Source organism: Lygodium microphyllum, chromosome 1, assembly GCF_053477565.2.
Source record: "Lygodium microphyllum isolate KBCC chromosome 1, Lygodium_microphyllum_v1.1.10, whole genome shotgun sequence".
In the NCBI taxonomy this organism is placed as follows: Eukaryota; Viridiplantae; Streptophyta; class Polypodiopsida; order Schizaeales; family Lygodiaceae; genus Lygodium; species Lygodium microphyllum.
In genome coordinates this window covers 34,688,134-34,760,222 of record NC_141135.1, presented here as the reverse complement: position 1 = coordinate 34,760,222, position 72,089 = coordinate 34,688,134, and the positions used below count along the sequence as shown (strand labels likewise).

General features: G+C 43.1%; 1 protein-coding gene across 3 annotated transcripts; it reads left to right on the top strand.

Annotated features, from left to right (window-relative positions):
- Positions 1-28,457: 28,457 nt before the first annotated feature.
- On the top strand, positions 28,458-52,131 carry LOC148040990 (agamous-like MADS-box protein AGL66). Of its 3 annotated transcripts, none has more exons than XM_087675367.1 (12): positions 28,458-29,024; positions 44,572-44,631; positions 44,734-44,752; positions 44,874-44,938; positions 45,066-45,087; positions 45,184-45,245; positions 48,476-48,563; positions 48,752-48,805; positions 48,882-49,009; positions 49,134-49,443; positions 49,533-49,659; positions 51,541-52,131. In XM_087675367.1, the coding sequence occupies exons 1-11, from the start codon at positions 28,840-28,842 to the stop codon at positions 49,644-49,646; spliced, it is 1,107 nt and encodes a 368-aa protein (XP_087531493.1). In that variant the 5' UTR covers positions 28,458-28,839; the 3' UTR covers positions 49,647-49,659; positions 51,541-52,131. The 3 variants fall into 3 exon arrangements, with proteins under 3 accessions (XP_087531493.1, XP_087531488.1, XP_087531482.1); XM_087675362.1 differs by lacking the exon at positions 51,541-52,131 and adding an exon at positions 49,809-51,504; XM_087675356.1 differs by lacking the exon at positions 51,541-52,131 and having other exon boundaries at positions 49,533-51,497.
- The last annotated feature ends 19,958 nt before the right edge of the window (positions 52,132-72,089 follow it).

The following is a 72,089-nucleotide window of genomic DNA, read 5'->3' as shown; positions in this document are numbered from 1 at the left end:
GGTGGCATACTAACTGAGCCACAAACTAGAGTAGATAAGGATAGCTGTCATCTAGCTATTATTCATGGGCGGTGTACCAACCGCATCTGCAACTGACACGTCGGTGACATAAATGCACAACGGTCACCCTGGCATATCACAAGTGGAGCTCGATATCTCAACACTCCCCCTCGAGCTCAATCCCAATTCCTGCACACAAAGCAGGTCTCTGAACTTGCGCAGCTTCTCTATGCCCAATGCCTTCGTAAATATGTCAGCTACCTGATCCTTTGTGCTGACATAAACTAGATCAATAAGACCTAGTAAAACCCTCTCCCGCACATAGTGATAATGCACCTCAATGTGCTTTGTTCTAGCATGATAGACTGGGTTATTTGCCAAGTGTATACTGCTCATGTTGTCACAATAAATGACAACTGGCCCATCTATAGGCTGATGCATATCATAAAGTAGCTTATGCAAACAAGCTACCTCACATGCAGCCATTGCTGCACCCCTGTACTCAGCCTCTGTGCTCGACAAGGTAACTGTAGGCTGTTTCTTGCTGCTCCAAGTGACTGTAGCACTCCCAAAAGAGAACACATATCCACTGGTAGATCGTCTATTAGAAATGCTACCAGCCCAATCAGCATCAGTGTATCCATGCAACTGTATCGGAACTCCCGCACATAGTGATAATGCACCTCAATGTGCTTTGTTCTAGCATGATAGACTGGGTTATTTGCCAAGTGTATACTGCTCATGTTGTCACAATAAATGACAACTGGCCCATCTGTAGGCTGATGCATATCATAAAGTAGCTTATGCAAACAAGCTACCTCACATGCAGCCATTGCTGCACCCCTGTACTCAGCCTCTGTGCTCGACAAGGTAACTGTAGGCTGTTTCTTGCTGCTCCAAGTGACTGTAGCACTCCCAAAAGAGAATACATATCCACTGGTAGATCGTCTATCAGAAATGCTACCAGCCCAATCAGCATTAGTGTATCCATGCAACTGTATCGAAACCACAGTCTCATAAAATAGTCCATACTGCAATGTGGACTTCACATACCTGAGTATGCGTCTAGCCGCATCCAAATGCGGTTTCCTTGGAGCCTGCATAAACTAACTTACCAATCCAACAGCATAGCTCAAATCTGGCCTGGTAATAGTCATATAAATCAAACTTCCTACTATGCGTCTGTACATAGTAGGGTCTTCCAAAAGCTCACCTGCATCTATGCTCAGCTTCACATTCTGCTCCAAAGGAACTGAAATAGGCTTACAGCCTGTCATCCCATATTTGGACAGCATGTCCAATCCATACTGCCTCTGCAAGAGCTATATCCCACTTGGTGATCTAATCACCTCAATGCCCAAGAAATAACACAGCTCTCCCAAATCCTTCATCTCAAACTTCAGCTTCAATAGCATTTTCACATGAAGGATATCTTCATCACTGTCACCTATCATAATCAAATCATCAACATAAATGACAAGTAGCATAATACCTTTCTCTGTTTTTCTCACATAAAGTGAGAAATCTGCCTTGGAAATCTAAAAGCCAATAGTGACAAGATACTATCCTATCTTGTCAAACCATGCTCTAGGTACTTGCTTCAAGCCATACAAGGCTTTCTTCAACCTGCAAACAAACTCAGGATGAACAACATGCACATAACTTGGTGGCTGCTCCATATAGACCTCTTCTTGCAAATCACCATGCAAGAAGGCATTCTTTACATCCATCTGATGTAAAGACCATTCCTTTGATGCAGCCATAGCAATGACTGCTCTTACGGTTGCCATCCTTGCAACCGGACTAAATGTTTCTTCATAGTCAATGCCATATGTTTGTGCATACCCCTTGACTACTAATATTGCCTTGTATCTGTTCACAGAACCATCTGCATTGTGCTTCACCTTATAAACCCACTTACAGCCAATTGCATTCTTACCTTTAGGCAAAGGTATCAATTCCCATGTAGCATTTGCTTCCAAGGCATCCATTTCTTCATCCATGGCTTTCTCCCATTTTTGTTTTTCCATGGCTTGCTCAAAAGAAGTGGGTTCTGGTTCCTGTATCACTTTGACCATATATGCATAGTGAATGGCTGTAAATCCATCATATTTCAGCCTATCCACAGGATACCTAGCTCTCGTAGACCTACGCAAAGTAGGTTCACTCCCAGGTGCTCTCAAAACATCCCTGGTCTTCCTTACTCCAGGTGTAACAATAGAAGGAATACCCAACTCATCATCAATGCTCTGTTCTGAGCCACTGGATTCACCATCCATATAAGAGTGACCTGCATTCACATCAAACATGGGCTGATCAACCTTCTCTTTTCCTTTTCATGATACCTGCATACCATTATCTGCATTGCTTTGAGAAGATTCTCCTGATCTCAATCTGCCTGTCCATGGCGAAGAATATGAACCACTGCCAGATGACACTCCAGGTCCACTAATATTTTGTGACTGCTGCAGTGAATTCTGTGTAGCATTACCATTTTGTGCATCTACATCATCAATCACATTAACTGGTTTATTCCAGCTACTCATCTCATCAAAAACAACATCTCTGCTCACTGTAAACTTACGAGTAGAAGGGTTATAGCATCTATACCCTTTTTGCTGGAGAGAGTAACCAATAAAGATGCACTTCTTAGCTTTTGGATCCAACTTGGATCTCAACTCATCTGGCACATGTACATAGGCAATGCAACCAAAAATTTTCAAATGAGAAATATCTGGTTTCCTACCAGTATACCTCTCCTTTGGAGTCATCCCATGTATTACTGCAGTGGGAGTCCTGTTCATTATGTAGACTGTTGTAGCAACTGCTTCAGCCCAATAAAAATCTGGCAGGTCTTTTTCATTGAGCATAGCACGAGATACCTCTCCAATATGCCTGTTTTTTCTTTCTGCAATTCCATTTTGCTGTGGGGTATGACTGCATGAATATTGCTGCTTTATGCCATGCTCCTGCAAGAACCTTGAAAACTCATTTGAGAGATACTCTCCCCCTCCATCTGACCTTAGGCATTTTATTTGCAGGCCTGTTTCTTTTTCAACCATAGCTTTAAGAGTTTTGAAATGCCCAAAAACTTCACTTTTCTTTTTCATAAAATACACCCAAACTTTTCTGCTATAGTCATCAATAAAAGTAACAAAATAATGACAGCCTCCAAGAGATGCAGCTTTAGTAGTCCACACATCAGAGTGGATTAATTCCAATGGCTTCTTACTCTCTTGAACATGTCTAGGAAATGGTTTCCTTGCCTGTTTTCCAAATTGGCAGGCTTCACATACCTTATGCATTTCTGCAACCTTGAATTTAGGCAATCCTGCAACAATATTTTGGGACTGCATTAATTTAAGTCGTTGTACATTAACATGACCAATGCGTTTATGCCAGATATCAATATCTACAACTACACCGGTCCCATATGCAAACATTGCTGCACTCAATTCAGACATGTCTGCATCCAATGTAAATATTCTGCCCTTCTTCTTTCCTTTTGCTATCAAGCGACCTTTATTTTTCATATCCTCAACAAAGCATCCATGAGGATTAAATCTGACCTGCAAGCCCTGTTCAACCATTTGACCAACAGAAACTAGATTCTTGGTGATATTCAGGACATGAAATACATCGGACAGGTATTTCTTTTTCCCATCCTGCATAGACAAATGAATTTTTCCAACCTGCACAATAGGATGTGCAGTATCATCACCAGTTTCCACAAATCCTGGTTTTTCCATTTTCCTTGCATCCTCCATCCATTCTGCATGACCTGTCATGTGGTTTGATGCACCTGAGTCAACATACCATACATCGTTGCTTTCTTCTGCACTTGTCACAGAATTGTTCATGTGCTGCACCATAAACAAATGCTCATTTCTGTCATCACCCTGTCTACTAAAAGATGCATAATTTTCTTGTTGCAGTTTTCCATTCATGATGTCATTCTGCTTTTTATAGCAGTCTTTAGCCATATGACCCATTTTACCACAGTAGTAGCATTCAACATTACTGTTTGCATTTTGGCCTCTTTGCCATCCACCACGACCTCTTTGGCTCCCCCTGCCTCTAGAGTTACCACGTCCTCCTCCATAGGACTGGTTTTCTTGAGTTTGCTGCATATTCTGATTTCTACCACGGCCTCCAGATCGGCCTCCTCTACCTCTGCCTCTACCTCTTCTAGCATTTGAGTAGAAGACAGCTTCTTTTGAAGTTCCTCTTGAAGAAGATGCACCACTATTTCTCTGCTCCTCAGAAATTAGAAGAGCAATCAACTCCTCAAAATCAGGAAATCTTTCACGGACGGAAATGGATGTTCGAAACTGTGCATAATCCTTTCCTAGACCATTCAAGGTCACAAAAACTAAATCATCATCTTCCACTGGCGACCCAATGGAAGCAAGTGCATCTGCAATCTTCTTCACCTTCATGTGGTAGTCATTGATGCTCATATTTTCTCTTTGCACATTATGCAACTCTTGCTTAAGCTGCATTTTCCTGGCTTGAGTATTTGTGCTATACAGTTTTGACAAAGTATCCCATGCCTCCTTTGGCATACTTGCATCCTGAATATGCACAATCATAGAGTCTGAAATACTCATAGACAGCCAGTACATAACTTTCCTGGCTCTCTCATGCCATGCTTTAAATGCCTGCATTTGCTGTTGATTGGGAACATAAGGAAGAACTGGTTCTTCTTCATTTCCTGCAACAAATTCCCAATATCCTTTTCCCATAAGGAAATTCGTCATTCTAAACTTCCATGCTTGGAAGTTGTTCTTGTCAAGCTTTTCAGTGATAATCTGTGAGAGAGAATCAGACGCCATTACAGAACACTACAAAAAGTTCTGTCACTGCAAAGAACACAGCTTCAGCCTCACAAGGGCTAATCTGCAAAACTGACGAAAGTGGTATTTGACCACACAGTCACTTCCTAGTGACGATTTTGCATCAACAGGCAACAAGGATGATTCTGTAACTCCCAATGTCTCTGCACACAAGCATACGATGCAATTTCTACAGTAACTATTCACCGACCTGTAGAACAGTGGTTGCACAGCATAAAACTGGGCCTTTTCCTGAGTACGTGCAGAAAACTTCCGCCTCCAAAACAAGCCCCGAAATGGCCTCAAATCAAAAAAATAGGGTCGCCAAGGGCTAAAGCCCTTACCCGCAGCATATATAGCCCTCTTGCTTCACCGCGAAGGGCGTCTCAACCTGAGACAATGCACTCTTGCAATTTTCGGCTGTGCTACCTGCAGAGATCTGCTCCCAAAACAGAAAATGAAAGCAACACTGCTCCTCTTACCAGAACACCGCGAGCTTGGCTTGCTTTCTTGAGCTCCTTACCACGAACAAGGCTCTGATACCATGTCAAGATTGTGGGAGAGAAGGAAGGAGTCTCACTTGTAGCTTTCTTGCTTGCACAATGGGGGAATACACACAGAGGTGGAGGCTAAAAACAGTTTTCCTCTTCTTAGTTGTGTAAGCCAAAAGAACTCTAGTACATAGAAATAGAAGAACCCTATACGTGGGTCTCAAACCAAACTAAACTAACTAAGGTGGCATACTAACTGAGCCACGAACTAGAGTAGATAAGGATAGCTGTCATCTAGCTATTATTCATGGGCGATGTACCAACCGCATCTGCAACTGACACGTCGGTGACATAAATGCACAACGGTCACCCTGGCATATCACGAGTGGAGCTCGATATCTCAACAGAAGCAAGCCCTTCACAATCTTAAAATGGGTAGAACCATTTTCACTATCTCCCAACTCCCTCATGAGGTAGAGGATTAGAAGATTGAACAATGGCTACAACAACAATTGCATAAGCATGCCAACAATATCCAACAACTAAAAGAACAACTCCAACAATACATGTCTGAAGTTCAAAGAAAAGTGATAGTGCTTTGCTGACTCCTTACCCTTGAAAAAAGGTACCAAACCTACTAAATTTGTTCATATAGGTATGAGAGAAGATGACTTAGAATTGTGCAAAAAGGAAAGCAATGAATTACTTTGTAGTGGTCTAATTGAGCCGACTACCTTTCGATGTTCCTGTCAAGCATTCTATGTTAACAAACATTTTGAACAAAAGAGAGGCAAAAAGATGCTGATCATTACATGTAAGCCTCTTAACAAATTTCTAATTGGCCATGGGCATCCTATGCCTGTTAAAGACATACTCATCAAAGGTATTAAGAAAGCCAAAGTTTTAGTAACTTTCTATGTTCTACAAGGATATTATCAATGGAATGTCTTGCCCTTTAAGATTAAAATAGCTCCAACATATTTTCAAAGATAGATTGATTCCATTTTTGGAAAATTTCCATTTTTTTGTATATATCGATGGTATTTTGGTCTCTTTAAAATTGTCAAAGAACACAACATCTCATTGAATTTATGATTGTAGTCACGAATGCAAGATTGGTGCTATCTTCTACCAAATCTATCCTATTTGTTGCACATGTAGAATTTTTGGGTCTAAAGATTCATCGTGGGCAAGTAGAGCTACAGAAGCATGTACTTATCAAGATTAAGGAATTTCTAGACATCTTCCCATCGTCAATCATGTTTCAACAACTTCTTGGATGCTTAAATTGTATAAATTCCTCCACAGTAAATTTAGCATTCTATACTACAAATCTTTATCAACTTCTTTAGCAAAATAGATTTCATTGGACACCACTGCATAAGCTCTTAGAAAAATCAAGAATCTTGTTTCCAATTACCCCCATTATCTCTACCATGTGGCTTCTCTCTTGTCATCTACTCTAGTGCTTTTGACATGTAGAAGGAGTGTTGTGTGAAGAGATTCCGGAGAAAAACATCAACAAGAAATCACAGATTTATAGATATGCTCATGGCATATTCAATGTCACCCAGAAAAATTACCCATCATACCAAAGATAAATCATTGAAATTATAAAATGCATAAAAGCCATTAGACTACATGTAGAGTTTGTCCCTTTCACTCTAAGAACGTATCTCCGACATGTGCAAGAGTATGTCACAAAAAAAGCTCTGATAGAGATAGGGAATACAAGACTACTCAGATGGTCCCTACTCTTTGATGAGTTAGACATCACTTTTGAACATGTAAAGGGGAAATACAATGTCCTTGCAAACAAATTGATGTGACATATCTCCAACATGTGCAAGGGTATGTCACCAAAAAAGCTCTAATAGAGATAGGCAATACAAGACTACTCAGACAGTCCCTACTATTTGATGAGTTAGACATCACTTTTGAACATGTAAAGGGGAAAGACAATGTCCTTTGCAAATAAATTAATGAGACATAACTCTCTATCCTCTTACATTTTCCACCTTGTAAAATATTCATTCTTATCTTCACACCTCAGAATGCCATCTCCACTCATTGTAAAGATTCATTGCCCAGGATGAGCAATTATGTACTACACTTCCTGAAAGCTATAAAAAGGGCTCATCCCCTCACTTGTAAAATAGGAAGACAAATACATAGCCATTCTTTCTACTCAATCTCTCTTACATGATCTTTTATGTTTTCTTTAATGTATCTTACAATCCTCACTCTAGGCTTCCCATCTTATCCTTGTACTCTACTTATGTTTCCACTCATTGCTTATTTCACTCTTGTGTTGTGTACTCTCACTTCAGCTACAATGTACATAATCAATCATCATATGGCATTCTTTTTTTTTTGGGTGCGTTTATATCTTATTATCACATATATAAACAAAACTTTTGTGGGGCACATCTAGAGCCTTGCAAAATTACACCTCTTTTGTACCATTGATTGAAAAGAGAAAAGGTACAAACCATGTTTTAGTTCTTGTAAGGAAATCTTAATATATCCCTTGCCAAACTGGACCATAAAGTAGGTTTTTGTAATTAGATAGGTAAGACATACGTCCATGTTAAGTCTAAATACTGGAATACTATGGGTTTGTTTATTGAACCTAATGTTGTGTGGTTGTCCCTATGGTTTACCTAGTTGTAGAGGGTTGAAAGGGCTTCATGATGCTTTTCTTCTTTTGATTTCACTTTCTCCTTGTCTTCTTCTCCTTCTTCATCACTCTCTTGAAAAATCTTCATAAGAAATACCTTTTGAGCTCTCTTTCTGTGATGAACTTGGATTTGGTGTAGAAGGCCTCATGCTTCAGTGTTGCACTATCTATTGTGCTTGGACTTTAGTCTTTTTTCTTCTTCGAGAAGAGAAGCTTTGACTTCAACTAGCTAAGAAGAAGGCATGGTGATAAGAGTAGTGACCACATTGTCATACTCTCTAGGCAAAGATTTGAGTAAGACACCAATAGCAATGTCTTCCTTAACCTTAAGTTCAATTCCTGCAAGTTGAGTTAACAATCCTTTCATGTGATTCAAATGAGGTGCAAGAGAAGATTGAGACTTTATTTCTAAGTGGACGAATTCAATTAGTAGGCCAAACTTGGAACTCTAGGATTGAGATCCAAACAACTTGTTGAGTTCATCCCAAGTATACTTTGTAGTGTCACACCCATCCACATGATGAATATAAGTATCATCCAACTCTAGTTTGATGATGGCTTGGGCCTTGTCACTTGGGTTGCATCCTAAGATTTCTTCTCCTTTCCAATTGTAATGTTCCATAATCCTTTCTTCATAAAAATCAATTTGATTCTTGTTTGCCAAGTTTGAACTGCCTAACCCTTAAACTTGGTGGAACCTTCTTCTCCATCCATCGATGACATGCTTGCAAGTGTTTAAGAAAACTAAGATGTTACCAGATATTTACTTGTAGAGTAGCAAAAATGGCATTATGTTTAAAAACAAGGGATTAGCAACTCACCTCAGTAAGTACATTGACCAAAATGTTGCTGATAAATACATACATAATTAGTAGCTTAGTTCACAACGATAGCTCCTTCATTTGTAGTAGCACAGAAGCTACTACCATGGATTGAAACCTGAGAAATGTTTTATCTCAAACAGCTGGAACAATGGTACCATATGCACTAGTGGCTTTCATCAATAAAGGAACTAGTTATGCAGCTAGTTTGCAAATCTAGAGCAGCATCAAGTGTAGATTTGGAATAATACTTCAACCCAAGGAAACAAGTCATGACAATCAACAAAAGATAGTGTGATTTTTGGATCATAGTCCCTGATTTCCAATGTGGTTTTAGTAGCTTCACATTGTGTTTTTACCAGCAAATTGATAGCACATTGTGACTAATTAAGATAGCACCACACATAGCATTAGTTTCCATGATACAACAGAGATCTCACAATTAAGTAGAATGAGAATAGAGCAACTCATCTCACTGTTAAGGTCTGGAGTAGCTCATATATGATCTCAGTATTCAAATCATGGTGTCAAGGCTACCAATATTGTGGGTACTAGCTAAAATGCCACCTTATTCTAGTAGCAAGTGTGATCTTCTATTGTTGCATATAGCTTGAATAAACTAGTTTATTTGTCCCAAGAGTAGTATAGTGGGAGCTGTAAGAGAACATAGGCACAACTAGTAGTGTGAATAGTAGGAATGACACCTAATCTGATAGCTCCATGTTAGATAAAGAATGACATTAGTAAAAAAATGTGAGTCAGGCACAATAGTGCTGTGACTTTTAGTAAGAGCTTAACCATACTTTGGCAACATAATAGTCATTCTATAGAAGCAGTACACATAGTGGATGAATTGTGAAGTAGATTTACTCCAATTTGCACATAGTTTAGCTCAAAACACAAGTTGTCTAGTAGCTTGGACTGAGAAACCATGGTACCACGATAAGGCGACTCATTGAAGTAGATAGGACAACAAATAATGGGACCTATTTCAAATCCATCTGATGGGGATAACCACTAGCATTAGCTCAGATCATTCCAACTGCAATGGTAATGAGCATAGTGAGAGGAGTAAACAAGAAGAGGTGGGTGGCTACCGGAGCTCAAGGATCTATACCTTTCATTGCTCTAGATACCATGTTGAGATATTTGAAAGAGAGATGATAGAGAAAGGAAGTACTTGAGCATAGCTGAGCCAAAATGAAAGTACAATGCGAAAAAGAGAGTTTTTTATTCATGAAAATGAGTTTCCTTTATAAAGGCTTACAAGTAGGTGGTTCTTGGGGGTTCACTATATATATTTCTGTATATAACGTGCATTCGTGGCCTATTTATAAATATCCTAATCTGCGAATTTTTCTTGAATATAACGCAACCCTTTTCTGTTCAATCTATAAGTAACCCCTTTATATGACACCCTTTTATATGTTAAAAATGTATAAAAATTATGTTTTAAAAACCCCTTATTTTGAACTCATGTTATATATACATATATTCATGAGTGACCCCCCCGAGGGGTGGTTTAGGGCACAGGTTTAGATTGGTGGTTTTGGTAGGTAGCTTTTAACTAATGGTGTATAGGTGGATAAGGTAGGTGGCTAAAGTGGCTGCACACAATGCAATGGGGGTGTAGGGAGACTCTCCCTTTATTGATGGATACAAACCATAGGATAAACTTATTAACCTAGGTAGTGTGATCCTTGTGCAATCCCCCAATACATATGGATACAAACCATAGGATAAACTGATTAACCTAGGTAGTGTGATCCTTGTGCGATCCCCCAATACATATGGATACAAACCATAGGATAAACTGATTAACCTAGGTAGTATGATCCTTGTGCAATCCCCCAATACATATGGAGTATATATGTGTTTGTGATTTTAACATTATTTAAGGTGCAAAAAGTTTCTTTCCCCTACAAAGGGAGGGACATTATGAAAAGAGTTAGGAGATTGAAAACTATGAAAAACACATTTTATTGTTTATACACAATATACATATGATTATAATGTGTTGTAAGAGATCTCTTATTACTTTAAGCCTTCACTTCTTGTGATTACATGTCTATTTTATTCATTTCAATCTTTGTTTTTACCAATATATTTCACCAAGTAGGATCACGATTTAACTCTCACATGATCATACTACCTATGTATTTGAGTAGCAATTAATAGTATGATAGCTTTTAGCCTCCTTTTCTTCCTTATACAAAGCTATGATTAGTAAACTACACATAAACTATGTTTGACAATGCAAACATTTTCAACTTGGGACTTGAGATGTTGAAGGCCAACAACAAGACACTCATATTGAGATCCAAGTGTGTGACGTAGGAAGTTTGTTCTCCTCATGAATTCCATCCAACATTATCAACCAGCTTGCTACTATGAGGGGCCTCTAAGTCCATAAAGCCTTTGTTTCTGAATATTTGGAGGAAGATATATCAAGGTCTCTTGAAAGTAAATAATTTAATCATATTGATTAAATATGAACGAAAATAATGGCTCAAGTCTTTAAACCCTACACACAACTTTAGTGCTAGAATGTAAAGGGCCAATGTGATTTTGAGTGGCTTTAGGAAAACTTGGACTTTCTTACGATAGCTATTGGAAGTATAGACCACTAACCTTCCACTAACACATCTAATAACGAATTTATTTTTGCCTCTCTAATTAAGGATAAACTCCATGTTGAAAGGTGTTGCAACCCTTGAATATGAGCCTTCTGATTTGATCTAAGATGAAAAGGATTCTAAAAATTTATATTTCAGATACTTGCTTTACACACCTCAAGAAACAATATGTATTTTTAACTTATCTATAACAAGCTAGGCACATGAGTATATGTACTATAAGACATGCAATGTTGATGAAAAACCAAGGTTTCAAGTAAAATGATTTGCTATGTCTTCTAAAACATTAAACTTCCAGTTAAAAGTGTGTACACAAAGTTTTCACAAATCCCTATTGCACTTTTTGTAGATACTTGAAGGAGCTTCATTCATATTTTGTTATCAAAAAATTATGCTGATGAACACTAGAAGCATAACAATCACTTTTTCAAACTCAATAAGGTAGTACTACTATCTCCTTAGGACTATGTCTTGCCTAGTTACTAGTTACAATGGGGGGGATAGAGACCCCACTCCCTCACTTACACATTATCACCCCATAGGATATAAGGGCTAGCAAGGGTAATGAAAAACATTGGAAGAGCTCTATGAGGCTTGAGCATGTCTAACTAACACTCATTGGTGGGGCCAAATCAAATCAAGTGAATCTTCTTCCTTGAGTCAATCGAGAACTTCTCTTTGAGCACAACATTTTGTCTTCACCTTTATAAGCACAAGGTATGACACGTGGAGAAGCCGTTTCATGTAGGAAACCCACTACCCCTCTATCTTATGACATGTAGAGAAGTTGTTTCATGTAGGAAACCCATTGGCCCTCTATGTAGAGGGTGTGACATGGCTCTTACTAGTTTTTATGTGAGGTAGCAACTGTTAGGCCCACACCACACATGGGTGAATGACTCCTAGATGTGCTATCTAGACTTCAATTGTAGCATCCTCAAGCTAGTTAAGTTTATTTCACTCCCTTCATCTACATCCCGTGCCACAAAACCTCTATAGGTAGAGAAAGCACACTTGAGGAGAGAGAACATGATATCTACAAATCCACAGCTCCCATGTCCTTAGAACTCTACCAAGTACATGTAGTACTCTCAAATTTGGAGGTGCTTAGTGTCAACTTTCTAAAATTTAGACACATAGATTAATAGTGGTCATATTAGCCATCCACATGTCTTTGGACTTGACTAGACAAAGTAATGCAGGTAGAATATACCTATATGTGTCCTTGCTCTTAAAGTTCTCAACTTCTCATGATTGAACATAGAGCCCCTTCTTGCCTAGGGTTGGGGGATGAGTGGAGGAAAGATGGCTAGTGCATAGAATGGCGCACACACAAAAATTAGAGCACTAGGAGCACCGTGCTAGCACGAAGAAAAACAAAGGTGCTTGCCTATCTTTTTGGATGTCGTAAATACGATAACTAGTAGGAAATAAATATGGAAGTGAGATCTTTCAACTTGCTACTCGTCATCTTTTTTTTGACATTGATTGAAAGTAGACAATAGCGTTCATATGATAAAGTAGTAAGTACTAAGGTTGAAAATTGCAAGGTGATGTGAGGGCATGCATTTATTGTGAAGAAGAATAAAAACCATTGAATGAGAGGACATTTCGTGCGAGGTATAAATGGATTATATTTATGTAAAATTGTAGATTTTCTTTGTGCGAAGCCCTTGGCCCTTTAGGCTGCACGTGACCTTTGAAGAATCGGTGTCTCTGGACATATTCTGTTGGCGAGAAAGTTCAAAAATAAGTAATAAATAATATAAGATAAGACTTTATTTTGTTGCTGTCGTTACTGTAGTATATTTGTATAAAAGTTAAGGAAATGGAAGTAGAGCAGTTAATAGCATCTGTGCCAAGCCAACCTGATCATGTCGGGCATATCCTGATTCCTGACCACGCATGCATGATAACGGTAGTGAATGTGATGCGTGCACGCATGCATGCGCATTCATCACGATATATATGTGGGGCATGGTACGCATGTGTGTGAACGAAATTAAGAAAAAAGAAAAATCCACTTGGGTATATTTACATCTATACATGTAGCGGCCAGTCCATCATGAATCATGATCTACTTAAGACACTCGCATACCTCTCGAGTCTCAACTCCCCCTCTCGCCCTTTTGGTCCTTTCTAGGGTTTTTTTCCTTCTTTTTTTTGGAAGCAATCTTGTTTCTCTCCCCTTCTCTTTGTTCCCCACCCCCTTCGGCCCTTGAGCCTCCACTTTGTTGTGGCCCCTAAGGCCTACTCCCTTTCTCTTTCCTCTTCACACTGGTGAATAATGACGTAGGTTTGTTATAACTTATAATGTCCCCAGATGCTGTTTCGTGATAGCTTATGCCATATAGTCCATTTCCCTTTCAAAGCTGCCACGTAAAATTCACAAGCTTCAAGTTTCCTTCATTACCTTTTGGATGTTGCAAAACTCACCCGATATGGAGGGTATCTAAATGTGTGAGCAAGCCAACACGATTCGTTGCACAAAGTAGGAAAGAAAGTATAGCATGTTTTCAATGGATATAATAGTCCTTTTAGTGGGAAAGACTCATGTTTTTACAAGTAGTGCAACCCACTATACATGGCACCCACTTCTCTCAAATTGTTAGCGATGGTTTGTAATCTTCCTTTAAATGAGAAATTATCACAACATCCTCTACTAGATAAAATGCTTACAAAGAAGGAGTTGCAAAACACATGTCAAATGGGCCAAGTAGGGATGATCAAGCTAAGTGAATCTATAATATAACACCTATTCTTTATATACATAGATAGACACCCATTCATTTAATTTGTAACTAGAATCCACTACACACAAGAAAACTATGTGCAGATAGACATGTACTACACACTGTTAAGAAGGATTACACTTTAGTTGGTTGGGGATACAAAATGTCACACTAAGCACTAACTAGAGCTTAAGTATTAACTTCAATTTTTTTGCAAAATTCATTATATAGGCTAGAGCATCACCTAGTGCAAGAAAATGCCTTAAGGAGCATAATTGTGTATTTTGCAAGAATGGTAGGCCAAAATGAAAGCACAAAGAAGACAATAGGAGCTTTCCAACTTCATTTCACAAACTAGGAGCAAGTGAGATTCACGCTCAATCCCAAGACTTTGAAGTAGAAAAGGCATAAGTTCAGGATAGTTCAAAGGTGGCATAGAGTGAAAGGTGGATATCAACCTAGTGACCAAACATCTCATTAAAAGTGTGGTCTACACTAATATGTATAGTCATGGAAGGTGAGTGACATCAACCAACTAATGTGCACTAAATTCCTGATATCTTACAAGATATTACCCAGGATTGGAACTTGAATGTAGGGACACCACATATATTTCTTTCCTCCTCCAAACTCCAATAATTTGTACTCATTTCCTCTCATTCTTAAGCTTTCATTGCTAATAAACTCATCTATAAGAATTGAAGATAGCCCCATAGTTGGTCCTAGCCTTTTTCCCCATCATCCTCATCTCTTTATGTTCTGCTTTTCCACTACTATTTTATAGGAAAATAGACATGTAATTCATTACAACATTTTCTTGTGGAGCTCTTCTTTCACTTTGATATTAAGAAGAAAGCCATGTCAATGTACTACTAAAAAACCATGAAGAAGGACTGCTTTCTCTTCCTACTCTTAGTTTGTAAATAAATATGTCGTTTTATTACATTAGTATATGCATATGATGCTCAGTTGTTGTATTGCACAATAAGGGCTACTTTCTCTTCCTACTCTCAGTTTGTAAAGAAATCCGTTGTTTTATTGCATTGGTAAGCATATGCATATTAATAATATGCAAAGAAATAACTTATTTTATTGCATAGGTAAGTATATGCATATTAATAATATGTAAAGAAATCAACTATTTTATTGCATACTAAGTATATGCATGTAATGCATTTGTGTACATCTTTTCTACCATTTTGTGGGAATGAGAAATACTTCTCCTCACTCTGAAGTTGATAATAATTTTGTGGGTTGGGGGGAGGGGGTGAGAGGGAGGGGTCATGTTTTCCCATCTTTAATTCTCTCTCCATTTCTTTTATATTCATGATTGTAATACTTTATATAATTTATCATATTCAACTTCAATTATTATTTTTTCTCCATTTTCTTGAAATATTAAGTTGAAGAATAATTCTTGAAAATATCATGCATACTATATTGTTCAAGGTGTTTAAATTTCTTCTACATGGACATACTAATGAGCTTGGATCCAAGTGTCTTAAGTACAAAATTGACCTATCTTGGGCATGGATGTGAAAGTTATGCTAGTTTTTTAAGTGCATATAATTTTTCTTGAAAACATACACTCAAGGTAAATGGCCACATGCTCAAGGCCAACTAGGGCTTCCTAGGTGGTTGGAGTTTGTGGCCAAGAGTTGGGGTTTGATACACCCAAAGCTTGAATCTTACCCTCAAGGCAGTTCATTTGAAGGGTGGATTTTGCAAAAGATGGAATCTTTTGAGAAAGAGTTGAGGATCTAAAAGTGACCCACTATTAAATATAGATTGCTAATGTAGCTCCTAAATGACTTCCACTTGTAGAATTGCATGGAGAGAGATACTTTCCACCATAAATATATCCTTGAGGTGGTTAACCTTGAGGGTGATTTTTGGGCTATTAATCATAACTTGAAGGCTTTTAGGTCATGCACTTCATGTATGGTTCAAGAGAGAAAGCTAGAGGGATCCTATCAACTACTCTTATGTGGTTCATGCCAAAGTATTTCTCTTCAAAGGGGTCATGAAAAGTCCCAATTGTGAAGAAAATGACCCTTAATGTGGTTCATCTTAGGGTTACTGATGAATTTTGAGGGATTTTGTTATAGCCCAAGGAAGCCCAAGATAGAAAGGCCCCAAAGTCGCAAATGGAAGACCCAAAAAGTCAAAAATGGAAGACAGCCCAATGCGAGAAAAGTGGAAAAGAAAGGCAAGCTCAAAAAAATGTAGAAAAAGCCTTAGTACAAAAGGAAGTGGACAATAATGAGTGCATCAAATATTCTAGCAAAGAAAGTGTTGGGCGCATTATAATTCATTTTGTAAAAGCTCGACAAGCTCCCTCCTGTGCAATTTGTAAATGTAGACAGGCACGAGTGAAGAACGATGAAAAGAGGAAAGAAATAAGGAAAGAAAACCTTGGCTAAAACAACCAATCATGTAAAAAGGGATGGGTGCCCAAAAGAGGAGGAGGGCATGTATAAAAGGGCAAAAAGGGAATGGAGAAGATCATTCTTGTGTGTGGCCAACACTAGCTCTTCCCTCTTCTTCTTCTCCTTCTTCTTGCTTGCTTAAGCTTGTGTTTGAGAAAGGGGAGTGAGTGTGTGAGGGTGAGGGACTATGGTGGAGAAGCTCTCCATCTTCTCCTCTCTTCTTCTTTGTCTTCTCTTGCGCGTGACAATGAAGCATGGAGTTTGGAGCTTGAGGATCGACCATGCTTGAGGTTGCATCTTGGATCGTGGAGCTACTAGAGCGCTTGAAGGAGAAGGTAACTCGATCAAGTATAGAGGTAAGCTCGCTATACTCATAGGTGTGAGAGCACGTATAGCTATGTGAGAGGTAGCCATTGCACTCGGTTTGAAATGCTCGAAGCAATAAGCAGTCCATGGGTCTTAGTGGTCGAGTGAGGAGCTCACACATTTTGGTTCCGTTGCAGGGACTAACGGATTCAAGATTTGAGCGCTTGTGTGCTTCAAATTGAGCGACAAAGTAGAATTTTAACTTTGAAAATGACACTTGGTTTTAGATAGGAAGCAAGGGAGTTAGAGGCTGTTTGATCTCTTTTGCGGATTAGTTTAGGTGTAGGAAGCTTTCTATGCATTGGTTAGAATAGGAGTTATGTGTTTTGTATCAAATTAAGGTTGAAAAATAAGGAGAATTTATAAGGAAAAGATAACTCTTTGGATAACCAAGAAACATGGAAATAGGGGAAGAAAGGAATTAGATTTTGCATGTTTTGGTGTGTGGCAAAAGTGACTCTCTTCTTCTTCTTCCCTTGTCCTCTTCTCTTCTTGCTTGCTTGTGCTTGTGTTTGAGAGAGGGAGTGTGAGAGTGTGAGGGTGAGGGACTATGGTGGAGAAGCTCTACATCTTCTCCTCTCTTCTTCTCTTCTCTTCTCTTCTCTTGTCTCGCACATGCGGCTATGGAGCATGGAGCTTGAAGGTGGAAGATTGAGGTTGCTTGAGCCATATCGGATCATGGAGCTACCAGTGTGCTTGAAAGAGAGGGCTACTCAATCGAGCATTGAGGTAAGCTCACTACACTCGTAGGCTTGAGAGCACGTACGGCTATGTGAGAGGTAGCCATTGTCATTCAGCTTGAAATGCTTGAGCAATAAGCGGTCCGTGGGTCTTGGCGATCGAGTGAAAGCTCCCACAATCATTGTGGTAATGAAGCAACGTTGGATGGAGTTTAGTCCATTACCAATTGGGATTGGTAAGAAATCCCTTAAATATAAGCAACTTATCTTTGGGCTTTGCCTTGAAAAGAGGGGTGCCATCGGGTAAGTATTTTTCAAAGCTCAAGTCTATTTGCAGGGGTTAGGTATCCTTTGGTGTGGGTTGGTGTTGTGGAGTTAGGGTTCATCATAAACACTAGCACTAAGATGGTTTCTAGTTGAGGTTCAAGTATATGCATAATGGTTTCTTATATTTCTTTCTAACTCATGTGCTCAAAAGCTTCTTGATATTCTCCTTCCTCCATGAATGGAAATTCCAATATGGCAAGAATGTATATCCCAATCTTGCTTGTTCTTGCAACAAGGGATGTATCTATTAATGGTTTTTATGCAAGTGGATAGTTGATATCTCCACATAGCATGCTACAAACTGCATTTAGCTCAACTAAAGTGGTTTTCTAGCTCTTCATTTCAATTCTCACCTCATTTTTCCTATTGTCTATAAAGACTAGATCATTGCCCCAATCCTTGATTAGTCACATGTTTCACATCCAAGGACATCCAAGCAATAGATAATAATCAACTCCATTCATCATGACAAAGTTAACCAATAATTTAATACCCATAATTATGACCGACCAATCCTTAAGTACCCCCATTGCGAACCTTGAATCCATATGCAATGGTTAGATCAAAGTGAAGTTGTTTAATAGGTAAATATTCCCAAGCATGGAGAACTTATTGGTTACCAATGTTTACTTTTACTCATATATCAAGGATTCCTCAAGTTGTGGAGTCTCCTAAGGCCTTTGTAGGAAGGATGTCATGATGCTCTATCCTTTTCCAAAACATTTTTGTACCTAGGGCTCGTAGAGTTGGAGGCATGGGTAGGATGGGTACCCTATGTTGTTGCCCTCTAGAATAGTTAATTCAATTCTATCAACTCCATTGCTTGCTAAATCATTGAGCTCCCCTTTAGTAAGATTTCTAAGGGAATCATGACACTTGTGGAGGCCAAGGCTATAATGATGCCAAATTCAAAATTGTGGAATTGGAATTCCTATGCACAATATCATGCCTTGGTGAGTGTATGGCTTCCTCTTGACATTCCTCTTGAGTGTGTGATTTTGTAGTAGGTTTCTCAAAGATATAGGGGCCGATGGAGATGGACATGCATGACAAGCTAGATAAGCAAGGAATACTCATATCTTCCACTTCTTATTCTGTGGTGGTTAACTCTTCTTATAACATCTTAACCCATTTATTTCAACTTATCAATTAAGTCTAGTTGTAGCTTTGAGTCATGATAGTCTCCTACCTTGGCTGTGTGATCAATCTTTTCAATTTTGGGTGTTGCATAAGAAGTAGTTGTGGTTTCTTCAAGTGTGATCAATCCTTCACTCTTTAATTTGATATCAACATGTGTCCTTTTCTTCTTCACACTTCTTTTTTCTTTCATCAATGCAAATTTTGGTCCACAATGTTATTTTCTCCTTTCTTACTTTGTGTGCTTATGATGGCATATACTAGAATTGGGATAGCAACTTCATCCTTTATGATTTGGATTTAAAAGAGGCTTAGAGGTACTAAGGGTTCTATTGCTTTGCTAGTGCTAGCTTTCTATTTAGGGTAATCATGATACTTGTGAGTGATTGTGCATTGTCATAACATTTTTCTGCCTTATTCTTTAGGGAGGGTTCATTCTTTTGAGGACATTATGAAGGCATGTGATGTGGTTGTTAGCAACTCCAACAAGCTATGGTTTCTTAGGGGTGGATCATTCCTTGTCCCCTCCCACATCCTAGCATCATGATAGGTACTAGACAATAGTCCACGAGGATGGGGTGTCCTTCTTCATTATATTAGACAAAGACATTAGGATAATCCTTTTCTTCCATGTGATCTTCAATGTAATGCATTGGAGAATCACTAACAGGATATGTGATGATTGCTTTTGGATGTCAAGGGACTCTGGTTGATTTAGCTCTAGAGGTTGCTTATTGTCTTTGGTTAGATGGAGAAGGTAAGGCTAATTGAGGTTCTCTTGGGTAGAGAAATCATGAATTGAACTACTGATAGCCAATATTTTCATTAGGGCCATGGAGCCTTATAAGGGCTCTACAATAGACTACACCATATCCAAAGAGTCCATAAACAATGCAAGTTTGATTTTGTTTAGAGCATTTTGAAGGGATATGATCTCCACAACAATGTATGCAATGACATTCTACCTATAAGGTCGAGGCTATTGTAGGCCTTCCATAATCTTCAAGAGCTCCTATTATTTGTTCTTGACATCAAATATGATGTGTTAGGTTGTGTTGGTCCCTATTTGGCCTCTACTATATTGAAGATCTTATTGGGATCCTATGCTTTTGTTATCCCTACTCTTTGTGGAGATCATCAATCCTAATTACTTCATTTAGTATATCATTAATATTGGGTGGATTTAGACTTGAGTAATGCCGGTCTTCATGTGGTAATGAGAACCATGATGAGAAGAAGCATCCCAATCAGAAGAGCGAGGTAGAAGTCAGTGCCATGATAGCATCAAGAGAGATGTTGTACGATCCGGCTCGCGAGGGGAACACTCCATGCTAGTAGAAGAGAAAAACTCCTAGGAAGATGAAACCATGAATGGAACAATGCGCATTCCATGTCTCCACACCAAGTAAGATGAAACAAACCTATATGTTAGCCCTGCACTGAAAATAAAGTTTGCAAAAGAGAGTAAGATTTGCAATCAAATAGGTCAATAGTGAGATGCTCTAAAAAGCAAAACAAAACTGAAATGAAAAATGAACTGAATGAACAAGTGCAATAATGCAAATGTGTATGTACATAAATGCAACTTGTTGTGCTGCCCATGTTCTTTCCTACTTTACCTCAACCACACCTTAAGAATTGTCTTGTGGGATTGGGCAATACTTTAAAACTTTCCCCTTGGCTCTTGGACTTGATCTTGACCATTGTTTGTGCAATATTCTTGCACAAAATTGGGCAATATGTTAAGACTTTCCCTCTCGCTCTTAGACTTGTTCTTGAGCATTGTTTGTGCACAACAAGGTCATCCATTGCTAGTTATTCAAGATAGACCTACTGTCATACCCCATGGGCCACATATATTGAGTTGCATAATGCTTTTGTGAACCATAGCATATCGTTGTCTGAATGTACCATTGGTAGCCATTGTGAAATATACACTAACGCCTCTGATACCAATCAACCTTTAGCCATGCTACCTTTTGGTTGAGCTCGTTGTCACACAAAGCCCTTCAGGGTTTTCACGAAGCACTCCAAGAGGAACATCCATCGCATATGAATAGGTCCCGCAATCTCCACTTCATCTACAAGATACACTAGGAGGCGAGTTTGTATCGTGAGCATGCTAGTGGGCAGGTACTTCTCAAAGAGATAGATCGTCTCCATCACTCCCTACCTTGCGGATTCAATAGAGGATATCTTTGTCTCTTTCTGTGAGATCCATTGTACTAAATTGGACAACTTGTAAATTGCCTCGCATATTTCTGGAGTGAGGCATCCTGCGATCGTGATTAGTAGTACAAACTGCTACAAATGAATAAGTATTACGAACATCGACTAGACACTAAATAGCAAAATATGTAGGCTACTTACAATCAAGGCCAGTACAAACCTATCATATCATTATGCCAATCATGGGATTTTAGCCTTGATAGTTGGTTGTCTTTAGAGAAAGCGGATCTGAGGGAATGCATCATACCCGTCGCAGTGTGGATAGACCTGATAATTTGCTTCAGAATGCACTCTTCTTTAGTGGAAAGGACCTAAGGAGCACGATAGTTGCAAGCGACCATCAGTGCTCTCGACTATGGCCAACAACTGTGGCCAAAGCACCTCCATCTTGCCTACCTCCTTCAAATTCATTCATGCCCCTACAATGTCTCTCTTTCATGTGATGTGGTCCCATAATAAGCTGTCCACATTCTTAAAAATATACATGGGATCCAACAAAATGGTTGATCAGTAAGTGGGCCCAATACGGCAACTCATAGAAAATCGAGAACCGTCGCATTCCGTTTGGATATGACATCGTGTGGACCATTTTTAACTCGTACCAACTTTGGGTGTTCATTCATGCTGGAGGAGTTCGTCCAAGAAAACCTTCCCTCAGTTTATGACTCTCCACCAAGAAAGTGGTGTGTCCTTGATATACCATCTTCTTCATGGTTCGTGACCTTTGGGAGTCTAACTATGGCCCACACAATGGACATGCATGATAATCTGAGGTAACTAGACCTGTCCCAACACCCCTATTTAGTCAACACAAACTTAGACGAGCTATGTTAGATATCACCAACAAGAATGGAAGCCTACTTACCTAAGCACTTCCCAAATCCCGAAAAGTCATGCATGGTCCACATGAGAATGGTTCGTATATTGGCATACCGTTGACCATCGCACTTACTCATATTTTCCACGGCGACCCCCTCCTCCCACAAAATCTTGAGCTCATCAACTAATGGACGGAGGTAGACATCCATATTCTTGAATTTATAGCACCCATGAACAAGCTAGTTAAGGATCAGGTGTCCTTTCTTTATAGAAAGCCATGGTGGGATGTTATAGTTAACAAGGACTACACGCCACACACTATAAAAAGTTGAGCGGAGACCAAGTGGGTTCACACCATACATAGCAAGACCGAGCCGAAGATTCATTGTCTCTCGTGCAAATCTTGCAAAGGTAGAGTCAATGTGGCTCCATGCGTGTGAATCTAGTGATATTCGTTGGACTCCATTTGTGGATCTATTCTGCACATGCCACGTTGTCAAGCTCGCCATGCCCGATGTACGAAACATGTGATGTACACGCAGTATAAGTGGAAAGTGTCTAAGAACTTTCTGAGGGATGGTTTGCCCTTGCAAGTCCTATTGATACATGTGAGCACCACACTTTGGGCATGCCTCCATAGTCCCATAGTCTCCTCGAAACAGGATGCAATCATTGACACATGCATGGATGTTGTTGTAGTCCATGCCAAGCTTTCGTAATACTAGCTATCTTGCATCATCACGAGACTCAAGTATTGTGTTTCTAGGTGGTAATATATGATACTTTAGCAACCTGAAAAACAATCATAAAACACCTTGAAAAAGCACAATAAGTGTTTTTAATAATGGAGTCAAAAAAATCAATGGAGCATACGTAGAACGTATCTGAACAACTCGGTCACACTTACATTGCTCCACCCGTATTTTGCATACACACTTAGAAGCGTAAGCAACGTCTTCAAGTGAGATACTCAGCATCCATCATATAATGATATGGATGCTTCCTCTCTTAGTAGATCAGATGACTCAGTATCCATGGCATCAATGCATCGATCATTGCCTCCATCTCAGGCTCCAAGATTGGAGGAAGGTCCAAAAGGCTGACTGTATCCTCTGGTATTGAGAGTGTAGATTGAGTCGTGCCTTCCAACTAGTGAATTGGCTCAGGCACTTTATCCATCGCACGCCCATGAACTCTTCTAACTAGGCGCAATAGGTGCATCATTCCTTGGGATGAGGCATCACCTCCCTATATAAATTTTACGAGCACGTGTAATGTTTTTGTATATGATATTTAATTACTTTGAGAATGTAAGGCATGATGGATACACACTATTCTTACCATTCCTACAAATTTTGAGATCGCCTCGATCAATGATCTCTGATTCGAACTCGTTGAAGCGTCGTACATGTCCTATAGACAAGTGATGCTTTGGTCTGATTACCAACTTGCATTGACAGCAAGGACACGGGACACGTTGATTAAGATATGCCTCACGATCTTGGACATCATGACCATCATCATTCTCCATTTGGTCTACGTTATGACAAAGAACAGGTTTTTGTTCCCCTCATTTATGATTTTTTTCATTTTAATCTCTATTCCTCTTTTTTTCCCTTTCCCTTTATTTGTTTGCCTCCCTCCATCTCTCTTTATTTATTCCTTTTCTCTCCATGTCTCTCTTTCTTTATCTATACCCCTTTTTATTTCTCTCCATGTCCCTCTTTCTCTCTCATCTTCCCTCCCCACTCTCACTTCTTCTCTCTTTTTCTTTCCCTCCCTTCTTTTCTCTATGTCTTTCTCTCGTTTCCTCTCCACTTACAAACACATCTCGTTACAATTATAGTCAAAGATAGAAAATAAAAAACTCATAAACCAAGACATTGAAAGACCCTCTCTCCCCACCCCTCTTCGTGTCTCTCTTCCCCCTCTGCCTTTATTTTTCTATCATTCCATTCTCTTTAATTCTCTTGTTGTTTCCATTTTTCTCTCTCCTTCTCTTGCTCTCTATTTGTTGCTTTCTCTCATGGCGAGCTTGACAAAGTGGCATACATAAAATAGATGCATAGATGGAGTTCAACGAATATCAACAGATTCAAGCGCGTGGAGCCACATTAACTCTACCTTTCCATGCTTTGTACAAGAGCCAAGGAATCTTAGGCTTGATCTTGCAATGGATGGCGTAAACCCATTTGGTCTTCGCTCAACTTCTTACAGTGTGTGGCATGTAGTCCTTGTTAACTACAACATCCCGCCACCAGCATGCTCACGATACAAACTCGCCTCCTGGTGCATCTTGTGGATGAAGTGGAGATTGCGGGACCCATCCATACATAATGGATGTTCTTCTTGGAGCGCTTAATAAAAATCCTAAAAGGCTTTGCGCAACAATGAGCTCGGCCAAAAGGTAGCATGGCTGAAGGTTGGTTGGTATCGGAGGCATTAGTGCATATTTCATAGTGGTGGCTACCAATGGTGGATTCAGGCAATAATATACTATGGTCGCTGAAGGACGATGATAGACTGATTGGAGATGTGGCGGTTGGAAATGGGGTAGAAAAAGGGATGGATGCTGTAATGGAGGAATATGTGAATTGTTTTTGTATGTTGTACTATGCATCTATGGAGACGTGGCTCATTAGGTACGAGCATGCCAGGAAAGATCAGGAAGAAGCGTGATCAGAATTTCAACGCAGTACTACGCGCCATCGACCGATTCGATATCTTGAGGGCATGGAGGAGATGTCGGGGTTTATGTCTATGCGATGGCTTCAAGATTGGAGGAAGGTCCGAAATGCTATATGTCTCCTCTAGTATTGAGGATATAGAGTGAGCCATGCTTTCCAAGTGGTGAATTGGCTCAGATACTCCATCCATTGCATGCCCACGAACTCTTATAACTAGCCACAATAGGTGCGTTTCTCCTTGCTGGGATGAGATGTCACCTCCCTGTATAAATTTTACGGTCACGTCTAATATTTTTGTATATGATATTCAATCAATTTACAAATGTAAGACATGATTGATACACACTTTTCTTACCGTTCGCTCAAAGTTTGAGATTGCTTGATCAATGATCTCCGATTGGAACTCACTGAAGCGTCGTATGTGTTCTATAAACAAGCGATGCTTTCATTTGATTGCCAACTTGCATTGAAAGCAAGGACACGGGACACGCTAATTAAGATACGCCTCACGATCTTGGACATCACGACCATCATTGTTTTCCATTTTTTCTACGCTGCGACAAACAACAAGTTTTTATTCTCATTTTCATTTTCTTTTTTTATTTGCCTCCCTTCATCCTTCTTTGCTTCTCTCCCCTCCTCTATTTCTATAAATGTTTCTTTATCCATTCCCTTCTTCCCTCCCCACTTTCACTTCTTCTCTTTTTTCCTTTCCATTCGCACTCGATGCATCTCGCTAATATCAAAATCAAATATCAAAAATAAAAAACTCATGAAACAAGGCATTTAAAGACTTTCTCTCTCCACCCCTCTTCATGCCTCTCTTCCCCCTCTACCATTCTCTTTCTATAAAAATTTCTCTCTAATTCTCTCGTTGTTTTTGTTATTCTCTCTCTTTCTCTCGCTCTCTATTTATTGTTTTTTCTATCTGTCTTTTTCTCCCTCTTTTTGCCTCTTTTTCTCCAATTCTCTTTCTAGCTCTCTTTTTGTTTCCCACTATCCTTCTTCTCTTTACTTCATCTTTTTATCTACCTCTCCCTTCACTCTCCATTTTGTGTTCTCTCCCCCCTCTGTTTCTCTCTTTCTCATTCTTCGTTGCCCCTCTCTTTGTTTCTCTTCACCCCCTCGTTGTTTTCTCACTCATTCTCCTCTGTCCCTCACTTTCTCTCTCTCTTTTTTTTCCTACTATCCTTCTTCTCTTTACTTCACCCTTTTATCCGCCTCTTCCTTCACTCTTCGTTTCGTGTTCTCTCCCCCAAGCTCTCTTTCTTTCTCTCTTTCTCTTTCTTTGTTGCTCCTTTCTTTGTTTCTCTCCACCCCCTCGTCGTTTTCTCACTCATTCTCCTCTCTCCCTCCCTTTCTCTCTCTCTTTAATCTCTCTTTCTTTGTTATCTTTCATGTTTATTCTCTCTCTCTCTCTCTCTCTCTCTCTCGTTCTCTCTTCCTTTTTCTTTCTTCTTTTCCCTCTCTCATTTCCTCTCTTTCTCTCTCAATGCATCTCATTCTCAAGAAAAACAAACAAAGGAAAACAAGAAAGCACAAAAACAAATCAAGAGGAGGCAATGTACTTACCACAAAGACCCGAGGATGGATTCTTCGTCTCCTTTTCTTGATGTCCCCTCTTTCTCCTTCACGTGCTTGTTCCTCTTCTTCGCATATGGTAGCGGTGGCGGCGTTGGTGAGAAACTCTCCTTCTCTCTCTTTCTCTCTTTCTCTCCCTCTCCCTCCCAAAGCCATGATCTCTTTCACTCTCTCTCAAAATCTTTGCGAAAAAATGTAGCACTCGGGTTTTCGCCACTTTTTTTTCCAGAGTGGCGTCGATATTAGTGTCACAAATAGATATTAGTGTCACAAATAGTGACACTGCTATTTTGTGTCAGAAATGACCGTCACTATACCCCTATTCCCTTGTAGTGTACCTTGTTGAGATTCATGAGGATGCTATGATTTGTCCAAATTCGATACCGTCTATGCATGTTGAGAGGTGTAGTTTGCTTTTCCTTCCTCCTTGCTATTTTAGCAAAATATATTCACATTCCCTTCGCCTCATTTTTCTCATTTCATTTCCATTCGGTTCATTTTGAGCTCCTTTGTAAAGCTAGCTTGTTGCATTATAAGGTTTGTGGGTTCTCCTTATCCTAGAGCCATTTTGGGTATCAAGAAAGCATGCTCAACGTAGATTGAGAAGAAACATTGTCTCTTCATGGTTGCATTTATTGTTTAGAAAACCAAGTAGAGAAACTTGTTAAAACTTTAGATCCTTCTCAATGTAAGGACCCTCATAGAGCAATGAGATGTTCACCCATACACCTCACAATTTACTACATCAAGAAAGGGTGTCAAAAGGAAATATCTTGTCCAACAATGCAACCCCTCATCAAAACTTTTAAGATGTGGGAGTTTGAATTACAAATCTCCCAATTAGAGCTCCATCAAGCATGATCTTAGCTATGACAATTCATCATATTATTATCATTACTTTTGAGACACATTCGAGCAATCTATAAGGGGTGTATGGCCTCCCATAGACCATGAGGATGTTCATCTTTGACAAATGCATGTAAACACATGTGAGCTTACATTGTATTGTGCAAAAGAAGTAACCACCCTTGTTTAGGAGAAAACTGCTTCTCATCATGTCATACAAGGTGCATCATGATGTGAGATTAGGACAAGTAATCCTCCTCTAATATATTCCTTACGAGACCCCTTTGGAGTTCATATTTCCCCTAATGAAGGTGAATTTAGGCTAACTGGAGCCCCCAACCAAATGTCCACTATAGTGCTCATCCAAAATGAGACTTGATCTCTAGAATTGATAACAAGGAGCCCATAAGTTTTCAGATACATAAATATGTGTTTAATACAATTAAACTTGGTTGCTCATTCTCATGAACCTTGAATATGAGATTGTGATAAGGCCTTTTATAGAAATGTCTATTGCATACATGTCTAAATGTGAGAGTCTTTCAACAGACTTGTTCAACCCTCTTCGAGAACTTTAGGTTGCCCAAAGTAAAATTATATGAACTTTTGCATGCTTTGAGTTTTGAAAGAGTCTCCCAACAAAATGTGTTAGTGACTCTTTCCACTTGTGGTATTGCATTTTGTTCAACTATTATAATTAAGAATTGTGAAAGGAACTAAGCCTTATGTGTGTAAAGTAGTGGACTTTAGCCTTCCATTGACACGGCTCCCTGTTTAGTGTGTTTGTAAAGGGCATGAGATGAAATGGATTCCTACAATAACTTTAAGGTGAATTGCCTTCTGCCAATCCCCACCTCGGTAGCCCCTTGCTCCCAATTGGACCTAGCCAGGTATATGGTGCTCCTGGAGTGGAAGCTTATGGCATTGATCATTGTAGAGACAAACAAAGCAAAAGAGCCCCTTTTCTCACATGGGAAAATGTCTAAGCACCTGTGCTCGAGAGGAAAAGAGCGTCTCGAGGGAACAAGCGTGTGCATGAGCGCATGCGAGGTATGCCAAAGGTTGCCTAACTTGGCAAGCTGTGGGCCCTACAACACGTGAAGAATCTGTCATACCACTGAATCCGGCAAACTTTGCGACGCCCAGCTCTCCTTCCCTCCCCCCATTCGTCATTATCATCAACGCAACACAAGATGTATTTCTCGATCGACTGTTGTCTTTGCTGCGAGGCCCCCCTTCCCGCAAAAAGCATACAGCAATCATCATCATCATGAGCTCGCCATCAAAAGGAAGAGAGGGATTTTAAGAAACCCTATTATTATCATCCATAGTCTTCTAAGTTCTCCTCTTCCCTGTCTTCTGTTCTCTTCCTTGTTGCAGTAGTTTTGAGAAAGGAGAAAAACCCTATTATTGTCAGCATCCTATTATCATCTGTTGAAGACGAAACCCTATTATTGTCAGAGTTGATGTTATCATAATTACCCCTATTTCTGTAGTTCTGTTCACTTGTTGTTGTGGGTGGCAATATATTAGTCTAATAATAATGGGCAGAGTGAAGCTTGCCATCAAGCGGATTGAGACCCCGAATGGCAAGCAGGTTACCTACAGCAAGCGCCGATCGGGCCTCGAGAAGAAGGCCAAGGAGCTCGCCACGCTCTGCGACATCGATATCCTTCTCATCTTGTTCTCCCCCGCTGGCAAATTGAGCTGGATCAATGGGACCAGAAGGTCAGTACCACAGACTGCTGTTCTTGATAATATGTTGACATGCACATTTCTTTTTTCCTTCGTTTCCACTTCTGCACCGTCAATCAGTAGCTTAAATAAGATAATAACTCACAACTCCTGTGATTTCCCCTTGTTACGTTTTTTGCATGGACCTCTTTCTCATCTGTAACATCAGTATTAATATCAATACAATCTGTCTGGGTGTCTTCTGTAGCTATAATGCCAGTATGATTAAAATCGTTACTAATAGTATTACTTACAGTAACCTGTCTCCAGCGCATGAGTGCATGTCTAACGTCATCAGATGTAAGCACTTTTTTCGGCCTAATGAATACTGGAGTAATATTTGGTTTTGCATCGGTGTGTGCATGCTCGCAGAGACACACACACACACACACAGACCGGTAGACAAACTGTTTTGCATAATACTTAGTCCAATAGGCACATATGAGTGGATCAGACCTGTGTTGCTATTAGTGCGATTAAATAAATGCTAGTAAAGCTTCTCTCTCTCTCTCTCTCTCTCTCTCTCTCTCTCTCTCTCTCTCTCTCTCTCCGTGGGCAAGTGCTGTGGTAAGTGGCATTGGATACTTAGGGTGTGTGACAGAAACATGTGAGATACTAAAAAGTCATGTTCTCACGTTATGTGAAGGAGGAACACTGAGTCGCTGCTCTGGATAGATTCAATCACAGTCCTATAGGCTCATTGATAGATTTTTAGTATTTCTAAGGTCAAACATATTTAGATCGAGTCTGTTTAGGGTTTGGAAAATATTTTCTCTGGACCTAGAAGTAAATTCTTATTTTTTCCCATTGAGCAGGAATTTTGATATTTGAAATGGGTTTCTCTTCATGTTTTTGAAAAATTGTAAGTGAGACTGTTCGTTTTTGAGAGCATATTTATCCCTTCTTGGACAATTTTGAGGAGGCTTTTGTGCAAGTTGAGCAGGCTGTAGGATGAAGCAAGCCCTTCTTTTTTCAAACCCCACACCTCTGAACATGCACGTGTGAACACCTATGCTCACAAGGACAATGTTGTCCAATTTTATGTTGATGAAGACCAAATAACCTTTGGCAAGTGCCCATGTTGCCACTAGAAGACCGTCGGATCCACATCGTTCAATAGAGTCCATGTCACCTCCAAGAATATTGGACTAGGAGCGTTTGTTTTCTCTTTCTTTCTTCAGATTATCATGTGTATGTTTCCCTCGAATATTAGAGTACGATATCTATGCTCTATTTCCATGTACAAGACAATTAGTTCATATAGGTAACAATATCTAAAGTAATTTTTCATCTCTTCGCTCTCTCGCCATGGCCACATTACCAGCCTGTTCATTTTTTCTCCATAAGTTCACATGGTCATGATGATTCTTGAACATGCCAGTGCTTGCTGCCTCCATAACTGGATTGTTGCTCACTATGTATTCCAGCCTCAGACAACATGCCTTCTTATGGACCAAGGCTTCCATCAGCAAGTACCATTATTAGTCCACATGCTCCCATACAAAACAGCCCATAAGTCATAAATAGCATGCTGACACTTGGGTCATATACATGACATTCCATGACTCCTATTTATAATATCCTAGAAAAAGACAATGTTTTGGCATCCATGTGTGCCACCAATGTAATGGCCAAGTAGTTACCTAGGCTGGAATGGAAGAGATGCATTAGGTTTTAAAAATATGATAATACTTATTCTTGAAATAATAACCTTTCTTTCAGATGATTGAGGACACCAGCTTCAAGAATCAATAAAGCCATAGGAAAAAAATGTTGGGAAAAATTGGTCATGCCAAGAAATATGGAGCTATCAAGAAGACACCGATGGGAGGTGAGAAAAACGTTGTCCCCTCAATGTGGCGTTTGAGCCTTGAGGGTATCGTAACTTGGTTGGTAGGTTGAACACATGTAGATCTGAAGTCTAATTTCTCCATCTGTATGATCACCTAGCAACAGGAATAACATTCAATATTTGATATTTGAGTTGATAAAAATGAGTGCCTTAGCACCAAGGAGGCCATTTGATTATATAATGGACACACCAACAGACACAGAGAGAGAGAGAGAGAGGGGAGGGGTCATATTTTCCTTGGCTATATTTTTTGATCAGTGGCCAAGTAGATGTGGGGTTATATAGACTTTTGTGGCATGTTGCAACCCACATTTGGTGGGTAAAATGCCATGAAGGCGTTAGGTATTATCCAGAGGACAAAAAGTACTTTTTTATTTGATTCAAATAGAGGCATCCATGGCCGTAGTGGTTGAATAAAGGTGTCATCCTATGACATGCGGAAACTTGATGGACAATCTAGGTCTCTGTAGTGACTTGCTTCCAATGCTATTTAGAATAATACAACTGAATTAAAAAAGCGTAGGGTAGGAAGTACTCGAACAATGCATGGGATTCTAATACCAACTGAAAGAAACCCTCCTACTACCCCTACCTAACACGCGCACACCCACACACCACCAAAAAAAAAAAGCAAGAACAAAAGATAGGAAAAGACAACTAATATTAAAAAACCAAAAAAAAAAAAACACTTGACAAGAAAAAGGTATTTCCTTTACGGTACCTGCTGGAGAACTGGGGACAATGACTGGAGCAGCCAGTCAACTACAGTGGACAGTAACAGCCTGAACACTCGGTCTTGAGCTGGACAGTACTGTACACTATTGGAGCTTGACTTGGGATAGTGCTGAAGAGGTATGCTGATCATGCAATCATGGACATGATGCAGACAGGACTAACTGTACCAAAAACGCACCAGTGACAGCAATGAGCAATATCTCTAGTAGGTGACTTGCAGAGGAACACACGTGCCAATTGCATGAAGTGTATTATAAGCCAGGACTTGAGAATGCAGACTGAAATGCTGGCATCAGGCTATCCATGTAGCTTGGGTGCTGAATAGGACTATTAAAACACAGCAGCAGGCTGCAGCAAACTGGCACACTGGCTGGTTGAGGAATGAGATGGTGAATTGATGTGCAAAAAAACTAACTAGAAAAGTGTTTCTTAATGGCTGGCAGCAATGATTGAGCAATGGTGGTGGGCTCAATGGAAAACATGATATATATATATATATATATATAGCAATTGGCACTGATCAAGCTCAAAACATGCATGAACTCTCAGCCACAAGCTTGTCTGAAAAGGCAAGGAGGTGCCATTAGAGACTCACTTGTTTGACTTTCATGCTAGTTAAGTGGCTAGTGACATTTGTTCCATAAAGCCCTAGATGATGTAAGAAAGGTGGATAATAAGGGATTGACTAATTAGTTAGTAGCTCAAGGTGACCACTAGCCTAGAATAGGCTCACTATAATGCATTCATACCTCCTAAGCCTATTCTATGAAGACCTTGTGAAATGTTGATGCTTCATGGATGGAGATTATCCATTCCGCTTATCCTTTGTGACCATATTTCAATGTGTGCCTTCCTTCTACTAGTAGCCTTTTGCTATCAAAACTTAGTAATTCAACAATGTTTCCCATGGCTTTTGTTTTTGATAATAAGGCCATTTGTAAATATTAGTAATAGGTGCTCCGCATCTAGATTCTTCCAGAGCTTCATGCCAATGTTCTTTCAGTCTAGGGTTTGAAGGACTAGTGTCAATAACAATTAGGGGTTTTCGCATCCTAATGTATGTTTCATGTGACTAGAAGGCTCATGGGTAGTTGAATCACAAAGAAGCCAACCATATATGCATGTGTGTGATTTATATATATGTTTCCATTTGTTTGGTCTCATAAGCTTAGGTCTCTTTTTTTTCTCTCTGATCTCCTTATCTCTCTCTATATATGTGTGTGCGTGTGCGTGTGCATGCATGTATATACATGTATGCGTGTGTTTAATACATGTCTTTATTTATGCGGCCTTATAAATGTGTATCCCCTCTCTCTCCCTCATCATTTTTCTCTCGTCACCTTTCTTTTTTGCCTCCAGTCCCTTGTCTCTTATCCTTTTTCACCTCGTGTATGCATCTTGTGTATGAATGTGTGTACATGTGCATGGGTGTGTATGCATGCAGGTATATGCATTTGTGTGTTTAATACATGTGTTTCCATTTGTGTGGTCTCATAAGTGTATACCCTGTGTCTCCCTCGTTATTTTTCTCTCGTATTCTTTCTTTGTTTTTTTGGAGTCATCTGCCTCATATTTTTTCAACTCATGTGTGTGCATGTGTATGTATATGTGTATGCATGCATGTATGTGTGCAGGTATATGTGTGTATGCATGAAAACATGCATGTGCATGTTTTATAAGTTTTATGTGTATGCATGCATGCATGTGTGTAGGTGTGTATGCATGCATGTATGTGTGCAAGTGTGTGTGTGTATGCATGAAAACATGCATGTGTATGTTTTATAAGTTTGTATCCATTCTCTCTTTTGTTCTTTATTTTCTCTTTTTTCTCTTTTATAGTTCTCTCTCTTTCTCATTGATTTTTCTAGTCTCCCTTCCTCCATTTTCTCGTCTATATGTTTACATGTATATGAGCATGCGTGTATATGTGCGTACATGAGTGTATGTGTTTGCACATACACGAGTATACATGAGTGTACATGTATGCACGTGTACATGCGTTTGTACATATGTGTGCATGTGTTTGTATATATGCACGTGTACACACATATATATATTGTGTGTTTTTATAGTATATATACATTTGTGCCAGTTTCTAGAATATACACATATTACATGCACATGTCTAACCATTAAAATAGCATTTAATAAAGAATATTCATCTTTCTTTTTATAGTATATGTGCATTTGTGGGTATTCTTAGAGTATGCATACATTGCATGCATGTATTCAACCATTAAAGTATCATTTCATCTCGTATCTTCAAGTAGAAAAGAAATTGAGAGAGAGAGAGAGAGAAGAGCAACATCCCAACTTTTCAAAAACTCACCTTTCCCTTTTTAATTATTAAATCACATTTCCAAAAAAACCCTCTATGTTTTGAATATCAAACCTCTCCTCCTTGTGCCAACACGCTCGGAGGTTATCTCCTTGGTTTGGGAGTCAACCAAGCAAACCTTTAAATAATAAATAATAAATATTAAACCACCTTTTAAAAAAGTCATTTTTTTTTGAATACTAGACCTCTCCATAAAAAATAATAGGTATGCTTTGATGCCATGTCAAAATAAGCGACGGTGTAAAAGTAGGGTTTACGGGGAGTAACATAGAGTGTATACGAGAAAGACAGAGAGAGAAGAGAAACTCAAAAACAAAAGAACATGGTGACGATGCACTGAATCATGCTATGAGAAGAAAAGCTGATACATCGGAGCTGAAGCTCAAAAGATAAGTGCACTGCCTTGTCTGAATCAGGTGGCAACACTTGTGGGAAATCTGCACAGTGAAGGGAGTGAAATGCAATCTTTTAGGCAGTGGGCTATTGAAGTAATCATTGAAAGGTGAAGGACAGCTTTGTTGAAGGAGCAAATCGGAGCGAACAGCAATCCTTTGTTCTCAGCGAGTGACCTGGGCAACTAAATGCAAATCCTAGAGTGATGCCAAGTGGATAATGATGACGCCAAATGATAGAGGATGAGTTGGGCTGCAAAAACGTAGGTCTCAACAACCTCTATGACAAACGAGTGACATTAGGTGATGGAGAAGCCAGGCTACAAAAATGCAAGTCCCAGCAGCCCCTGTGATAGACAAGTGATGCTAGGTGATGGAGGAGAAGCCAAGTTGCAAAAATGCATGTCCTAGTAGCCCCTGTGATAGATGAGTGATGAAATCACTGAGGCTTGATGATGTAGATTATTGCTAGAGGCTAGGATGTCGACGCCAAGCTAGAGACGGTGATGCCAGGCAAGGAGAAGATCTCCACACTGAAAAACGCATGTGAAGGTGGAGCTTGATGGAGAAGGTTACTGACGCCAAGCAAATGATGGTGACACCAGGTGGAAGATGCTCCAAACATAAGGCCTGATCTTGGAACATGGCGCCTGAAGCAGAAGAGGAAGGGTGAAGGCAGCCACGAGCCACAAACCGCAATGTCCTCTTGAAGGGGTGTGAGGGCAGTGGAAGGGGCTGGGGAGAGAAGGGAAGGGCGATTGATGATGAAGGAAGAGGGGTAAAGGATGTTTGAAGAGTGGTGTGGGGTGGTGAAGAATGAATGAAGTGACTTTCTATTTATAGGCATAAGCTGTCTAGGGTAGCACACCATTGGGTGGGAGCCCATTGAAAAAGTGGCTAGAATGTGGACACTAGCCCTTTTTGGGGCTGTCAGTGCGAAACCCTAAATGAAGTGTGTGAACTGAAGAAGTGGTTTCTCAACACTCTCCTCCTTGAGCCACATAGATTGGGGATTTTCTCCTTGGTTTAGAAGTCAACGAAACAAACCTTTAAATAATAAATAATAAATATTTTAAAGTTCAGCAATATTGAGAGAGAGAGAATGCTAGCACCTCGGCGACTTCTTTTGGTTTTCTTTTTATTTGTGCATATAGTTTTTGCATGTTGGTTGTTTGGCCTCTTATATCTCTAATCATTCTTTTATTCAACTATCCCTTTGCTTTTTTTTTTTTAGAGAGAGAGAGAGAGAGTCTACTCTATTTACTTTCTTGGAAGGCAGTCTAGTAGTAGTGGTACTATGGTATCAATGGGCAACATTTTTATAAACTCTATTCTAGAACAAGAAATAGTACGCAGATTGTTCATAACATTTGGCTTATAACAATGGTAATAAAAGAAGATTGAGATTTACCCCATATCCACAAACTAACAATTAACCTAGATTATGAACTATTACCACAAGGAAATAGGCTTAGTTGATAGGTTAAATTTATGCATTCTATGAGCTAAGGAAAAATCTTGCAGATGTGTTTGTAGCACATTTGTATGCACATCAATAGACCCACACCTATAATCATGTTAAGTTTGTAGGTATTAAACGTGCATTGTACACACGTTAATAGATCTATGCCTATAATCATGTTGAATTTGTAGGTATTAAGTGCGAGTATAAACGTGCTTATAGACACAATGTTTTTTGCTATAAAAGAAACTAGGGACTTGCTGGTTACAACATTGTAACTCCATTTTGAGCACCAACCAAGCAACCAGCAGCTCCTTGTTTCTTGTTCTTGTAAATATGTAACAACAAACTAAGTAATTGCAATCTTATTTAATAAATAGATTTGGTGCCTCAACATTGGTCTTAAACATTACATTGGTACAAGTTCATTCAATAATGGGATATGTACACGGACTAGTGCATCATGCACTTACAAAAAAGTAGAGGTGGGATTTAAATTATAAAAAGAGAGAATATATTTTGGTTATGCATTACAACTACATTAGTGCATCATGCACTTATCCAGTACTTAATCTAGGATATGTACAAGTGGAAGTGCTTGGGGGAGAGGTATGATCATAGATATGCATGTCTTGCTAATGTGCATGGGGCTCACTCTCCAACAAGAAATGTGTTGTGGAGGAGCATGAGGATCTCCTCATGATGAGGTATGTGTCATTGGGTGTAAGGGCAACATGCTCTACATCGATATTGCTGCCTCTTGCGCTGCCCTTGACCCTTATTTATAGTACCTCACTGAATGTATAGGCGATTCTGGTGCAAATGAGAATGCCTGCTACAATGTAGAGGGGCCTATGCTGCTCCATTTGTATATAAAATCCAAACAAAAATAATGGGAAAAAAAAACGACATAAACTATACCCTAAAAAGTAGCTTTATGTTACCGAGTAGACATTAACTAGACCCTAAGTTGCCAGTGGGGTTGTAGCTGAAGTGGTTTGAGCACCTGGGTGTGTGAGTTCAAACCTTGGGTACACCTTTGAGGCATCTTTCAAACTTCAAAACTTTCTTTTATATAAAAAAAACACACTTAAAATCACACTAGAACTAATCCTTTGCAATCACCTACACTAGTGATTGGGCAAACAAAGTTTAACTGAACATTTCACAGTGTGCTTAACAATGCATTTATTTTTCAGACTTTGCATAGAGACCTATAGTAAGAACAACTGCAAAATACTTGCAGCGCTATAGATTATAGTACCTACGCCAACTACAAAGTATAGTATTTCACAGCTGCATTTACAAACACATTTATAAACACAACTAATTGTACTACAGGTGTGTAAAATATTACACGGCGCAGCGAACAGAATCTGAGAAAGAGATAGAGAGTACACAACAGATAAGAGGAGAATCAGTAAAATTCTTTAACTCCAAACAACTGATACAAAGATGGCTCTGTCCACCCGTGCGCTTCCAATGAATGAAGCTTAGATGGCGATCTAGACAGAAGATAGGTGAAGAGCTTAAGGCTAGCTGGAACAACAACTCTGACTGGGTGAAAGATGAGTGTGAGATGGCTGCGAAGGGGTTTAGCTTTTATAGCCCGCGAAGGTCGTTAGGTCGGCCTGCTGACCGACCTACCATATGAGCCTCCACTAGTCGGCCAGGGAATATTCCAGGGAATATTCCCTTTACCATCGGGCCGGGGGCGCTGCCCCCGGACCCCCGCCAGGGGGGCCGCTGGCCCCCCTGGGACCCCCCAGCCAGGGGCCGCTTCCGCGGCCCCCGGACCCCACAATAGGGGCCCCTTTTAACTCCCTTACCACGCAACTCAATGCAATGTGCCTCGAGTTGCTACCAGCTTAACCACTCCGTCTAACCCAAAGATTAGACCCACAACAGTCACCTTTTTGCCATCCGGTCACATAGACCTCATCTGATATACAAGTCAGGACTCAACCAATGTCCGGGCTCACATTTGGCTTCTCCTCATAATGGGGGCCTTACAACTTTGAGCACCATGGATCATTGGTAGCACCTAATGAGGGTGGGGCATTGATCATATCTAACACCCCCCCTCAATGTCCACCCATAGGTGAACTATCTCCTCGGCCCAATGCCGAGTCTCTGAAGATGAACTTGAAGCAGATCCTTCGTAAGTGCTTTGGTGAAGATATCTGCTCCATTCTCCTCTGTTGGACAGTAGACCAATTCCACTATCCCATCCTCCATCAAATCACGCACATAGTGATACTGGATCTCTATATGTTTGGTGCGTGCATGAAACACTGGATTTTTGGCAATGGCGATGCAACTCTGATTGTCACATCTCAGCACAGTTGGTTCTTCATCCTGCACTCCCATATGCCATAGAATCCTTCTCAACCATACGGCCTCACATGCAGCAAAACAAGCTGCCTTGTACTCTGCTTCGGTAGAAGACAATGCCACTGTTGGTTGCTTCTTACTAATCCAAGAGAAAATTCCTGAACCCAAAGAGAAACAATAACCAGAAACTGACTTCCTGGAATCAATGTCTCCTGCCCAATCTGAGTCACAGTTCCCCACAAGAGAAGTTCCGAAACTGTATGTGATACCATAGTCAAGAGTTTTCTTCAAGTATCTGAGCACCCGCATCCCAGCTTTCCAATGACTCTCATGAGGTTTGTTTGAGAACCTGCTCAAAACACCAACAGCAAAACTGATATCTGGTCTGGTGTTACACAAGTAGATTAGACTGCCGACCAACCTCCTATACCTCCCAATGTCTGCTAGTGCTGATGTATCCTCAACGGATAACTTTACATTCACCTCCATAGGTGTAGCTATCTCCTTGCACTCGGTCATGCCAAATGCCTTCAAGATCTCCCATGCATACTTCTTCTGAGAGATGAAGATCTTTCCTGGCTCTTGCCAGACTTCAATCCCCAAACAATAGTGCAGCAAGCCCAAGTCTGTCATTTCAAACTCAAAACTCAAAGCCTTTCGAGTTTGGTTGATCATATCTTCATAGTCACCTGTAATAAGAAGGTCGTCCACATATAGGACAATCACTACAGACTTTTTACCATCCCTGTAAACATACAAGTTAGCATCTGAGGCACATCTTTTGAAGTTTAGGTTTAAAAAGAACCTATCTATCCGTTGGTACCATGCTCTGGGGGCTTGTTTCAGCCCATACAATGCCTTCTTTAGTTTACACACTTTGTTCTCAGAATGGGGAGCCTCAAACCCTGGTGGCTGAGCCACGTACACCTCCTCCTTGAGGTCACCATTTAAGAACGCTGACTTAACATCCATTTGGTACACTGGCCACTTCTTGTGGGCAGCCACTGCAAGTACTGTGCGAATAGTGGTCATTCTGGCAGTTGGGGCAAATGACTCTTGAAAATCAAACCCTTCAACTTGTGAAAATCCTTGGGCAACCAGTCTAGCTTTGTACTTTTCTAAGGTACCATCAGCCTTGTACTTTACCTTCCAGATCCACTTGGTGCCAATAATCTTCCGCTTTGCTGGCCGATCCACTAGCTCCCAAGTGTCATTCTTCATTATGCTGTCATACTCCGCCTGCATAGCAGCCTTCCATGATGGATCTGCAAGTGCTTCTTCTAAGTCAGTTGGCTCCTTTACTTCTCTCATAATCTCAACCATCAAGGCCATGTTGACTATGTGAGCAGAAGCCCTCCTTTGCTCCTCTATTCTCTGAGACCTCCTTGGTCCATCTGCCTTCTCCTCAACAGATGCAGGCATAGGATTATTGTGGTCATAGAGCTGCTTCACCCAGCGCGGCAATGGCTTTTCCGGTGGGGTGATGTCAGGTTGGTGAACTTTTTCCTCATCATCTGAAGATGATGCTTCCTCCTCCTTAAGGATAGGGATAGCTCTCGGGACAGGTTCATAGTGGACTACTTCTTCGCTTGATGATAAAGTGGAAGACCTTGCCTTCTCCTCCTCCACTGTATGCGGCTCCTCCTTGAACACCACATCACGGCTCGCGATGATCTTCTTTGCCTCTTGGTCATATAACTTGTAAGCCTTCTGCTCATCACTATAACCCAAGAAGATACATTTTCTGCTTTTTGGTTGTAACTTGTTTCTCTTCTCATCTGGAACATGTGCATAACATTCACATCCAAAAATTCTGAAATGTGAAACAGATGGTTTCTTACCAGTGTAAGCCTCATGAGGTGTTTTTCCCTTGAGAGCCTTTGTGTAGCTCCGATTTAGAATGTAGACTGCAGTATTAACAGCTTCAGCCCAAAAATGGTTAGGCAATCCCTTGCCCTTTAGCATGCATCTTGCCATCTCCACAATGGTACGATTCCTGCGTTCCACAACACCATTCTGCTGAGGTGTGTGAGGCGTCGTCAATTGACGCTTGATCCCTTTGCTCTTGCAAAAGCCTTCAAACTCCTTTGAGTTGAACTCACCACCACCATCTGTTCTAAATTTCTTCACACTTTTCCCTGTTTCATTCTCAACAAGTATTAGCCATTCTTTAAACTTACCAAAAGCTTGAGCCTTATCACGAAGGAAGTACACCCACATCTTCCTACTGTAGTCGTCGACAATCAACATAAAATAAGAAGATCCCCCCAAGGCCTGTGTAGGCATCTTACCACACAAGTCAGCATGCACCAACTCTAGAGGAGCATGTGCTCTATTCTTGCTTTCTTGTGGAAATGCCTTTCTCTGTTGCTTGCCCATCATACAAGCTTCACATGGTTCCTTCAATTCAGTTATTGTAGGTAGGTGAGCAACCATACCTTGCTTTTGCATCTCCTTCAATACTGCAAATCCGATGTGTCCAAACCTTTCATGCCAAAGCTTACTTGTGCCCACTCCAGCGGTGGCTGTAAGAGCACTTAGCTCATACAGGTTGTTCCTTCTTTCTCCTTTGCCAACAATTGTGCCAGCACTATCAATAATTTCTGCACCTGTCTTCTTGAACCTCACTTCATGACCAAGATCAGTTATGGCAGCAACTGATAAGAGATTTCTCCTGATTTCGGGAACATACAACACATTTGAAAGCTTTTTGACTTCACCATTTGCAGCAACAAAAGAAATAGTACCTGTGCCCGCAGCAGGGCATTTAGCATCATTTCCAACCGTCACAGTGATGGATTCTTGTAGAGGCTGCATAGAACTGTATAGACCTTTCTTGTTGGTCATGTGACGGGAGGCCCCACTATCCAACACCCAAGAGTCAGTGGTAGATTCTTCTTGCGCCGAGGAGCACACTTCCTCAATGGTCGCCATGAATAATTCCAACTCTGCTTCAGCCGTATTGGCTGTCTCTTTCCCTTTAGTTTTAAGGGTACCATTCTTTTCATCTGCCTTCTTGACACGACAATCTGCAATTGCATGTCCTTTCTTCTTACAGTAGAAGCACTCTCCTTGAAACTTCTTCTTGCCGCCCTTTTTCTTTTTGTCACCATCATTTTTGGTGGAGGAAACACCTTTGCCTTTTGCATTGGCAGAGAATGCAGCATCTCCATTGTTGCTTCCTTCTCGGGCTTTCAGCCTCAACTCCTCCTCCATTAATAATGCACAAAACTCCTCAAAAGTCAAAGCTTGAGGTCTCACCTGAGTATTAAGGGCAGTTACTAGTCCATCAAACTTTTGTGGACAAATCCGAAGACACCTCCGAGCTAGCTCTTCGCTAGTCTTTTGTATCCCAGCGCCAGCCATCTGGTCGCGCAGATTCTTAATCCGAGTGATGAATGCTTCAACCGTCTCTCCTTCAGCAAACTTCTCCGCTGCTAGTTGATTCTCCAAGTTTTGAATCCTTGTTTGGTTTCGTGTTTCATACTGACTCCTTAGTACATTCCAAGCCTCTGACGCTTTGGTTGTATGCTGAATCAGAGTCAAAACACTGTCAGAACAGCTTGTAACTAAGGCACACAATGCATCTGCATTCCTTCGTTTCCAAGCTCGTAGAAGATCTGCATTCGGAGGAATCATCACACTAGGATTTGATGGGTCGGGGGTAGGCTGTGGTTCTGCGTCAGTCCCCAGCACAGTCTCCAGAAGCTCATAAGAATCAAGGATAGTAGTAATTTTGAACTTCCACAAGGTGTAGTTTGTACCATCTAACTTGCCTTCGCTGAAGGTTGGTGGACGAATCCTCAGTGTTTGAATAGCCGGTACAGCAGCACCACCTCCTGCACCGCTTCCTGATGCGCCAGAACTGCTTCCCGGAGTCGACATCGTTTCTCTTTGCTGTTGAAGCCTTTGCCTCTTGCACGCTCTCCGATCTCTAGAGCCCCCTGGGCTCTGATACCATGTAAAAATATTACACGGCGCAGCGAACAGAATCTGAGAAAGAGATAGAGAGTACACAACAGATAAGAGGAGAATCAGTAAAATTCTTTAACTCCAAACAACTGATACAAAGATGGCTCTGTCCACCCGTGCGCTTCCAATGAATGAAGCTTAGATGGCGATCTAGACAGAAGATAGGTGAAGAGCTTAAGGCTAGCTGGAACAACAACTCTGACTGGGTGAAAGATGAGTGTGAGATGGCTGCGAAGGGGTTTAGCTTTTATAGCCCGCGAAGGTCGTTAGGTCGGCCTGCTGACCGACCTACCATATGAGCCTCCACTAGTCGGCCAGGGAATATTCCAGGGAATATTCCCTTTACCACGGGCCGGGGGCGCTGCCCCCGGACCCCCGCCAGGGGGGCCGCTGGCCCCCCTGGGACCCCCCAGCCAGGGGCCGCTTCCGCGGCCCCCGGACCCCACAATAGGGGCCCCTTTTAACTCCCTTACCACGCAACTCAATGCAATGTGCCTCGAGTTGCTACCAGCTTAACCACTCCGTCTAACCCAAAGATTAGACCCACAACAGTCACCTTTTTGCCATCCGGTCACATAGACCTCATCTGATATACAAGTCAGGACTCAACCAATGTCCGGGCTCACATTTGGCTTCTCCTCATAATGGGGGCCTTACAACTTTGAGCACCATGGATCATTGGTAGCACCTAATGAGGGTGGGGCATTGATCATATCTAACAAGGTGAACCTTTACATGTGCAGTGTGCTTATAAAGGTATTGCTGCAGAATGCTTTACATAGAGCCCCTACAGAATAACAATAATTTGACAGAATAGAATACAAGCAAAAGAGTAACAATAACTTTAAAAATATACTCATTTAAATAGACAGAAGGGGACAAAGAAAATACCTTTTTCTTGAGCTTGGTTACATTTTACTTTTTCTTTTAAATCGTTGTACTCTTGAGAACACAAAAATAGATTAGATGTGTGTGTGTTTTTTTGTCTTCTTCTTCAGAAGACTAAAATACTATCTCGTCATTGAGATGAAAGAAGTCGCTTGAATGGCTGTGTTTTTGAGAGAGGATATACAATTTTGTGTTCTTGACAAGAGGAGAAAGAATAAAAAATTATACCTTGTTGTGAAGAAGTAGAAAGTGTGAATGATGTTTCTTGCCTTGACAAGAAGAAGAATAAAATGTACCTTGCTCTTTGTGATAGCTCTCCAATATGATAAGTCTTGCATGTGTGCTCATGTCTCAACTTGCCAGGTCAATGGGGTTGAGGCTGTGCGGGTGGGGTGGGCAACTAAATCTAATGATTTCCTACATAAAACACCTGACCATGTAGCAATGCTTTGGGAACCCATTTTGTAGCTTGGTGCTAGTTCTCCGTCAATGCTTCTAACTGTGCACCTTGGGTCCTCTCTTCCTTTTGGATGCAATCCTTCTCTTGATAGTGGGTGTATTGTTCCCAGCAACCTTGGTATTCTCTCTTGATCTAGGAGGATTCAAACTGAACGGTTCCCTTTTATCCTCATGTGCCTTGGAGTAGTTCTCTCAAAGCTTTCTGGTCATCCTCACTACTCCCTCACTAGGGCTCCTAGTTGAGTCAGAGATGGGCTTCTTGCCTTTCCCTTCTCCTTTTTCTTTTGATAAGTCATTGGAAATTAGAATGAATTGTTGATGGGTTTGAATGTCTTATTGCTGTTTAAATCACATTTATATGCACGTTTACATAGACATTAAAAATGCAGAAGGAACGTGTGCATAAACACACCTAAAAATGCAATCATAGTTGTGCCTATGAAAGCGTATGTTTTGACTGCATCTATGCTTCCATGTTGTTGTAGTATATACACAAAACTATCATCTAGTTGCAAGGGGGGTAAGGGTGGTCAATAAAGCATCAAACTAAGTTGACTGCAAGTCTAACCAAGATCTAAGTATTGTCTTTGCCATGCCAATACCATCATGAATGCTTGGAATTGGTGTAACACGTTGGCTGAATATGTGGAGGTTGTAAATTTTTTCTTTTACACATTACTTGCATCTAGAAGGGTAGCATCGAAAGGAGGCCCAAACTAAGTTGATTGCAAATGTAACCAAGATCTAATTGCATTGTCGGTCATGCTAATTCCATTGTGAATGCTTTGAGGTAGTGTAGCATGTGGGTTCAATAGGAGGAGAATTTAGTTCTCATCTTTGACTCCATTTGCATGTGGAAGGGTACCATAATCCTAATCACTGAGTAGGCCTTTGCTGATTTCTATTGCTTTTGAGATATTTTAAATTCAGTCTTCAACTAAACCTTGCTTCATTTTAAAAAATACATGTGAGGATATTGTCATTTATGTTAGGGCTTAGTCTGACATTTTTGAATCAGGCTAAGTCAATTCCTTGTGCAGGAGTAAGAAATCCTATTCTTATATCATGACTTAATTGCCTGGCTTGTGTAAATCTCTTTTTGTTGGCAGCCCTCCAGAGGATGTCATAATGAGATTTGCAAATCTAGCACCTCAAGAGAGGGCCAAAAGGTGTCTTAACAATCAGAGATCTATTTTTACTGTTTTGTAAATGGTTTTTAATATCATAGTGCTAGACTTTATAAGGCCTCATTGAATTTGTGATGTTTGCAGGAAAGTTGAAGCTTTGGAGGTAAACTAGAGGGATTAGACCTCAGATCAATGTCAATTTTAAATTTGGAGGGCTCATTTGCATGCACATTACTTGACTGTATTGATTGTTTGCATTGTCTAATATTATTGTTTCTCTGCAGCAACTCAAACGTGTGTTCAAGAAGCTCGATCATGAGGTTAATGTTGAGGAATATACACGTCAAATGTGAAGTCTCATTGTATTTTTATACACGATTTCTTAGTTCTTTTCACATGAAAAATTGTGATGTTTTTTGTGCATTCTAATGTGTTTTTCCATTTGTTTTGGTTTCACATTTGGGTCATCAATGCAGTGCACCAACACCTAGTCTTGAGGTGCTGTACTATGTCCTCATTCTACAGTCTTGAGATCTTCGAACGTCTTTGCATTTGATAGTCAATAACTTCTCTTTCATTGGTTGACTTCAACAGAGTCTGCACCACCATTTGCAAGATCTTCAGGTGTACTACTATAACTTGCAACAAAGATTGAGGTATGGTTTGTAATTGTCTAATAATTTTGATTTTGAAGTTTCTGGTGGCAAGATATCTTATTTTGTTAATGTTGGCTGGGAAAATGTAGATGTACAAGACAAACTGCAGCATGGGAAACTTTATTCTGAGGGCCTGAAATCTCTTTCTTTTCTTATTGAAAATGATAGGATATAGAATGTAGGGAAGACTCCAACCCTGAAGAAAATCTAGTCTGCTAACACTGTAAGACTATACGAACATTCACTGCACCTGAAATATATGAGCTTTATAGAGGTCGGATGTGGAATCTTTTTCAGGTTCATCCTGTAATATCAATGAATTTTTATACAGCCATAAGGAGCAGATGCTTGATATTGTGTTAAGTGCTTAAGATGCCATATTTAAAGTGTGAATCTGTAAGGCCTCTTAGGCAGCCTGCATATTTCTGGGCGTGTCATGTGCAAGATTGAGATACATGACGGAAGCAATAAAGAATGCAACGATGAGGTATTGGAGGAGGAGAGGAGCACACAATATATAGGCAGTAAAGGGTTGCCACTTTATGACAGGTAGGCCAGTTTAGACTGCAAAAAATTACGGCTGCCTCAAGTAGAATTGTGCTACCTAGCTTCCATAAATAGCACCAACTCAAGTCTCCGAATAATACAAGCCAATAAAATGCATGAACTGCCTAAAGCAAACTCTCTCTCAGATCATGGGTGACAAGTATAATGGAATATAGGATGACGGGGAACAAGAAGCCCCTAGGAAGCATCACCATGTATGCTACTAGAGCAAAGATCTGCTAGAAACTTGTAACATCGTAGTACTAGAAGAATAATAATCATAGTGGATCCTAGATGCTCGAGCAGTTGCCATTGGGCGATAAAGCCACCACCATGGTGCCTCAAAAAGACAGTAATGCCAATGTCAATTCCATTATCATAGAGAGTAGAAATAGCTGAATCTTGATGCTTGTCATGAACTAGCCTTGTATAAAACATGTCAATGGATTCCCCACCTTTGAGCAAAATGCCTTGTATAAAACATGTCAATGGATTCCCCATCTTTGAGCAAAATGCCAAAGGTTTCCCCTCATGTGAGAACAGACTAGAAGCAAACCCCTCTCTTTATCAAACACTCCCATCATGAATTGGAAAGGCAAACCAGCTTGAGGATCCAAAATCCATTAGATTTTGATCAGTGCACGTAGAAAGCCACGTTTAGGGTCCACCACACCTAAATGTGGATGAGGCCTGCATGTATCTCTGCATGCTTTGGTATCATCTGTTTTCTTCCCAACCAGATGTAGAGGAGGTCTTTGAGGACAAGGAGCTGAACCCGAAATAAGGTACCAAAGTCACTTCTGCACAAACCAAACTTTCGTAACAACACTCCCAAGTTAGATAGTCAAGGAAAGTTGAGCTTATCATTAGTGCTAATACAAGAATGAGCCATTGAATGATAAAATGGATAGAGAACTGAAGAGGTTGAGAGAAGTACGTAGGGCAATTACCTGACAACAGTTTAAGCACACAGCTCAGACATAGAAAGCATGCAAGAGATTGGATCAAACGATGAAGAGAATGTCTTGAAGAAACACTACAACTTAACATATGTGAGCCCTCTCAAGGCTGAATTGTGTTCGTAATCAAGAGCAGACCAGCCACCAAAATGCAAGGTCAATGGCGTCAAACAGGTATGTGACTGCAAGAGGAATCAGGATACTCCTCAAAGGCCGGAGCAGCTTCAAACAAGCATGATGAGCAGAAAAAGCTGGGTTACCAGTAGACAGATGTGAAGAAAATAGGTCGTTCAGCCTCTATTAGGTCCCACCAGCTCACACAAGAATTTGCAGGAGCAGAAAATAATAGTCACTGCAGAAAAGTTGGCCATGATGGCCTCGTACTATTGTGCAAGTGCGCCTGTTGGAGCCAAGGATAGTAGCTGATGATACTTGAGCTGGTGGAGATGGAGAAGACTTTGGTTGAGTTGCTATATTTTAAAAAAACTGAAAAAATGAATTCAATCAGCTGTGGATTCACAAGTCACATGTATACATAGTCGTAGGTCTGATTTGCTAAGTAAAGGCCATATCATAAGTTTGTATTAGAATGTTGAGAATGGGCTGTAGTAAATCAATCATTCACAGTAGGACAACATCAAATTTCAACCAATTTCGGAGATGAAACTCTTAAATTTCTATATGTCTAGCTTCCTCTCCTTTCTCTAAGCTAATTCATAGCTTCCCTCGAGATCTCAACCAAATTCAAGTGCAATTGAAAAATTTCTGTTGCTAAAGCCTAATTTATAGCAGAAATTGGGGTTTACCAGCCACCCTTGGAAGAGTCCTCAGAATTTAGGGCCTAGTACTTGAAATTCAAAAGTTGAAATATGGAGATTTCAGAGAATTTCAAGAGGCCAGCTAGCCAACATTAAGTTTGGAGCAAAATTTGTCATCCAAGGAGCAGCTTGAAGGCCAATCCCTAAGCAAACGAAGGGGTAAATTGGTTTGAAGGTTTGTTGGTTGCTATGGAAGCAAGATGTATTGAAGATTGAAGGAGATCAGGCTAGATCTCAGTGTACTTCAACCTTTAACAATAAAGTTAAAGAAATACCACATGGGGCACTAGTTTTGGGGCCAATCGGGCATCCAATGTCCAAGTTCAAGTCGTAACATTTGCATTTTCAGTTTATGTGAATTTTATGCTCATTGTAATTAGTGCTAAATCACATTATTTATTGACCTCTCTGAGAAGGAAGGGTTCTTTTCAAGTGGAATATAACTAGATGCTAGAAGAGACGTAGTTGTTGCTACTACTGCTACTGCTTATACATATTAAGAATGATGCTAAAATAGTTCTTTAGAGTGACCTTGTTAGAAAGGAGTATGTCATACAAATGCTCCTTTGATATATATATTATAGGAGTATCTACCTGATTGTGCTACAGGAACTCACATGCATATATCTTACTTCTAGTTCAGATAAGGGTGGATGAGGCATCTGTTTAAGGGCCATGTATGGCCTTGTGTATTTTCTTTAGTCTCCCTTTGACTTGTATGCATCCTTAAATGTTTGTGTGCACATGTGATGGAAAACCTTGTTAAGACACGAGTCTGCCTGATATTCATGGGCTTCCATCATTCCCACTCCGAATCATTGAAGAAGGTTTACATAGTCTTGCTTAATGAAGCAAACATGTTACTCTTTCAGTATGTCATTATACCATGCATTGTTTATGTACATAGATTATATGAATCATTCCAAACAATAGAGGATGCAAACGAGCTAGAGGAAAAATTGCAATGTCGCCTAAAAGAGCTGCGGCTGCAAAGGGTATGTAAAATTTCTATTCATACTGCTTTCTCATAAGAAACATATGAATTCTGCCAGTTGTTTAAAATGTAAGTTAAGCTATTTTGTCACTTGTGTGCCTGGGAACTTCTGAAACTTCGTACTTTCATTCGCACTTGAATGACTACTTTGAACAAGGGAAGAGAGGCTAACAGTTGTTGTAAAAACAGCAACTAATGGAGTCAAGCCATCAGGTCGTTCCTTACAGCCAACCAGCACAGCAGGTTCTTTTCGGACTATGATGTGCTCTTCCTTGATTTAGTTATTCAGGATCATGGCCTCAAACTTTTTTAGCTGCAGATTTATCCAGAAAGTCTCCTAAATATGGCAGTCTTAGATGCTGCACCTCAAGCAACTTGGGAAGCAGACCAAAGATCAAACAATGTGTTGGCTCTTCAGCCAGAAACAAATTCAGTGCTTGGTCAAAGGTGACTAGAGATTTTGCTTCAATAATAAGGCCCTCACTTCATAGCTCTCAGACTAGCTGTTTTATTCAGTCCATGATCTTTCTTCTGGTTTCAAGTCAGGTCATACGGTATCTTTGTTTTACAGTGACCCAAATAATGGTTCAGATTGTATGCCCAGTGGTATTATGCCTTATGGAAAGCAGTTGGAAGGCACCAACAATTTTTTCAGTGCATTCAAGAGAATAGAACAGTCTAATGATAAGAAAGAGAAAATGAGCATTGAGCTTGGAGCAGACTGCAGCAATGCTCTCACGTATGCTGAAGAGAACCCGACTTTGAGTAGCTCTCTGATGGGTGCAAACCGATTACCAGTGCATTGGACATCAGGCAGAAATCAGGTCTCAGACAATGGGGATGCAATGAATGCGCAACAGACAAGGTTTCTGTTCCAGCAGGTAATTTAACTTCATTGGCACTGACAGCATTCTTTCTTAAAAATATTGGACAACTGTAAGTTCATTCCATGCTGCCTGTCATGTGACAGCAACCTACCTTTGAAGTAGGAGATTGCTCATTGCATAGGCAGCAAGATCTTTTCAGACTTCAAAGCAATCCGGAGGTTGGGCTTTCCACTCGAGAATACAACACATGGACGTGAATGGACCTCAATGGTACATTAACCTGGTTTTCATCCCATTACCTCTTTCAAGTTGCAGTGCTTAAAAGAGGCTTTAAACAGGAAAGAGCACATCTTCCTGGATAGAAATTTCTGGTCAACTTTTGGCCTTTACTGTGAAGAACATTGAAGGTTGAATTGCAGGTGCAGATCAGCAATATAGTCTCCATGGTTATTTTTGTCGATCAGTTTTTGCATATGGAGTCCACAAACAGTATATCCGACTTATCATCTCGCAAGTCTTCAATTTTGTACACATCAGGATGTTGAGAACATTCAATTTCCTGGTAGTAATTAGTCTTGAAGCAAATCCATTCCTATCAGCGACATTTTGATCCTCTCCATAAAACTACTCTCATCATTTCAAGTATATATAACAGTAGTCATTCCTATATTAGGGTTTTGTTTTTGTCTGAAGTATGTATATATTGGTGTGTAGAAAGATGCGTAAAATTAGAGCTTCCTTTGTTCTAAGGATCAAGTGATTTTTCTGTTGATTTCTGAGAATTGAAATATTCATTTGTTCCCTATGGCTCAAGAATTTCAGATAAAACATCTTGTTATTGTAGAGGAGAGGTTGCAAGCCTATGTCATGGCCAAACTATATTGACATCATAGTGCAAAGGCCTTCAAGGATTTTTAACATGTGCGATTTTTTCAAGAATTTGAGGTGCTGGTATTTTTGGGTTAGGGTTCAAACAAAAAGGAGATTTGGTTATGAATTGTTGTTCCCTACGTGCTATATGCAGGCTGGATTCCATGTACTGTAAGTCGATTATTGAAGTTTTATATCAACAAGTGGATGGTTTGTTGGGATTTAGTTGTGAAGCATAGGTCTGATCAGATGGATCGTTTTGAAGTTTCGATATACAGATGATTCTGATTTTGATGGTGCTTACTGGATAAGCAAATTTTGGTTGTGAAGAGGCCGATAACGATGACTCAGCCGACATGGCACACGAATGGGACGATGTGGCACTAGCACCTGACAGGCCTTCATGGTCTGAAGTGGCGCCATTGAATGCTTCAAGAGCATTCAATGCACCATCTGCCAGTCAAACGTGCATGCCGATTGGTAGGGAAGCACCAACGAACCGAGATTCCCCCTGAGCCTTGATTACAAGCATGCACTCTACAATAGGGAAGTGGATATGGTGGATATTGGGAAAGTGTTGAGAATCAATTGGGAACTACACAATGTGCACTACAAGGCCAAGGCACAGGAAGGGGTCTGCGTCCACAAGGTGACTTTCACACTCCTACGAAAGGATCTGCAACAAGCACTATGCCACCCTCATGGCTCTATGTCTATGTTTTTTCTGGTCGTCCTCCACGACCTCCCTTGGAGGACTTCTCTAGGTGGTTTGATGTCACCTTTCAAGGTAAAGGCTACCCTCATTCGGTTCAAATTCGTCAGCAAAGGGTTCTTCCTGGCCCTGATGGGATCGAAGGCCAAACGTGACTGGGTTTTCACCTCAATTGGCTACAAGGGCAATCTTGTCTATGCCCTCCCATGGTCATCATCCTTCACAAAATGGGTCCTCATGTATGAGCATCCAGTTCAGATTGAACTTACTGACTTGTCACCAGGCTGGCTGAAGACGCTGCAGACATTGCCTCCACCCTTGGCAAGGTCCTCTACGCTCCCTTCCCTGTCACCTCTTGGGGCCTCCTCAAGCCTAGTAGTTGGGTCTACATCCCTTGGGATAGACACAATGAATCTCCGGAGTTTCTATGTTTGCAGGATGTGCTCAGCATGGAGTTGTGCTCAGTGTTAAGTTTTCAGCTTTCCTTGATGCATGCTATTACTGCAAGGTGAGTGGGCATTTTGAGTACTCTTGTCCTAATAAGGCTAATCCTGATAACATTGATGCAGATAGCGGGAAGCCTATTGAGGTGGAAGGGAAATTGAATCAGTCTTGGCCAAGAGCCCAAGCAACTCAGCTTGCTAGGGAACTTAAACCAGCAAGCTGTTGCCATGGAGATCCAGAAGATGAACCCGAAGGATTCGTTGGGATGCACCTCGCAGAAAGATGGTGCGCAATGTAGCAAGGACAAAGCTATCAATGGAAACAAGGAGAATGAGGAGCCTAAGGCTTCAGGCTACAAAAATGCAGGCAAGAAGATGACCAGTTGCAAGTCCTCTATTAAAAAGCTTGCTAGAAACTCATTGGGGGATCGCAACATCTACGCCCCCTTCGATGGCCCCCCGAAATGTTGGATGAACTGGATGCATGACTCGGAGAGGACGACTCTCTTCCCAAGGGTGAAATTTGCTCATGGAATGCCCGTGGCATGTACTTCGATCTCCGTGACTAGATAACTTACGACATCATCAATAGGCTCAAACCTCCTAAGTTTTAGCTTTGCAAGAAATTGAACTCAATCACGAGGCATGTGAGGCCTTATGTGTTAAGGACTGTCTGACATCCTATGATGCAGCAGTCAGAGGCAAAGAAGGCACATTGATGTAAGTGAAACAGGATCTCAAGCCCCTTTTGGGTTTCACTACGGAAGATGGTAGTTGTGTTGGGGTTCAAGTCAAGGTTGCTGGTGAGCAATTTTTGGTTGCCTCTGTCTATGCAGCCAATGTATCGTCTTCTAGAATCGAGCAATGGCAACTCTTGCGATGGTAGCTGCATGGGAAGAATGTTATTATTGGTGGAGATTGGAATATGACTATCGAAGGAGGAGACTCATTGTATGGTAGTGGAACCATGTTTTCCGAGGACAGGGTAGTCTAGCGATCTTTTGAAGTTGCATGCGAGCTTGAAGATCTGGCCTCTCTGGCACTCAAAGGAGAGAAGCTTCAATTCACTTGGCATAACAAGCACATATGCTCAATGTGGAGAGCGGCCAGACTTGATAGATTCTATGACATGCAAGCTGTGTGGTGGCTAGGTGGAATCCCAAATTATTGAAAACGTTGGATGAAGTTGCGGCCTTTCATGCAAATGTCTCCTTTCTTAGCGACTCAACCTTCCCCACGAAGCTAGCTTGTCTTTGGGAGCAAGCGAGAGACCCATAGGTTACCCTTGGAGCCAAGTGGATGAATTGTCAAGTTGCCCTTGTTGTTGTTGCCAAAGAGTGTGGCCGATCAAGAGCTGTGTAGAAGAGGGTGACCATCAAAAGGGCTAGTAACTTTCCCCACGCCATGCTTGGCATCCTAGCCACTTGCTTGAAGGATGACACCATTCAAACATGTCTCAGAGACATGGAGTCCTACATTAAAGGGTGTTGGAATAAAGCAGTTAAAGGCACTAAGATTTAGCTGAATGGACAATGGGAAGTCCTTGGAGACATCCTAATGAATTCTTTCTCTAGGTTGAAGGATAAGCAAATGAAGGAGACAATTATCAGCATTGAGAATCCACAAGGAGTCACCATCATCGATGAGTACTCTTAATCACTAAGGTGTTTCAAAAGCACCCGGTTGCCACTGTGGGGATTGAGCTACCTACCCCTCATGATTATAGTTGTAGATTAGATGGCTTCCTCATTGGTGCGGTTTCTCCCATTAGCACGGATATGGCCCTAGGCTTGGCTAGGCCCTTCTCCCAAGTTGAGATCAAGGAGGTTGTGCTTTGTAAGAAAGGTGGGAAATCCCCAAGCCCTATCAGATTGCCTATTGAAGTTTTTCACAAGCTATGGCCTACTTGTGAAGGTGACTTGACTATACTCCCTGATGAATCAAGGTGTTATCAAACTTGCGTTGAAAGCACAAGAGCATAGCAAGGTATTCAGTTGGCGATTGCATACTATGCTCAATTTCTACTACAAAGTTCTTGTCAAGGCCCTAGCACTACAAGTCAAGCACTTCTTCCCAAGGTCATCTACGAGAGAGAATATGGGTTGGCTCATGATGTTTTGAATTTGGTATTGTCTATGGATTGTGTTGTTAGCCTGTAGGACTTTTGTTCAATTAACATGGACTAGGACAAAGCCTATAATAGGGTAAAAAATCTCTAGGTAGTTATGCAAAAGCTCCTACCGCGTGTGCTTTTACTCCACCCCCCCATTGTACCAGTTTCCTCCGTCTTGTGTTGTGCCTACTCCGCCTTTTGCTCCGCCTCCCCTCTGCCTTGTCCCTAGCACGACTCCCCCCCAGCATTGACTCCATCTCCTTTCGCTTGCTGCTCCGTTTGTCCCCTGGCGCGACCCCCTCTAGCGTTGTATCCGTCTATCCCACGCCTCTTGTTGTTCCTTCTCACCCCGCCAGCTCGCCCCCACCTAAACTCGCCCCGTCTCCCTCGGTTGAGGGCTTGAACCCCCGCCCCCTTCGCCTTGACCCCTCCGCCTCCTCCGCCTTGGTCCTCTCTTTCGTATTGCAGCCCTGGTCCCATCTGACAAGCCCAACACCCGCGCTGTGGCCATTTCGAGCATTGGTGCCCAACACCCCCCTCTTCCCCCCCTTTCCCACCGTAAAAAAAGGCATTTTCCCCACCCCCCTCCTTCACTCTAGTTGCTTCCTCCCTCTGTAGCAACTTCCCCTCCCCCTTCGACAGCACATCAGCGTGTTTAGTAGGTTCTCAGCAAGGACGTTCAATGGAAACCTTTGGTTAGACGCTGGTGCATTTTGCGAGTGCCCCCTAGTCAAACACCTTGCGCGTTGTCCTCTCTAAGGAATAGCTCTTAGCCGTTCGTGCCACAGAGCTCGAGCTTAAAGAAACATTGATCTTTGGTCAGGTAGTAGGTTACTCTCCATCCAGGGCCCAGCTTCGGGATTGGCTTCACTCCACGTTGTGTATCGACACAACACAGATAGTGGAGGTGGTTTTAATGGGTCAAGGAATCTTCATGGTTCGACTCACCTCGGCTGACATAGCTAGTGAGTTACTGGCCAGCTCACCCTATGCTTCCACAAAGGGGGTCATCTACATGGTCCCTTGGTACAATGGCTTCACAGTGGAGGCATTTGCACTCCACAACACGCTCCTTAGACACCTGGTTACCCTTCTCTTCCCTGGACTGACGATAGAGTATTGACAGTTTGGTGGAAGACTTTGGACGGCTCTTTGACACTTTTCTCCCCGTCTCTTTCGCGAATGCAGTGACAGCCGTAGGAGTCCCAAAGGTATGGGTGGCAGTGAAAGAGGCCAAGAATATTCCACAGTTCCTAGAGATTGATGCAAGTGGGCACTCCATACAGCAGGTCATTGTGATTGGGCAGCTAGGGCAGTGCTTGCGCTCCCATGACTTTGGGCACCAGGCAACAGAGTGCACGCGATTCAGAGCTAGGGCGGCTTCGTCGATAGGTCCACAGGTGGATGCGGACGGTTTCACAGGTGTACAGAGACGACAGGGAGGGAGACGGCAGGGAGGCCGCAGGTAGCTCCTCAGAGAGCCACGACAAGGAGCAAGAGGGCGAGCGTCACCTCCTCTCCCCCGACAGAGTACCACGCAGGCCCCTTCCTTGCCCTACCCGATAGGTCCACAGGTCTACACATCCACCCCTCCACAGAGGCGTTACAGGCCACCTCACCCGAGGGCCCATAGCCCCCACCCTCTCCCCACAGCTTTCGCCCCGACCCTAGTCCACATCCCCCTTCTCCTAGAGCTACTCCCCCCCGGTCGGGTGCCTTTGACCACCCTATCGTCCCTCGATCCTCCCCCTCACCATCACCCTCGTGACCAGCCCCCCCTCGATCCCTACCCAGTACAGGTGAACCCTCCCCCACCCATCCCCCCTCTCCCACAGGAGGTGAGGAGCCCCAGACGCCGACATTCTCCACCCACCGGCAGTCTAGCCCCCACTCCCCCCCTCACACAACCACCAGTTCATCCGTCCATGTCGCCCGTCACACTTCCTGAGAAAGGCGTAGCTGTTACCACATGAGTTTTTTCGCAGTGGGCCGTGGTCTTACTTGAGAGTTGCAGAGTGCGGAGTGTTTCCACTATCCGTGGAGATGAGAATCTTTGTGGTACGCAAGTCTAGGAGTGGCAAGGTCCATCTACAAGCACCACCAGATGGACCAAACTACGCCTTCTTCCTTCAGACCTCTCACACAGGAGATTGGACGACGACTCAGATAGAGGAGGTGAAGAGCTAGATGGTAGACCACATCTCCCAGTGGATGGGAGAAGGTGGACTAACACTGTTTTCCCAGCAGTGGCGGGGTTGCATGATGGATAGCAACTGGTGGGCTGGGGCCGAGGTCCCTTATCTGAGCATTATCTTTCGAGCCCCTCTATAGTGGAGAGTGCCGATGGATGTTATCGAGTGGCACTTGGCACAGGTGGCCCGTTTCTACTAGTGTACAGAGTCTCGTCTCTCAGCTTGGTTGATAGATGCCTTGGTGGTACCACCAGGCGCATCCATCACCCCCATGGTCCACTTGAGGGCTACCATGGGGCAATGGAGTTCATCATTCAGGCCGGCAGCGAAGCGTATACGCATGCCTCATAGTTCCTTTTCTTCGTTAGCAGCTTCCACGCCGAATAGATACTCGTTCGGTTAGTCACAAGTCTCCCTATGAGTTTACACCTTGCATTCTGGAATGTGAATAGCCTCCACTATAATGGGGCACGTGGTTCTAGGAAGTTGATTGTTGGGCAGGAGTTGCAGCTTGCCCTTGCCGGACGGGTCGACATCTTACTTCTACAAGAGCACAAGCTGACTCCCACCCAAGGCCAACAGGTAGAGAAGGTACTCCCGGGCAGCTCACACACTTACTGGGAGCACACTTCCATGGTAGGAGTGGAGGTGTATGCACCTCTATTGGCTTGAGTCTCACCGCCTATGTATGAGACCACGGGACAGTGGCAGGGAGGGTTCTATGGATTAGATTGGATATTGGGGACTCGTGCCTTGGTGTCCTCAATGTCTATGCCCCTACTGAGGTTAGGGCACGCAGTAGGTTTTGGGTGATTGCGGATGGACTCCTGGATCATTGGAGGAGACTTCAATAGCCTGGAGGCTTTAGAGGACCAACAGAGGGAAAAGGGAGAAACTACCAAGGTATGGCTGGGGAGGAGCAAGAGGCATGGGAGGTCTTTCTACTGGCAGTAGGAGCATGCGATGCCTGGAGAGACCATGCCTTCCACAGGAGGGAGAGGTCGTTGGACTTCTCTTGGGGATACAAGCGGTTAGGTGGAGTCCTATTGGAGCGGTTGGACATGCTCTATATGGGAGAGGGGGGATGTTCTCGTGGAGGCCGGATTGGGTAGTTGGCGGGCACCACATTGTCTGATCATTGCCCATTCTCCTAACATTCGATCCCCCAGCATTTGTCCTAGACACACGATCCTGTCGGATCCTTGACTCGATCTATAGAAGGGAGGAGATGAAGAGACATGTTGAGCAGATTTGGACCAGAGAGGGGGGCAGGAGGTACTGGACCGTAGAGGAGGTTGCAGAGGTCCTAGCCAAGTTGAGTAGTATCTGCCAGGAGGCAGCTATACAAGCCAGGCAACAAAGCTGCGAGGAGGAGAGAGCACTTCGGCGGGACCTTGCAGCCACATGGAGATTATTAGAAGAGGCACCAGGTGTGGGAGCTTTCGTTCAACCGCTAAGACCCACGGACCGCTCATCGCTTCAAGCGTTTCAAGCGAGCTCGAATGGCTATCTCTCACCTAGCCGACGTACCATCGATCCTACGAATGTAGTGAGCTTACCTTGATGCCGATGTGAGTAGCCTCCTCCCTCGCATACCCTGGTAGCTCCACGATTCTTGACGCTAGCTCAATCATCCTCAAGCCTCCTCCATCTCCAAGCTCCATCCTCCATTGCCGCGCGGGCGAGAAAAGAGGAGAAGAGAAGAGAAGAAGAGAAGAGGAGATGGTGAAGAGCTTCATCCTCTTGATCCCTCACTCCCACACACACACTCCCTCACACTCTCACACTCCCTCTCTCAAGAGCACACATAAGCAAGAAGGAGAGAAGAAGAGGAAGAAGAAGACTCCTTTTGCCACACACCAAAAGAATGAGCTTCTCATTCACTTTTGAACTTTATATATAAAACCCTAAATCCCTTTTGGGCGGTCATTCTCTTTTTTACAAGACCGGCCATTGGTCTAAGCCCATTTCTCATTTCCCACCATTAAATTTATCATATTTCCAACTAATGTGTACAATTTGCATAGGAGCGAGCTTGGCACTCTTTTAGAAGGATTCGTGAGCTCTTCCACATTTAATGGTGCGTCTTTTATACTTTTGCTGTCTCGAGGCGACATTGAGACTTTCTGAGGGTCGTGCTCGAACATTTAAATTTTTCAGGGTGGCTACCAGTCAAGGCGCCTTTTCCTTTTTTTATCCTGTGTTTTTTTTTTTGCTATTTCCTTTTTTTCATTTTCTCGCTCCTCTGCTCCATTTTTTCGCTCCTCTGTGCTGCGGTAAACACAGTAAACATTATCCCCCTCCTAGCCAAGTGCCAGTCCCATGGCACTGCGGTAGGAAGTAGTGGCTAGTTGGGCCTGCTGCTAGGCGGAACTGGTAGGTAGATGACACTGATTCAAAGGTGATTGTGTGAATGAGAGGTGATGGAGTTTAATGACGATGACCAGGAGAGATTTCGGCGTGCTTTAGGCTTCATGAAGATGCTCAGCATTTCTCACACAGTTGTGGCTTCCATTCTGCGATGGTTGATAGGGGTTCTAGTTGGCTGGTGGAAAATATGTAGCCGGGTCCCCCCCCCCGCAAACTCTGCCTTGACAAAGATATGGTTTGTCTTTGCATTGAAGACATGTGTCTTTGATTTGAAGATCTTTGTCTCTGATTTCAAGATCTTCAATGCTGCGTTGAAGATATTCACCCTTGCATTGAAAATCTTCAGGCTTGTGGAATCAATAAGCGATCCGTAGATCTTGAGACGTTAGGCATGTATCTTTGGAAGATGATGTTCCAAGATCTATGCCAATGGCAAATCTATTACTGAGTACTCCTTTTGCTTGATTTGGTTCAGTCATGGTAGCCATCAGTAGGCAGACGGTTGGCGACATGAAGCATGTTGGTCCGTCCAATCCAATGCAGAAAAGCTCCTGAAACAGCAGCAATGGTGTCATGTCCGGCACATGAAAAAAGTTTTGGTCATAATAGGATACCGTGGGTGATCTTCAGCTGAGTAGCCAGTTCTTGAAACACGAACATAACCTGTAAGAAAAGTTGTGCACTCCCTAAGGGGTGTGTTTGTCTCTCCGTGTAGTGCGTGGTGCCCGTGGTAGTGGAACTGGGAGATGGGTCTAACCTTGGGCAAGCCCTTGGTAATGTCCCACACTTGAGGACCCCATTTGTGCCAAGGGAGGTGCGGTGCGAGTGGCATAGGGTGACAGGTCTAACCATAGGTGAGTGCTACCTCCCTAGGTATGTCTTGCCCTTGATGCGTCCTAAGGGTGAAGTGGGGGAGCAAAAGGGGCTAGGGGGTTAGGTGCGGAGCCGACCGATCGAAGCCACCGGGCATGCCTAACTTGAGAACCCCTAGGTGCAGTGATAATGCTTATGTGGTGATTGAGTGCTTCTACAAGTGAGTGCTTGTGTTGTCATGCTTTTTGCTTTGCCTTTCTTTCTTAGCTTTTCTCTTTTTGTACGTTCTTTGCTTTTCTTTTCTTTTTTTTTTTGTTAATAAGGGAAGAAGTTATAGCGGGGGATATGGCTACTGTTGCTTACTCTGATCATGTTGGGAAGGAGATTGGGATTTGCGGGATCTATGAAGGAAGGGTCGGCTTTGCAGATACCTACGTAGATCGAGGCTGGTTTGGAGTGTGGTGGTGGAGAGGAAGGGATGACTACAAGTCGAAAATCGACTGTCGCTCATATCCTCTAAAAGAGCTAGGCAAAATGAGGGTAGGAGCGTGGCTCGCATCATGAGACCGGCCATGGCACAGCTATCAATCATGTTAGGATCGAAGAAGAGAGGGGGTAAGTTGCGCTCTTGCGGAGTGGGATCTATCCTAAGGAGAATTCTAAGTAGGCAAAGGTAATTACAAGTGGTGATAAATGCTGGGTCAGGGCAAGAGGAGAATGTGTCTAGGAAGTGTACAATGGCATTACATAGATTGCTAGGGGTGAAGGTAAGAGCATCCTCGTAATTTGTACAATTAGGGTTATAGATGATTGGGAAATCATACCTTCCATGGGCACTTGGGTCAAAATCGACTCCAATCCTCCAAGGGTGCGGCATGTGAGTGGGATCATTATGCTCGGAGGGGAGTGCATTGCAAAAGGTCATCCAAGTGTCCATATCCATCAAACATAGCCTTCCCCTCCACAGAGGCTGGCTCGAATCTTGGCACAGATCTTGGCAGCCTGAATAGCTTGTTCTGCTAGTATTTGCTGTCTATATTGCTCCATGCAGTCGGATGCTGCTCTCTTTCCAGCAACCACCTGTCTCTTAGCCTTCCAGCGACACCTATGACTTCGTCCATCACTTTAATGGGTAAAACTCTTAAGTTCGTGGGGAAGCTGAAAGCGAAGTCATAGGGTTGTCTATTCAGCTCCTGCTGCTCCCAGGCGGTGATGTCTGCTTGGAAGCGCGCAGGGCGCTCTTCTAGGGTGGGCGGAATTGGCACTGTGGCCGCTATCACTGGCCGAGCCCTCTGTCTAGCCTTGACCTCTTCAATAAGCTTCCTTTGCCTTTCTTGTCGGGCGGCTGGTCTTCTGGTGGTGGCGAAGGGGGTGGATGGACCAACTCCTCCTCTTGAGTTCCCATTTCGAAATTGAAGTCGGTTTCATCTCCCTCTTGCCATTGCTCTTGCTGCACTGTCTCTGCTGTGAAGCCCAATGAGTCTATCTCCTGGGGAGATAGCCCTGCCTCTAGTAGTGCATTACATTGTTCTTCCAGGCTTGGGCTGGCTCTTGTCATTCGAGCCGGCAGCTGTAGTTCTGCTTTTAGTGCTCTGCGTGCCATGCCTAGTTTCTTGCAGGCTATTTCCACTGTCTCGTCTTCTGGCACTGTTACGTCCAGGAGGGTAGTCATGAAAGCACGTTGAGCATTGAAGCTCATGGAGACGGCACCTGCCCTGATTTCCGCCATCAGTTTATCTTTCTCCAGCTATCCTAGGCGTTGGGTGAGAGTCTTCACCCGTCTTTCATTGTGAGCGGCCCACTCCTCGGCCCTCTTTCTCATATCCTCCAGACTCTCGCCTTGCCGTTGAGCCAGCACTGTCAGTCGCTACTCTTGGTCTTGCATGTCCTTCAGCTGTACCTGTTTCTCTTGCTCAGTACTCAGCTCCTGTTTTAACTTTTCTATCTCTTGCTCATACGTACGAGCCCTCTCTTCTCGTACCACCTCCAGGTCATTCGCAGCCATATGGATCTTTTTCCCCTGGGCCTGCAGATCCTCGCAAAATCCTATAAGTTTATCATTTTTCCGTCTTAAAGATGCCATGACCTCAGCGTCTTCACTGGCCTTGGTCTCATACTCAGCTTCCGCATCCTCCTTTTCCTGAAGCTGTCCTTTCAGCTCATGTAGTTCTCTCTGAGCTGTGGCTAGCTGCCTCGTTTCCAGTTGGAAAGCAGCTCTAGCCCCTTTCTCAGCTTCCAGCTTAGCAGCTGCTGCTTTATTCTCTTCCTTCGCCTTTTCCAGCTGAGCTAGCAGTTGCTTTACGTATTCATCATATTCTTGTGCTGGCATGCCTGTTGTGGGGACGGAGGTGGTGTAAGTTTCTGTTTTTTGTCTCTTTGGGTCCCTTCCGACTCTGCATTAGTAGCTATAGGTCTCTTAGTTCCGGGTGCAGAGGGCGTGACCTCTCCTTCTCCTTGGCCCATCTGCTTGTCAACCAAAAACTGCACCCACTCCAAGACATTGCTGAGATCGACCTTAGGAGTGGAGCCTTGGGTGGCGGTGGTAGTGGGCGTTGTCATGATGAGAGTGGCTGGTGTGGTAGGTACGAAGAGAGGGGGAATTGACGTCATTGGTTCTTTGTCTTTTCCTTCTGCTGGGGGCGGGGGTGTGATTTCTGGCACATTGGTATTGGAACCAGGTGCTTCTGTTCTGTGTGGGCTCTTTGCGTCCTCTTCGTCTCTTTTGTGCTGCTCCTAAATGGAGCGTCGGGTGGCCATCGCTATTTCTTCCTCTTCCTTTCATCTCAACTCCTCTTCAGTTTTCTTCCTCTCCTCCTCTGTCTTCTTTGATTTCATCTCAGCTAATCTTGCCTTCTCTTGCTCCTTTTTTCTCTTCTCCTCATCCCTGAGCGACTCCCTCCGAGCCCTCTCCAGATCTTATTTTTCTTTTTTTTTGCGCTATTCTTCCCTCTTTCCGTGCAGGGCTTTCGTTCTTTGTTCTGTCTCTCTGTGGGATGCCCTAGGACTCTTCCTCTTCGTCTTTGTCAGTCTCCGTTTCATCTGAAGACCTGTGGTGTTCTTCTGTGTGAGGGGGGGATTGTGACGCTGACTCGTCACTTCCTTCTTCGTCTCCCTTCTTATCTTCTTCTTCCCGTCCTTGCCCTAGTGCTTCTCGGATTATGGTAGTAAGGACGCCTCCAAACCCTATGGTTGAGGCCTTGGAGGACCATGTCTTGCGATTTGATCTCAACGATGGAGATTCTCCTCCAGCGGCTCTTCCTCCCGTTGCTAGAGCCTTAGTTGAAGCCTCTATGGTTCTCCTCACAAACCTGTTCAAGTTTACCTCGTCCAGTGATTGTGCCACAATGCTGTTGAGCAGAGGCACGTTGATCCGGCTCATTATGGTGTTGTACCTCTGGCTCGAGAAGAAAGTGTGCACCATTTTTGCTTGCAGTTGGATATCTGGGTTTGGGATGTCTGCCAAGCTAATCCCATCGTTGGTATGGACCTTCACCTTGTCCATTCCCAATGTGGCGTAGACGTTTCTCTTCAGCTTTCTTTCCACTTTATTTGGTAGCCCCAGTACCCTCTCCACCAAGTCCTGGGTCAGCTCAATTTGTACTTGTCGGGTGGCTTCATTCTCGCGCACCGTGATGGTGCCTCTGTTTCTGTTAAAGGTGCGCAAGAAGTCGGTGCACTGGGTGTAGTCCACCCTCTGGCCCACTGCTTCTAGGTAATTCTGCAGATGGCACTGGTCTATAATTTGGCGCACTTTCGGCTCTTCGATGGCCACATCTTCAAGGTTGAAGATGTGACGGAACTTCAACTGGCTAAAGGCTCTAGTCTCCACCGTGAGCCCGTACTTCGCTTGCTTCTCCTCTGAGAAGGGGAGCTTGCCAGCCTTGTCCTGGCTTGCCATAATAGATGCCTGCAAGTTCAGCCATTTCCACTATTAGTGCTTTTTGACAAGTAACTTGTTGAAAGAAGAAAAGCGTAGCAGATTTTATTGATTTGAAATATTTTGAGTATAGCCTTAACTTTTCTTTTCAGACTTTTACCATTACATTTTACCATTGCATTTCAATTTTTATTGATATTTCATACTTGGTTCACTTTTTAAATTCCAAACTACCTCCTCTCCCTTAGGAACGAGAAGAATCCGTCTTAGGATTGGAGATTGAGAGGACAAGGGCATTCAGCATACAGAGCGTCGGTCTATTTGCGCAGGAGCTAAGTATAGAAGTTGGGATTGTACTCTAGCTGAGCTTCACGGTCGAAATTGAATGGACGGATACCCACGTGCATGATGTATGTCAGAACATCGGTTAGGAGATCACCAGAATCGACGTGACTAGCAATGTGGAGTTCTTCCTCTGTTAAGAGGCGGTCAAGGTAGGGATGCCCCTTGATGTGCTCTTCCATGGCTCGGCCATGAAGAGTAGTTAATACTCGATACAAGGTTGGCGCGATGTAAGTGGGATCATACTTTGCTGTTTTGATTGCACAGCGCTGCTCAGCGTTGGTCATTATGCGGCACCCCTCAACTTCCCATTGCAGCCTAAGAGTGTACCAATGCTTCAAAAACATGGAGTCAGTATCAACGAGCTTGGATAACTCTGTGATTTCCTGATCAGTGATAGCAGAAGTAGTTCGTTGATCGTAGGATGTGATGAGACGCTGTTTAATGGCTTGCTCTTTGGAGATCTCGCTGTTGAGCAACTCAGCAGCAGAGCGAGAAGCTTTTGCAAATGCGAATTCAAAGGTCTCCCAAGAGCAAGGCATATTGCGCACTTCCGTTACAAAGGGTTTTTCTAATAGACCTAAGTCCAAACGGTCGTAGCTGAGGGCTAGCGCCACAAAGGTGGCATCGAGTCGTTTAATGCATTCCACTACATCATCCCCGGTGTCCTCAGCGAGGTCGACGGCCAGCGCTAAAAAGGACTTGCATTCATATGAGGGCGTAAGGCCGACGGGTGGTCGAGGTTTGCTAGAACTAGAGGCCTTGACAATACAGAGTTGCGGTTGGGAGTTTCCTTGAGCCTGCGGTGGGGCTGTTTGGAATATGGGTGGATTAAGGTTAGCCTTGACAATACAGCTACGATCGCTTGGATTAAGTCCAAGCGGTCGTAGCTGAGGGCTAGCGCCACGAAGGTGGCATCGAGTCGTTTAATGCATTCCACTATGTCATCCCCGGTGTCCTCAGCGAGGTCGGCGGCCAGCGCTAAAAAGGACTTGCGTTCATATGAGGGCGTAAGGCTGACAGGTGGTTGAGGTTTGCTAGAACTAGAGGCCTTGACAATACAGAGTTGCGGTTGGGAGTTTCCTTGAGCCTGCGGTGGGGCTGTTTGGAATATGGGCGGATTAAGGTTAGCCACAATAGATGGACTGCTATATTTAGGTTTGCTTTGGGGAGTTGGATTGGCTTGGTCGGATGATGCTTCCTGTGACGGTGGCTGTTGCTTGGGCCGAAGGCCTGTACGACTCTTTTGAGCCGAAGTGTAGATGAGTCGGATGGCTGGGGCTCTGGAGAGCACTGCGGCTTATGGTTTCGAGGTGTTATGGGACGTGGGATGATCGAGCTTGAGGGTGGCATATGAATAGTGCCTCTGGCCGTGGGGGCCTTAGGGATCCACAGCCAGGTATTTTCCTCGTAGTAGCCTTGGGCACGTAAGAGGGCTTTAGGGACCCATCTTTGCTTGATCATGCGGCGCTTTCTGTGAGTACGTCTTGGCCTTTGAGGGTTAGAGTTTTTGGTCTCATGAGGATAGGAGCGTCGACTCCTAGGCAGTTGTTGCGGTTGTTTAGGCACCCATTGAAGGCAAGGCTGTTGGGCCTTAGCTTTGGCTGCTGTGGGTTGCGGTTTATGGAAGTCGGGGAGTGGTGGCCGCGCACTATCCCCCTCCTTAGTCTTGCCCACGGATGTTTTTACCGGTGGCTTTGTGGACGGTGATGGTGTCGCGCAACCCTTGCTGAAAGCTGTGACAATGCGCACGTTGCCTATTGCTAGGTGGATGCGTTGCGACTCATAATCATTGCAGTGAGTGCTTTTTGAAGGTTTGCCCCAACAGTGACTCCGTGCCTGTGTCTGTAGCACTTGGCAATATGTAAAAAAGCATTGGAACAGTCTCACACTCGATAGAAACGGTGACTCTACACTTGCTGAGAAGTGCGTATGAGTGGGCCCCATATGGGCTTAATTTGGCAGTTGTGGGTTGAGGTAGTGGTTTGCCAAGTTGGATCCAATGAGACTGTGGGTTAAGACATTGAAGTCAGCTCCCTCGTCGATCAAGGTGTTGAAAGCGTATGTTTACTTGGCAGTGACCGTGATACGGAGGTAAGCGGGTTCTACGGCTTCCTCATCCTCTTTGTTGATTTCAGTGATTGTAGCTACTCGTACTTTAACCGGCGGTTCTAATAATGGTGGCTCATGCAAAGGATGCGTGGGAGAGTAGTACTTCTTGACACGACTGCCATTGAAGAAGCCTATTTCCTCACCGTCTAGTGTCTCAAGCTCGACATTGCCAGTTCGGCTGATTGCACGAACCTTGAAGGGTCTGAGACCTCTGAATTTCATTTTTTGCTTATGCCCCTTAATTGAGTAAAGGAGCACTAAGTCACCCTGTTCGAACTCGCGCTGCTTAACATGCTTGTCAAACCAACTCTTGCGTCGGGCTTTCTCACAGATAAGCGCGTGGGTGGCTAGAAGACCAGTCTCTGATAGGCGTTCAAGCCCGATCAGGCGTTGTGTCCATGCCTCCTTCCCTTCCCATCGTTCTTGAAGTGCTATTCTCAGGCTAGGAACGAAGAATTCTAATGGTAGAATTGTCTCAGTTCCATAGGTCGGCCTAAAGGGGGTTTGGCCGACAGCCGTTTTATAAGCTATGCGGTAGGCCCACAAAGCTGCCATCAGCTTGTTGTCCTAGTCGCTACGTGAGGCTGAGACTACTTTGGTCAGGACATTGACGAGAATCTTATTCGTGGATTCTGCCTGACCGTTCGCCTGAGGGTAGTATGGAGATGATTTGCGATGGATAATGAGAAAGGTGGACATGAGATGCGCTATCACTTCGTTGATGAAGTGCGTGCCCTAGTCATTGACCAGTTCGATGGGGTAGCCGAATCGCGAGATCACTTGCTCCCATAAGAACTTGGCAGTCGTCCTAGCATCGTTTTTACGTGTGGCTCTTGCCTCTGTCCATTTTGTGAGATAATTCGTGGCTACAATGATGTACTTGCCTTGTGAGTACTGCGCCGCAGGACTGATGGGTCCTATGAAGTCGATTTTCCATTTTTCAAAAGGGTTATCGAGCAATAATTGGGGTCAACTCCATCTGATCCTTGCGAATCGAGACTTTTGTCCGTTGGCACTCGTCACAATGCTTGACGAATTGCGTGGCATCGCGGAAAAGCGTGGGCCACCATAGTTGATTGCAGCACCTTCTGTGCTGTCGTGTCTCCGCTAAAGTGTCCTCCCGCAATGCCATTGTGTGCCTCCGCGAGCACATTGTGCATCTCATGCTCACATACGCATCTACGTAGCAATCCGTCTTACCCCAGTCTATAGAGTTGGCTTGCAATCAGCTGATAGGGATGGACCTTAAAGATCAAGTGCCTAAGTCGGGCTTTTTCTATTGGTCGCTCAGGCAGTCCGTGCTCAAGCTCTTGGACTATGTCATCCGCCCAATATGGCGTTAGATCAGCCTTGAATAACTCTCTCTCGCTAGACATGTTAAATAGATAGGCATCGGGTAATTCATCAACGATACCTTGTCCAGCGGCTTCTCCCGTGGGGATGCGTGACATGTGATCAGACATGTAATGTTGTTTTCCCTTTCGTACTACCACGTAGAAATCGAACTCTAGAAGTAGGAGCCATCGAGCTATGCATCCTCTAGCGCAAGGTTTGTTTACGAGATAGAGCAAGGCTTGATTGTCCACGAAGAAGGTAAAGGGTGGCCAAAAGATAATACCGGAATTTCTTCACAGCGAACACCATGGCTAATCCCTCTCTCTATGTTGTCGAGTAGTTCATTTCCGTTTCAGTTAGTTGTCTAATAGCAAAGCTCACTGGATAATCTAAGTTGTGTTCGCCAGGTTGGCACAACACTGCCCCCACAACAAACTTAGAAGCGTCAATGTGCACATGGAAGGTAATGGTCCAATTTGGGGCTCGTAGAATTGGTGCTATTGTTAGAGCCTTTTTCAATTCTTCGTACGCTTGTTGGCATGCCTCGGTCCATTTGAAGATGATCAGCAACTTGTATAATGGTCTGACGATCAACGTATAGTTCAGTACAAACCACCGATAGTACCCCGTATGTCATAAGAAGCATTGAACTCCCTTGTAGTTAATTGGGGGTGGAAGGTCAACAATAACCCTGACCTTCGAGAAGTCAGTGGCAATGCCGTTCTTCGACACCACGTGCCCTAAGATGCAGCCGTACTTAATCCAAAGCTTGTACTTTAAGGGGTTCAAGGAGAGACGATACAAGCGACGCCGCTCAAAGACTGCGCGGAGTTTGTCTAAGTGTTCGATCCAGGTCGAGTGGACACAGAGATCGTCAATAAAGACTTCTAACTCCTTGCGAAGCATGTCCTTAAAGATGGTGCACATGAGACGTTGAAAAGTGGCAGGGGCATTGGTCAACCCGAAGGGCATGACTATGTATGCAAAGATGTCCCACTCGATGGCAAAGGCGGTTCTGTGCTTGTCCGCAGGATGCACTTGCACCTCGTTGTATCCTGAGAAGCCGTCCAGAAAATTGTAGGCTTCCTTGCCCGCCACCCTCTCAAGCATGTGCTTGATGTACGACAATAGATAGTTGCCCCTCTTCGTAGTAGCGTTCACCTTCTTGTAAATTGATGCACACTCGGATTTTTCCATTCTTCTTCATCACAATGACTATGGGCGATACCCAGTCTGTGTGCTCAATTTCGTAAATGAATCCAACCCTCATCAGCTTGTCAATTTTCTTTTGACAGCATGAGCGTGTTTTGGATTCATAGGATATGGTCGCTGCTTGATCGGCATTGCGTCTGGCGTCATGGGTATGTTGTGAGTCACGACACTCGGATCTACCCCCTTAAGCTCCTCTAAGGACTAGGCAAACACGTCTATATACTCTCGCAAGAGAGCGACAAGACTCGTTTCTTCTTCATCAGTCAAGTCATCGGCAATGAATACTGGTCGGGGTGTTTTCCCTTCCTGGGCTAAGTCTACCTCCTTGACTTTGGCTGGTCCCTCGATTGGTTCGCTCGTCTGCCCTTGACGTTTGGTACCTAACAGAATTACTACCCTATCCCCTTTTTTGAATTTCGTAAAGCATTTAGGAAGGTCCTGCGGCTTTCACTGTTCTTCTGTTTGTGTCTCCTTGGGTTGCTTTGCCTTTTCCTGCCTTAACCGTCTGCTCCTCAGGTGGATGGGTAGGCCCCCCTTGGTATGTCTGGTCGTGGGCGGCCTAGGGATCTCTGGATCACTATCCAAACTAACTTCCGATTCAGAGTCAAACCCTGTCTTCGCTAGAAGAGGTGGTCTCCTCTGGTGGCCGTAGTTCAGATGGTGATTCAGTCCTAAGTACTGATGTCGTTCCTAGCTGGGCTAGGCCTGCTTGCTCAAGGTCTATGGCTCCTACGTGTTCTAACCAAGCACGATCACATTCCATGCGCATGACTCCTCGCTCTACCCTAAAGGTCTGCATTTTCTACGGCTTGGAGTCTGCTCGTATCTACTCAATTTTTTGTTATTCAGTGTCGTATTCTACGGTATCTACTTCACCCTCGCTCTCATCACTGAAGGATTGGCAGTCTTCGTATTCGTCGCTAGAATCTTTGTCATCCGACTGCTCCTCGTCTCCTAGGGTTTGGTATGTTTTGTGTCGTTGGTCAGGAACTAGGGTCCAGTTATACATGAGGTTTAAATCATGCACCCTGGTCCATTGCCACTTGGATTCCTCTAAGAGATATTGGAGTGGTTTGAAGTTTGCAGCTGGATTGCCAGCTAGCTTGTCCATTAGGTATTTTAGTATCCCTTGGAGTTCCCTTTTGTTGGATGGTACTTGGAAGGTGACATGCTTAGGCTTTCCACGGAGATTTCTTGCCATCATGCAGACTGGTATAGAGAGTGCTTCGTTAGACTTGTCGATCGTTTTGATGGCTTGCTCATATGCCTCATGATCCGAGAATGGCAGGTCGATTGTAGCGAGAACGTGCATCCAATCCCGCTCATCCTCTGGGCATGGGATATACTTGGTCAAGGGCCCATAAGACTTCTTGACCTGAGTGTTACCCTTGAGCATAGCAGAGATGGCATCTAGGTCGAGTGGTGAGGTATTCCAAGTGTCCATCTCTATCCTTACGGCATCCGTTCTATTGCCAAGGAAGATCAAGTCGTTACCTCAATCTTCGATGACTCTAGCGTTGCGCATCCAGGGTCGGCCTAATAGGATATTGTAGTCCACTTCCTTCATGACTATAAAGTCAACAGAGAACTGGACACCTGCGATCTTCACCGGCCAATTCTTAAGTACCCCGAATGGCTTCACTCTCATACCGTTTGCTAACGTGACATTGAACCTAACAATTTTGAGAGGCGGGTTTCCCCAAGTCTGAAGCACTGCGTGGCTAAGCACACTAACCCCAGCTCCCGTGTTTACGATTTCTTTTGTTGTTGTCACCTAGGGCTAGGACTGGTAAGACTATGTGCATCTCAGAGCCTTCCCAGAAGGCATTGACGTGCAAGGATTTAGGCACGGAGTGCAGCGTCAAACTTGGTAATTGTGTTTCTGCATCATGGTCTTGAGGGTTTGTCGTGACCTGCTCGCGTGACCCTTCGACCCACTGCTTAAGATCTTGCCATAGGGTAGGATGCTGCCTAAGCTGATCTCCCAGGCTAAGTGTTACAGGGGTAATCACTAGCGTGGTTAGGAGATCCTTGGATACTCGTATCTTCTTTAACCTGGATTGTCCTAGCCAATGGCCGTGACTGATCTGCGGCTCTATAGCATCAAGGCTTGGTCTTAGCGGCACTGCTTGTGGCGCGGTTGCTTTTACGGACTTAGGTTGAGGCGGTGATATTGGCGTGCTTACACTGCAGAGATCATCGATCTCGTCCTCCATGATGGGCTCCGTGTCCTTGAGATGCTTTTGAGCTTCCTTCACCCATTCCTTCACATTTTCTATAGCCTCTAACTGTCGCTTCGGGTGCGGGTATTCCCCTACCTTAGCGCTTCTCTTTTCGGCCGTCTTAGGGGCTGAAGTCTCCGTCTCTGCGTCTGAAACCTTCTTTCTAGCAGGCAGAGTCGTAGCACTCTCGGTTTTTAGTGCGACTTTAGCTTCCGATCTCTTCTTCTTACGCTTGTGGCTTTTCTTTCCTATCGAGGCTGCGTCAAGATTGCTAGGTCCTGGCAGAGAGATACCGGCCTGCTTCGTTTGGGCTCAGGTCATGACTCGCAACGGGATAGGCGTGGCCTCCCCATCGAGGTTTTCGACACCAAACAACCCCAATGGGACAGATGGCACGTTGGCTGAGCTAGAAGATGGCTTTCGCTTTGGGTAGTCTACGAAGAGATGGGTGATTCCGCACTCTACGTACCTTTGGTCAGCCTTGTCTCTGTTTTGCCGCTCTCTTTCAGGGCAACGTGATGAGACATGGCCGGGGTGACCGCAAGTCCAATAGGTGACTGGATCTTGCGTCTGCCCTCCTAGGCCTCTACCTCGTCCCCTTTCTAACACCATCACCGGCACGGGTCGATAATCCATGAGGACCGCGTTGCCCTCGTCGTCGTGTGAGACGCAAGGGTATAGGTAGGTCTCTTCCTCATTCATCTCCTCTACGTAGTGGACTGGAGCGTCGCTCGATGAATGGGTCACGAAAGGACTAGGCGGTCTAGGAATGCCTGTAGGGTTTATGCCCATTCTAGGGACGACTGGTTTCATATCGTTAGGCGCGGGAAGAGCCAATGGGACTCCCCTTTTGAAGAATGGCTACGGCTTGTTTGCTAGGTAAGGCTGGGCGTAGGGTTGCGAGTACGAAAGTCTTCTTGGTAATCTACAATGCGCGACATCATGGTCAAACCTACCGCAGTTAGCACAAGGTCTTGACACTCGGCTCGCAAGTGATTTCTGCCACAGTACATGCATTGGACGTGCGGACGCGTTGGTCGTCTCAACATGATTTGCAACTTGGCTAATTCCATCTTGACCTCAGCCAAGCCTTGGTCTGTCTCAGTGGCTTTCCCCTTATCTTGGGATGATGGGATTGATCGCTCACTAGAGGCTAACGCTCTCTCTGAGCTTCATGAGTTGGTCTCCTCTAGATTCGAGCTCCTGGAGTTTCGCTCCTTCAACTGATCATCAACTCTGATGGCTTTCTCAAACACTCTAGCTATCGCATCTCGCTGCAGGCTTGAATTGCCTGCCAAAGCCTTATATAACTCCTCGTCCCGAATGCTGCTGATGAACACAGTCAAAACTGCTCTTTCAATCGGTCGCTCGCCCAGAGAGATTCTCTTGAAGAGACTCCTCACATGGGTTACGTAGTCGCGGATGTCCTCTTTCTGCTTGATGTTCATCAAGCGTACTAGTAGGTTATCGGAGTATCCGGGCTCGGCGAATCTCTTGACGAAGAGATCGTTGAGATCATTGAAGTTGGCTCGCTCTACAACATCTAGGCTCGTATACCACATCCTACCCTTGCCGCCTAGTTAAAGCCTGAATGCTTGCGAGCGTTGAGTTAGGTTGTTGAGGCCATTGGCTTCGCAGACTTGCTCAAACTGCTCAACAAAGTTGTATGGGTCATGGGGTTGGTACTTGTCGAGTTGCTTGGCAACGATTGGTATTTTGGACTGGCTCTTTGAGCCTTGGTTCGCCCCTAATCCTACGAGCAGCGACGTTGCTAGTGCGGTGGCACTCTGCTCTGCTGCTTGCTGTATTATCGAGCAGACGCTTCACGAGAAGCTCACTCAACGTCAAGTCTCCCTCTAGCGCTCTTTCATGGTCCAATTGGTTTCGGCCAGCTAAGTCCAGCACTCGCTGCACCTCATGCAGCTCCATGCTTTGCCTTTGGCTCCTAGCCTACTGATCCCTATTGTACTTGGCTATGCTCTGCAATGCTTTGCGGGCTAGGCTTCTCTCCTCTTCTAGATCTGCGATGATTGCGTCTGTTGTCTTGCCGCGGTGCTCGTACCGGGCGTGCGCGTCGTAACTGCTCA

What these genes read in the sequence shown, in the direction of transcription:
- LOC148040990 (XM_087675367.1), top strand. Translation starts at nt 28,840, where the DNA reads ATGGGCAGAGTGAAGCTTGCCATCAAGCGGATTGAGACCCCGAATGGC. An exon ending in TGGATCAATGGGACCAGAAG is followed by an intron (nt 29,025 to 44,571) that starts GTCAGTACCACA and finishes TTTTGTTGGCAG; the next exon opens with CCCTCCAGAGGATGTCATAA. An exon ending in AACTTGCAACAAAGATTGAG is followed by an intron (nt 45,246 to 48,475) that starts GTATGGTTTGTA and finishes TTATGTACATAG; the next exon opens with ATTATATGAATCATTCCAAA.